A 72,089-nucleotide genomic window follows, 5' to 3' on the forward strand; every position below is an offset into this window, starting at 1 on the left:
AGACTGTGATGGCCTCAAGGGATTCAACTGTGAAAATAAACTAGCTTTGCATGTATTCTAGTGGGGCATATCAGCAAGTTGATGGGAGATGCATTACCCTCATAATCACAACTTCCCAGTGAGTGCATCTATGCCACAACTCATTGCAGCAGGGACAGTGATGAGCAAACAGTCCTGAGAGTGGAATAGAAAATGCTTTCATCAGGTTGTTTGTAGATGGTTTGTATTTCTTCTCAGGAAATGTACTTTCATGGGCTATCCATATTTTAGGCCCCAGGATAATGGGAATAGAAAACACCAGTCAATTGCTATTTCATTCTCTTCTATTCAGGTTCTTATATCCACACTCATCACTGCAATACTCGAGTGCTTTCCAGCAGTGCACGAAGTGATATGACTAACATCTGTCACGTGCTGGTGTCCTCATCCCCTCCCCAGGGGCAAGAATCGTGTGCAGTGGAGTGTTTTGTTTTATTAGACAGACTGCTATACATTTTGTTAGGAAATACAAGGTCAAATATATGCACTTTTCACCTACTGCAAAAGGTGCCTTGGTTTGCATTGGTCCCAGCTCCTCTGGGAGTTCAATCCACAGACCTAATCCAAGCCCAAGAAAGCTTTATCACTTTTTATCTTGCTGTTGGTCACAATAGTCACCTACAAGTCTATCATAACATTTTTACTTCTCTAGTAATAAATAGACATAAGAACTCTGATGTTATGTTATCTTAGGAAATCACGGGGGGAAACTGACAGGAAGGAAGAACTGGGATGACAAAGAATCATGATCCTACTACCAGCTGCAGCATTTGTCTAAGCTCTTGAAGAAGAAACAGGCAAAAAAAAAAAAAAAAAATCCTAATTGATTTGGTCACCTCAGTGGTTCCCTTACATTCATGGTCACCATAGTGAACTTGCACCCAAAACAAATTCTGCCTGGGAAGCATAATAGAAAAAAGTGGTCAAAATACAAGCAGCAGAGAAGAAATTTTCCATCTTTCTCCAAAATAAAAGAAAAAAGATCAGGCTGGGTATTTCCACAGAGCTATTCTGTTTTTCCCTTATGCCTTCCCAAACCAGATGCCAAGGACATTAAAACCAGTATGTTTTCATGTTCTATATACCCCTGCATTTTTTTTTTTTTTTTTTAATTTGCTGATGCATCCACCCACAAACCATGACATTTACTACCATTTCATTTCCTAACAGAAACACTGAGCTGTAACTTTGCTCCCTAAAAAAAAAAAAAAATTTTTTTTTTTTTTTTTTTTTTTTTTTGAAGTTGTGGGATTTGATTCTAACTCACTTCATTACAAAACAAGGACAAAATCCAACCTTTTCCTAAGGGTTTATTATCAACAAAAAAATCCAGTGAGACTTAAAAACAAAGACAAGGGAAGCTGACCCATTTTTAGATGTTAAAATAAAGCACCAGCACCCTCTATCAGAATATTTCAAACACAGGCAAGAGAACTGTGATTTATCTTGAACAGAAAATATGCCTTTAGTAGATATTTAATATGTACCATGATTCTTATAAGTCTACTTTAATTAAAAGTGCTCTTTCTGTTTTAAATTTGACATGGACCACTAGCATCCAGAGCTGTGCTTTACACAGATATTCTTGAGAGCTGTAGAGCAAATTGTTATGCAGTATCACTCAGATAAAGGCCTGCAATAAGAGAAGCGATAATGAAGACAGCAGCTGTTACTAAATTACAAAAACAAGACAGATTTGTTGGCAAACACTAACAATCTGGGAAACTTTTTTGCAAGTTCAACACTTCTTCAAAGAGTCCTATTTCAGTTCCTTCAGTGGAGTGAGATGGCACCACTGAAATTGCTTTACAGCAGACTTATGGCCCTGCTAATACAGTTGCTGCTGCTCAGGCTGATCCCCTTCCTAGAGGAGATAAGTAATGTCACTCTTGACACTCCATGCAATGCCTTCCTTACCAAAACATTTGACTTTAGGGAAGCATTCCAGAAAGAAAACCTAAATGGCTAGCACCTTTCCTTTCCTAAATAATAGGTACCACATAGTCATCAGCAGAACACATTTCTACACTGTTCCTAACTGAAATCCTTAACTGCTATAGGAACAAACCTCCTTCAGTATCAAGTTGCACAGTTTTTCCAGCAACATTTACTTCTAAACCAGACAAAAACAGTCAGAATGGCAGAGACCAGTCAGTAGATACTCATCACGCATTTCAGACAGAAGTCTCCTTTCATCTGAAAGAAAGAAGCGACCACTTTGATGCCGCTGGCTTCCTTAAAGCACTGGTGATTTAAACAAGTGGACAGATGTCTGTGCTTTCCAGTCCACTCTGGTTATGTGGTACATACATTTTATCCTTTACAGTTACCTCGAATGATCAGGATCTTAACCCTTTCTCATTAAGGGGACTCAAAACTTCCATAGCACCTTAAATACCAAAAAGCAAGGCTCCTAACAAAGCAGGTAGCTTTTTTCTTGCAAATTTTCTAGACTCTATGTTTATTTGCCAGAGTAATTCAAATCTTCTAATATCAGTGCCTTAAAAGGGAAGGAGATACATAGTGCAATAGTAACGGTACTATTTCAGAGGATCAACAACCTATCTTGGAACAGTATGGCTTTTGGTAAGACTGACTAGACTCTTCAGCATAAAACCACAGCAAAGAAAGAAAAAGAATAAACTGGAGTGGACCATGGTATCCAAATTACAGCCATTGTTAGTGAAGATACACACACCTTTTCTCCGAGATTTCAAGTAGAAAAGATATTAAAAGATATTGCATACTACAGCATACTGCATAGTTAAGCTCTTCGTCATAAAAAAAAAAAAAAAAAAAAAAAACATTACCAAATAAAGCTGTTGAGTTTGTATTTTATATTCTATATCAAATGGTACTTCCTGCATAAAACAAGTTGTTTTAGAAAAAAAACTTCAGAAAGAAGTTTCATAACAATGGAGATGTGGGAATAGATAAGAACAGGTAATACTATCTGCCTCAAATCAAAGGCTAGACATAAGATATGCACTTTTCTTCTGTGTTAGCCCCCCATAGCAGTTCCTTCCTACTCAAAACTAACATATGCCAGTCAAAACCAGTATTGCACACTGTACAAGGTTTTCCATATCTCTTCTCATCATTACAAAGCCAACAGTGTTTAACTACATTCTTGACCAGAACAGCTCCAGTGGAAGAATTGTTTTCTTCTGTGTGTCTAACACAGAATTCATGAACTTGTCCAACCATGTAACTGCCTGATGGACTCCTTCTAGTCTTCTGGGAATTTAACAAGTTCACTAATAATCACAAAGGACCACTTCTGCATTCACCAACATTCCTTGTCCTAATGATGCCCAAGACCTGTGCAGCATCAGGCATTCTACCAGCAGAAGGACACCACAATCTTACCCTCTGAACACAAGCAAAATAGAGAGATCAGATTAAGTAAATGCATATTCTGCTAGATGACTTACCCAAAGTATTGTGCACAAAGCAGTTGAGCAGTCTGCAGAGTCTGAAGAGTAAAGATAAAGAACTGTGGTCCCAGTTCTGCTACAGACACTGTTTGAACCAAGATTCATTCCTTGGACACACAGCAACTCCGTTACTTCAACTGTAAGAAAAGAGTAAATAAATTCAGTACTTGCTTCACAGGGCAGCTGAATGCATATTGATACCAGGATCTCCAAAACTATAATTAGAACTGATTCTTGTGATTGTGCAACACTGAACTGATTTCAGCAGGACAGCATAATATGGTTACATATGGTTACAATGAATACACAAAATTAGTGAAAGTTGTCTAGACGTTTCTGGTATGAAAAGCGCTATATAAATGCAAACAGTGACTGTTACAGCATATTCATCCTAAGAAAAAAAATGATATTTCTGGAGCTGTTCTGGGAGCTGAGATGAATAACAAACACTTCATAATTTACCGTAAGATACTCCTCTATCTTTAAAGAACAGCCAGAAGAGAATGAAATGTTATTCCAAATAACACAAGCATGATAAAAATATAAAAAAGTTCAGAGAATTGTTAGAAACTAGAATGGCTCCAATAGAATCAGCTAGAAATTCAGTAATTGAAGATGGCAACTGATCAAAAGCATTTGATGACATTACCATCACTGATAATGCAGTAGCATGCAGGTAATAGCAATTTAAAAGCTTTCTGAAGATTATCTTATCATATTATCTGTATAATCAATGGATATCAAGATGTTACAATATAATCAAGAGAGTTAGGCAAAGTGGACAATGATAACAAAAGAGAACAAAATGGGAGGCTTACCCTTCGGCCGGGCTCACCACAAAACACCAATATAGACGATCTCCAGAAGAGATCCTTCCCCTCTGGTAGCCAGCTCTTAAATAGGTCTAGGAGGGGTGCAGCCAGGCTCCAGCCCTTCCGGCAGCACAGGTGAATTGCCTGCACCTGTGCTCCTCTGGCTGACTCATGGCTCACCTCAGGTGATCAATCAGAGGTTCAGGCCGTGACTCAGTACTTTCCATACATTATCCAAGTAGGTACAAGCAGTATCTGATGCTCCAGCAGGAACAACTAGCCCTCACTCACTCCCCCAAGATACTACAAAATGTTTTGGCACAGGAGCAGTAGTACTAAGCTCAGCAAAACACCAACAGGAAGATGACAGACAGTTACTTGCTATCCAAGAGGATACGATCTCCCTCAGAAACAGGATAGCCCAGAATGCACAGAAGCAAGAGCTTGCTTTCCATGAGTTGCTGCCTACTCCTTCCTTCCAGCTTCCAGTTCAGACCTGACACAAACACTTCAGCTCCTAGGGAGCTGTGAGAAACAGCTTTTCCTGGCCATTTGATAAACAAAGATCTTCCTCTGAAAACTCTTTTATCCCCATCACAAACAATGAAGCTAGCTTTGCAGTTAAGTCACCCCTGGGCCTATGATCTACTTAGTCACCTATCAGAGGTACGTAGCAATATATTTGCCTCAGGATGGATCTCAAAACCCTTCTCTTTCTATGGGAGCTCTTTGGTGGAGGGCTCTGGCAATCACAGAATTCTCCCAATCACCTATGAAGGCTATATTTCAGGTATTTCTAACAAACACATAGTAAACACAGGTGAAGCCAGAGGATCCCCATCCCTTCACAATGCAGACTGGGCAGGCAGTACCACCACCCTCTCATTGCCCCATCCAGGGTAAGACCACCAGAGCACCTCCACTGTGCAGGGAGCCCAGGTCTCACCACTCTACTAACCCAGGGTTAAGTGCCTTGCTCCTTTCTACCATCCCCCCCCACACCTTCTTCCCAGAGACTACAGACCTTTTCAGCTGCCCTTTCGAACAGTGCAGAGTGGGAAAACCTCAGTAAACCACAGATATCATTCACACTCACCTCAACTACAGTGTAACAAAGGGAGCCTGCAGCACTCAGACTGAAAAAGGTCCCTCCCAGGGAAGAGCACAGCCTAAAAGCAGTCCAAAATCTGCCCTAAGCAGGTAGACTTGAGGGGACTGCTTCTATCTCAGTTGAGCCCCCAAAAAATTAGAACATCTCTCACCAGCCTCAGGTCCAAGTCCTACGTGAGCTTGTATCACCACTTATTTATTACCTCTGGGGACTATGCCCAGCCTCACACTCCAGGTGCTTCATCAGGGACCATCAGCACCACCTGGCAAGCCCCAGGTGCAGACAACTGAGTCCCAGCCCCCTCCCTCAGCCTTGCTCCAAAGGCCACTGCTAACGTGCAAAAGTGGGAGTTATTTTTTGTTAAATTAAAGAAGCATGTATTTATTCCTCATTACTGTACCCTCATGCGTTTCCATCTAGATCTAATTTACCAGCACATTTTCTATCACCCCTGTGCTGATTCTCTGATACGTGATGTCTGTGAGTGTGTCAAACCTCTTCTTCAGCCCCTCAAACACACATACACATGGTAGCTATCATCCAACTCGTATAAAGGGCTTGGTCCCAAACTTCACAACAATTTCCAGATCAGTCCCTCCTATGTCAAAGACAAAATTTGCTCTGCCATCTTTCAAGACAGTGACTGTCCTCAGCTATCATGCAGCCTGGTGGCAAAGGAGCAGAGAGCCAGGTTTTGCCAGTTGCAGGGATTCCACAGACACAGCACTAGAAGAGACCTGTTGCATGTCAAAGCCCTCTAGAAAAACCCTGCAAAGCCACCTTCTGTCATACTTTTCAGAATAACAAGGATGACATTCAACTCACTAGGATCCCACTGGTATTAGCAGCAACAAACACAGAAGTAAATGAATGCCCAGAAAAACACATAAATGTCTCCCTAAATACTGCTTGAGAAACCCACACTCTGCTATAGCCCCAGGCCAGGGATTTAACCTTTAGAAAGTCCAGATGAACCACAAAGTTTGGTTGGTGTTCTATAGTGGATACTAGATTCCTTATAGAAGTTACTCACACCACGTAATAACAAGTTTTGTGACTGCTGAAAAATCACACAGTGCTCTAAATATTAGAGACCAAAAGAGTAAGCAGCTTCACTACCAATTAATAGATAGCTGTAAGTTATGCTTTCTTTATGAAAAGCATGAAACCAGTGTCTATTTTCCTCTCATCTAGCACCCATCACACTATCAATACAGGACTAAATTCCAAGGCTTTTCACTGAATATTTACTCTGTAAGCATGCCTGACAATCGTAAGGGATACCGGCTCCTGGGGTCATAAAGATATCTCAGTGATTGGATTGTTGCATTAGGAGAGGAGTGAGAGAGTAGTGGAAAAAAATTGGCATTCCTCTCTAAGATTCTTTTAAGACATAGTTTTCCATTTGGGATCATTTTCATCAACATGTCTTCTCTCTCCATTTTCCCATTAGAAAGAACTGGGAATGAACAAGAAATTTGTTTAATCATCTTCTGTAAGATCAGCTGAATTCTAATGCTGTTTGATAACAGCTAGTCACAAAAAACGTCAAATGCATTTCCATTTAGAGTGCTTGCTTAAACAGCAGTGCAAATGGGGACCACCCAAAAACCAGCATACATCGTGACGGATTTGAGTTTCCTTAATGTGTATACTTGTTTCAATCCACTTTCTTGCTCTTTAAAATAATGCATTTTCACAGCACATCATTTCCGTAAATGAGCACAATACATCACTGCTGCAGATTGACTCATGAGGCCCATTAATAGAGGCCAGGGTTTCTCAGCAGCTTTTCTCATTGGGAAGGTATTATCTTTATTATCTTACCATCTAAATTTGTAATGAAAACAGTGCTCTTAACCTATACCCACTCCACAGTTACCCCTGCCTATTTGCTTGGAGTCTTTCTGCGACCAGGCAATGGCATCAAGTTAGAGAATAAATAATATATTACTCTTTTCCCTAAGTAAGTAGCTGTTCATTTCAAATGCAGCAAAAATTATTAAAGTGAAATGGTTGGCTTTCTCATATGAGCTTCACTGAATATGAAACTCTCTGCCTTGAGCTTCAGACCTATTATATATTTCTTATTACTACAATACTTCATGATGAATTATCAGTATTAGACAAGACATACTAATATTCAGACAGACCCCAATTTTATGCTTGTAGTTTTCACATATTTGTTTGCTTTCCAAGATTAGTGATGCTGATAAGGAAACTGAACTGGAGACTAAGATAAAATATCCAATTGAAATAAAACCCTGAAATATCTGTTTGATGATATGGCTGTAAAACTGGTTTAGGGTAAATTTTTCCAGTTTTATCAGTTAAAAAAAAAAAAAAAACTGTTAAAAATAATTGCAGGTTTTATTTAAAAATCTAGTGAATGTTGTGTTTTGTACAGAGGGAAAACACTTTCTGACAGCCTGGAAAACATGCTAGATATTAATTTTCTGATCAGAACTGGGAATTTCAGAAGTCCCTACATGGATCAAAAAACCTTACGGACATTCACAGAGAATGGGTCACCTGATTCCCTGATTACTTAAATTGAATTTTTAAACATCAAGCATATTCATTTAAATTGATCCAGCAAGTATTCTAGCTTTCATAAAGGGATTTTTACAGAGGACAAAAAGTTATTAGCTTTCATGATCTCCTGTAAATACTAGGGGTTTTTTTTTTGTCTCCTTTCTTCTTTCAGTTTGGGTCTAAGTATATTGGTATATAAGAAATTATCCATACTTTGAAAGCTTAGAAAATCTTTTTACCCAAATCTTCACTAAAATTCTAGTATTGCACAACACTCTGCACTGCATTGTCAGCAAGCTGAAAACTATCATAGAAATGCTATTTCTCATGATGGTACTTCCACTTCCTCTTCTGGTCAAAATTAAGAAGTGCACCGATATTTTCCAGTCCTTCCAAAGTTAACTCAGCATTTCTGAATCTTCAGACATTTCAACAGACTCAAGCTGGGGTGATTCACCACAGGTTCTACACAACTATTGCAAACTGACAGCTGTTAGCACACAGACTATATAAATTATTGGATCTTCACAGTGCACCTCTTCTTGTACATAATAATAATTCTCCAAGGAGGTCACAGTTCAAATATAAAACTGGAGAGGAATTTAGAAACATCACATCTGTTTTAATTTAATTCATTATAATGAGCTGAATCTCAAGCCTAAACCAAGCAGACTCCAGCTCCCTTTCAAACCCGATGCATTTTCAGCAGTTCTAAATGAGTTAAGTGCATTTATTGTATTTATTACTAGGAGGAATTAAAACAAGAAATTAAAACAAAGACAGCATAAAGTTGTTAACTTAGGATGAAGCTTTGCAGAAAGTAAAAGCAAAAAGAACAGAGACCAAAAGAGCACATACAAGTATGCAACAGTGCCACATGAACATTCAATAAAGCAAGATCTCTTTTGTGCTTTAAGTCCATAGAATCAATTGAATAATTCAGAATAAGTTTAGCCAGCTGCAGTGGGAGGGGGGAAGAAAAAAAAATAGAAAAACAACATCCAAGGTTTACCCAGTTAATTGAACACACTTCTTTAGGTTTAGATAAGAGTCTTTAGCCTTATTTTTATTTACAGACTTCCATGAAGTCTGCTAAAGTTTCAGATTTAGTCTTGTCAGAAAGAGTTCAAATTAAAAACAGTACCTTGAAAACACAAAAGATTTGACCAACTTTGGCAAAGGCCATCCTACAAAATGGAAGGTCCACTAGGTCTGCACACCTGCAATCCACGTTACTATGCACACCTGCAGGCTTTATTAGACCCAGGAGAAGACTAACCAGATAATTAGATAGACTGACGTTTTACCACAGGTTGAAATAATTAGGGATCAGGCAAAATAACTGAATATGTAACTTTCTAAAGCTTATACTGTTGTATACATTACCTGGAGTGTATGAAGAAGAAGAAAACCTGGCACTATGATGTAAGCAAGACTACCAGAGAAAGACAAGACTAAGCCATGTTTTAATTCACATCTGAAATTCTTGAAATTTTTAAGTACTAGAGTTGGTGTCCTGTCTGCACACGAATCCAAAGAGTGGCAAATAAAGGTTTGCAAAAAGAAAAAAGATTTTAATGCATCTTCATATATTGACTGCACAGTAAGGAATAACAGAATAGCTTAGATTGGAAGGGACTTTAAAAATCTAGTTCCAACACCTGATGATACAGAGTGCCACAGCATATCACCTAGCTGTACAGAAGAGCAAACCTGGCAACAGCCTTTATCCCATGCTGGCTTAGGACGTCGTTCTGTGCACTTTGCTAAGAAGTTAAAATCACAATCTGACCTTTATCATTATTCCTCCTTGCCCTCTTCCATATGTTTTATAGCTGTGCCTCAGCTACAAAGGGTGAGCAGACTTCCCTTCTGCTGGGGCTAAATATGCTGTGATCAGTTCTAGCAAGGAGAGACACAGACACTGAGATTCTATCCAACTAAATAAAAATCTGGAAAGCTACGTTATCCAAGAGATGTACTGATTCTGAGGGTATCAGCTACGTTTTAAGCTGCAGAGCCACAGGCATGAGCTGAACCATGGAGAACTGGCACCAAACCTGAAACTTGTCTCTTTAACTTTAATTGAACATCCAGCAGTAAAAAAGGAAATGCAACAAAATAGAGAAAAGTGGACTATATAAAAGATGATTAATTGTTTTCTAAGTGCTGCAGCTGCAATATAAATTGTGTGTACTAAACAGCATTCCACTTAACCTCCTCATAAAACACTCTTCATGGAATTGGGATAAAATACAATTGCCCAAAAATACAGCATATTGTTGTAAAGCTTCTCTCTTCATTCAATAGGGCGAACATAGAAAACAACTGCTCTCCTGGTAAAATTACTGCTGAGGATTGATCAGACTCAGGAAGGTTGTGAAGTTTCTGTGATCTTAGCAGCTTAGGAAGAAGGTACTTTCCTGAACTCCTGATCAAAATATTGGGTCAGACTGTATCACAAGTACCCAGTACAAGTTTCTTGTAACTTCCACATGCTTTTGCTGTGGAAAATCCTAAAAATCCACCTCCACATTAGGGACACCTGCCTGGAATGATAAAGCAGGAGAGCAAGACCCCCTGCCATGTGATTGGTTACCCTTGATTTGTAATGCAAAGATTTGTAATATGAGCCATCTGTCTTGCACAAAGCCCCACTACCCTGAACATTTTTACCCACGGGCCCCAAATGGGCAACCAACTGAGACTTATCCAGAGGCAGTTTGCAGATGAGAAGAAAAGATCTGGATTAAAGAGGCATATCCTAGGATGCCTGCTGAATGGTTTTAGGAAACATGTCAAGATGCTGTTCCTCACCAAAGACATAAATCAGCCCAGCTGACAATTAGTTTCAAGTACTGAGGCTTACTGCCCAAACTGCTAGTTTCTTTGTCACATCATATTCTTTCTTTCATTTCACTTGCACTGTCTACATATTCCGCAATAATGGTTGGAATATCCCATCCAATCTGGCCTTGAATGTGCCCCATCCCTGGAGGTATTCAAGGCCAGGTTGGATGGGGCCCTGGGCAGCCTGGTCTAGTATTAAATGGGGAGGTTGGTGGCCCTGCATTGGTGGTTGGTGGCACGGGGGTTGGAGATTCATGATTTTTGAGGTCCCTTCTGACCCTGGCCATTCTGTGATTCTGTGATACCTTTGTATGCATTAAGTAATCATGCTTTCACATACATATCTCCAATGGCAAAATTTCACAGTTCCTGATATCCCACACTTAAAATATAGTAATTGCAAGGAATGATAACAGCACTTTGTTTTTTCTAAAAAGCACCTTTTAAAGTGGACTTACATAAAGAGATTACTCATAAGTCTAGTCAATGCTATTCCTTAAAATGTAGTGCCCTAAAATGAATTAGATCTGATGGAGAAAAGCAAAGTAGGTTTCTTCTTTTAGTTCATCTGAATAACCATAATTTGCATTAAGGGTTAGAAGCTTATTGAATTTTTGCAAGATAATAAGAGATACCATACAAATTTTATAGAATAAAGAAAAGAAAGAAGTACAAATTTTATGTCTTTCTGTTACCATTAATTGAGGATGTGAATGGTGCTGCATTACTTTTTGGTTACTCTGATCTGGCCAGATCTCATAACCACATTCTGTGAAGATTCATATTGCACTGGACATGTTTATGTTACATGCCATTCTGCATTGCATCTTACTGTACATTTACCCTGCACAACATGGTAAATTGGCCTCGGTACAATAAGGGAATATTTATGAGCATCTCCTTGACAGCAATATCTATGGAAGAGCCTTTTATCGTCATTTACAACCTTAGAAGCAAATTCAGAAAAAAAAACCTACAATACCATTAGGATGCTATTTTTTCTGTTTGTGCATTTGTACGGCAAGTGTTGTCTGTCTTTGATCTGTGTGTTCTTACTTCCTGAACGACTCTGTAAGCAAGTGGCTGGAGCCTGGCAGTTGTCCCACAAATAAGAATGCAGTATACATCTCCCAAAGCAGAAACCTTGTCTCTTATTGTTTACAGAACAATGGGATATGCTTCCAAAAAGCAGTGAAGGAGTAGCTTTGTGCAGCTGGAGTTACTGCCAGTTATCCTCTTCAATAAACAAAAAAGATGTCAAGGTTTGGGCTCATCCTTAATTTCACTGTGATTCCAGTGACAACAGTGATGACTGATGCTAGGGAAAAATGCCAAGAGACGATAAACTTCAAGGTTGAAATGGCAGTGGCCATATATATATGCTTAACAAGGAAAATGATGAATATATGTGTGAGACTGCATCTGGGTAGGATGAAAGATTGGTCTGGTCATTTAAAAGTTGGAAACTTCCAAATTCCAGCCATATTCTCGGGTCTTCAGAGCAGAAGTCTCCCCAGCACAAACGTGCAGGAAATAAATGAGTAGAAAGATGTGGAAGATACTGAAGTTTGCTTTGCCAATTTCACAGGGTAATAGACAGCTGCTGTGGCAGTTCTGTATGGGTCTCATACATCTCTTCACTAGAGTCCTGAGGTCTTATCAGTCTCATTTATTCTCTGAGAATAAATGAGACAGCAATTTTTTGCCAGATAAGGAAAAAAATAGAGAGTCTTCCTTTAGGCCTGATGCTGATCACTTCTTTCCGACCAGTATATTGGTGAGTCCTGTGCATCTTGCCCAGTTTTTGAAAAAAACAAGGCGAAGACCAAAAGTAGGAGGCCACAGCTGAGCAGCAACCTCCAGAGCCTGAGGCAGCAGTTCTGCTGCAGGTGACTCTACTGTAAAGAATCTCTGATAGATCCCCAAAGATCTACTGTTATACCATGTGTTTGTTCAGCTGAAGCCTTTACTATACACATCTTTCAGCAGTACTTTCCTTGGGTTGCTCATATGACTTGGCAGTTCAGTCTCCCATCTCTTGGCAGAACAATCCTTTCATTATTTTTTTCATACAAAGGCAAGTGGAAGGAAGAAAAATATCTGAATTTAAAAAAAAAATACAGTGTAAAAATCTTTTTTCAAAAAAGCAAAAGTTATCTGTTTAGATTAGATAGATAACAAGTCTGTGCTGAGCCCAAAATAACAAAGAAAATAGATACAAACTAAGATCATTGTGAAGGCTGAATAACAAACTGAGCTCCTTAAGCAACTGGGACATAATGTAAAATAGATATTGCAAATAAAATTTGTGCCATCTGAGGAGACAGAAGATACTGCTGATCTTTTCTGATCACTTGCACTCTTCTTCACATGCATGATCTTCTGTCAACACTCTCTCATGTAGAGAAAACAGGCATTCAACTTCAGCAATGCAGCTGACAACATCTGGGTAGCCTCCAGACCAATATCCTGGGCTAGCCTTCTGGGTTGCAAGAGCACATTGCTGGCTCATATTTAGATTGCCATCCACCAGTCCTCCAGTCATTGACCACCACTCTCTGGCTTCAATCCTGCATCCAGTTCTTCATCCATATCCCTGTCCACCCATCAAATCCATATCTTTCTGTCTGACTCCAATTTAGAGGAAGGAGAGGAGGTTCTCTGTTATCTGTATTCCCAGTGTGAAATTAAGAATGGTTCAAATGTTGGTCTGACCAGTTTATTAGAAATCTTAATCAGGGAGATGGGGAAGGGGAGGACGGACACTATTACAAATTAAGGTGATGGGGAAGAGAAGGCAGGCAAAAGAAAATATAGGAAAGAGGCAAGAATTGAGTAAAGCAGGGATAGTCACCGCCAGGATCCATTGCACATTGCGGTCCCATTGCACAGTGTTCCGATGGTCCAAGGCAAAAAGCACAGGGGGAGAGCAGCAGCAGCACGGCCGGTCTTAGGCAGCAAGAAGGTGCAGGAAGAAGCCACAGGGTAAGTCTGGGAGGAAGCAGCAGGACTCAGATAGCAGGCCCAGGAGAGTCTGTCAGCATGCAGACATTCCATAGTGAGGGATCTGATAGCAGACATCTTTGTTCTTCTTCTTCAGCATGCAAGCGTCATGTCGTAAGGAATCTGTTGTCAGAAACCTCTCGGGGGAGAGCAGCAGCATCATGGCTGGCCTTAGGCAGCAAGAAGGAGCAGTGACAGAGTAGGTCCAGGACAGAGAGGGGCAGGACATGAGGCTTCTCATTGTCTGAAAAACCTAATCTCATGGATGTTTGTCCCTTTTTTATCCTTCTTCTGAGAACGTGGCATTCCTGGGCACTTGGGTAAGTGTCATGCGTAGCACCTGTTGAGATTGCCATCTTCCTCAAGATAAGCCCACACAAAAGACTGCTTCCTGGCCAGTACTCTGCAGCTTATCTCCCTCTCTCATTGCCCCTGGCTTTGTCCACCTGTGTCTCTCAGACAAAGGATTTCACAACCTTTGCCCAGGACTTGTCCATCTCTGTTCTCCAGACAAAGGATTTCTCAACCCTGGTCAAGGACTTGCTTGGATTTGTTCCATCAGCAAGCTCTGAGGCAATGGCATAAAAGAATAATCTCTTACACTTTCCAACTTGGAGTACTGTGTCAAATGCCTTAACAAAGCTTCTCTATAGTAATACTATTTCCATAGTAAATAAAGAATAATAAAGAATGTTGTGTATTGAGAAATACCCATGTATGCTTCTGTTTTCACGTTGTCACACATGACAAAATATGGCCAAATAAAAGCTATTCAAAGATCTGAGGGTTACGTAGAGATTCAAAATTTCTGTCCTTGAAGTCCCAAGTGGTCCTCCAGCAGTCCTCTCTCACTTGCTGTTAAGACCAGCACTGATTGCATGGAGATTTTGGAGGTGGCTTTTCCTGCTTGATGCTTTCTCTCAGCACAAATAAGATTTTCTATTAGTTTGCTATTAATTCCTAGTATACATTTCCAGGGTTGCCAATACTCAAATCTGAGTTGTGGATCAAAATCCGCTACAATAAGAGTTGGGCAAATTTAGATGGAGCTAAACCGTCACCTTCCCTCCATATATTTTACAAGTCAGATAAATGTTATATAGCAAAAGACAAAAACAAGCAAACAAAAACCCCTATATTTTTTGTTTCTTTTTCAAAGTTGTAAATAATAGTATGAATCTATCCTTTTATGAGAGTTAGGTATACATGAACTAACATAAAATTGGCAGACAAGAACACAGAGAAAAAAAATAAAAAAAAATAAAGCTGGATGTGAATTTTTGCAGTCTTCAAATAGCTGATCAGTGACATTTGGTTTTAAGGTATTCTGTGAACTTCACAAATTATTATTGTATCATATTTTATCAAATTCATATTTTCAGAATGCTATAAACTCAAGAAAATATAAATATAGTTTGACCTTTTATTTCCAAGACACCAATGACAGTGATTCAATTTTGTCATTTTCTGCCTGTAAGTCACAGATAATTATATACTATACTTGTGAAGAAACTAGTCCATAAATCTTTAAATATAGCACCAAGTTAAAACCAAGTTTCAAGGAATGAACAGCTGGATAGAATTGTAATGATATATAATGTGGGAGCATAAAAATTGAAGACTTTCACTTACCTAGTAAATTTTCTTGACTTTATACTTATGTTCTTTTCTATAATTATTACAATACATACAATTTTACTTTCTTTGATACTAAGTTCTTCTTCATAATTACATATATATACAGATGATATCAACATCTATGAGTAAATCTGGATGGGTCTTAATTGATTTAGTGATAAAAAGACATACAGTGACTTCTTAAGCACTTTACGAAAATCAAATAGGTCATTTTTCAGTGTATGATCTCACAATGGCACTTCACCGAGTTTAAGGTTCAGCGCAGGCCCAGTGATCTTTCTTCACAGCCAAACATTGAGTTTCACCCAGGCTGGAGAGTTTATTCATGAGCCCAGCTCTGACTCCGGTTGCCCAAGCCTAACTGAACTATATTTCACAGAACTCATTTGAGCAAAACTCATCTCAACCAAATTTAGACGCTTGGAGATGCATATCTAAAGTGTGACTCTTCTCATTTCAGGATAATGTGTAAATTGAATCACTTGGTGGAAGTGCCCATTTCTCCCCACTGACTGTAAATGCAATCTAGGAAATTAACTGAAGAAAGGATTTTTTGTGATTTATATATGTAAAGTTATATGAGACTTATTGCACCTCAAGTCTTCATCATAAGAACTAAAGTCAGAGCACGCCTCATATGAGCAGTCTAGCAATTATCACTGTCATAGTTTGTGTCTTTCTTACTGCAATAGATCAGAGATACCTTTCTGTTAGATCAGTTCACCTGCAATTTCCAGCTTATTACAACTTTTCTCTGGAAGATAGAAGATCCTTTTAGTGTCAATAATGTTCACAATGAAAATGTTTCTGCATTTGTCAATCATATATGTAAATCAGTCTTCTACTTAACTAACCTTAAATATTGAATTCATATTCACCTATACATATGAAGTTTCCTTAGAAAATGCATGCTGGCTGTGGACTGACTGACTCAAATGTACCTAAAATAGAAATGAAATGCAGATTTCATTATTTGTGAGAATTCCAGATAAAAATTTGTTATCCTGTATGGGAAAGAACCCATTGATTGCTGCAAACTTTGGATTAAGTGCTACAATCAGAAAGACTACACCAGTTCAATCCAGTTATGAAAAGAAACTGCCAAAATAATCTCAGAGAAAATATGGCAGAAACAAGAGATTAAGATATTTAGGCAAAGCTTACAAAATCTTTTTGGACTAATTCCTGAACTCAGCAACTTCTAATCCTTTCTAAGGTCATTAATTGTACCCCATAAAAATTTGTGTTGAAGAGATTACTTATTATTATGTTTTCATTATTCTCCAGAAGGATCTCAAACCAATGCCTACAACACACACACATGTGCAAGTCCTGGTTTAGACATTGACAACTGATGCTTTTCTACATAATTAATGGAGTCATTTAAATTAAACACGGACATTTCAATTAAACACGGACTGTTATTACAGGCCTCTTCAAATAATTTCAGAACTGGATCCAACAGTTAATTTCTTTTTTACCATATGACAAAGCAAGCATATTTCTTGTTAGCTTAAAATATGAGAATATTTAAGCTTAAATTTGATTTTGCAAAACACCAGAATAGCAGTAGTTAGCTGTTTAGAACCAGGTTATCCACATGTACCTGCATTTAATCTTCAGAAATTACAATTCCATACAATGAAACTTCTCCTCCTTCTTAATCAGACAGCTTTATCTGTTATAACTGTGTTCTCATCCACTGATTTATTTAGTGTCTTCCCACCTGGGGAAAGGTTATAAATAACATATTCTCTAATTCAGTGAGCCCTCTTTTGGAGGTTCATTTGCCAGACTCTTTGTCAAATGATGACATTTTAACTGAGAAAAAGATCATCACATAATCTTGAATTCTTTGAAGTTAAGTTGAGTTTGCTTTTTCTCATCATGAAATGAAAAAATAAATAAATAAATAAATAAATAAAAGTTGAACTGAGGGCCCAGCATGATATCAGGAAAAATGAAACTGTGGAACAAGTTGCAAAAATGGCCTGCAAATTTCCACCCAACTATTTATGTTTTGGTGGCTTGATTATATGATCAAAGGGAAGTGTTCCTTCATACTTGTCAGAATAATTGCTAAGCTCTTCACTCCAACAGCCCTGCTTGATGACTGATCACTTGTAGATTTTCATGCCGTTAGTCTCATAAGCCAGCTGGGAATCCTTTCTTGGTCCCCAGGAAGATTTAGCAGAAAATTCTTAAGAGTGTTTCAAAAAAAAAAATCAAAAGAAATAAAACAAGTTTACGTAATTGTATAATTATTTTTTAAAAACTGGTTTCTCCTTCCCTCCAGCCTTCCCAGCTTCACCATTCAGCTCTTCCAACAAATCCTCACAATTTATTCCATCACTGAGTTGAAATAACTGTATTTAAGACAATGATATATTTGTCACAATTTTTCTTGATCAGAACCAGAGATTTGGAAAATTGTATAGTTCAGCAATCCTTTCATTCTACCTGTTTGAATGGAAACTACTTGAAGGCAAAAAAAATCCAGCTATTTTAATAAATTCACTTCAGGTCAGCAAGCACTATTCTCTGAATTTAAAGTGCTGTGGCATTTAGATCAGAGACACTTGCTGTAATAAAATGTATAGATCTTGGTTTTATGATTATTATCTTTGTTTTCAGCAATTTTTAATGACCAACTAGTGGGGAAAAAAGAAACAAGAAAGGAAATAAACGAAAACAGATGGAGGAGCACTTACCAGAATGACATCAGTACAGACTCATAGCAGATAATTTAGTTAAGACACACTTGCATGGTTTGGTTAGCTAAGCAGAACAAACAGCCTGGTAAGTTGACTAGAGCATACTCATAGGCTTTCATTAAAACAACATGAAAAAGTCAGTTCCACAGAGTGTGTTGCACATTGACCTCAAGACATGGAACAAACAGAAAGTATTTATTATAGCATTTTTTTATTTCAGAGAATAGTATATTAAGGAGCAGCAATGGAAAAAAAAATTGTTTTTGGTCATGATGTTGTTCATCCTGTTCTCTGGCCCATTACTGAAAAAGAAATAAAACAGTGTCATTGACCTACATGTTCCAAATTTCCAATAACACATCATAAGCTGTAAAGCATGCTTTATTCTGCTGATCCTGTTTGCATGTGCACTCAAATTGATCAGAGAATGTTTTACACATTCAGTAGTCTAAACCAGATACAAAAAGAGAAAAAAGAAAAGTGGTGACTGGCAAGTAATTAGCTGAAATGGATCTTATGCATTTTTACTGGAAATGCTGGATGCCCTCTTTAAAAATGAGATGATAGCCAAGAAAGATGAATTATGCATGAATAGAATTCTGTGATGTCTCTTTCTCGGAACCTACATATGTAATTTGTTTTAACTGGCATATATGTGGATACCAGGTATCTGAAGAAAAAGCAATTTCTTTTCTCATAGTGGAATTGATCTAACACCTGGCTACAATACGAATGAATCTCTCTCTTACTGGCATACATACAGAAATATTTATGTATACCTATCATGTATCACGAATTCTACTTTCAGGACTTCTACAATTTCTACAGAACAGCTCCAGCAGTGTTTTCATGATCTACTGGAAGCAACTTCTTTTCTTTTTTGGCCTTGACAGAACGCATTACTAACCTCACTGAGCACTGATTAAAGGAACCAGTCTAATCTTTTCATGCCATTGCGAAACGTCTCTTAAGAGATGCAGTATACCAGCCTAAAATTTAACACAAGCCATCAGTACTTTCAGCAATCCAAGTCACTGTATTCACACAGAATCACAGAATGGCCCACAGATTGGAAGGGACCTTAAGGATCAGGAAACATGATATGAGGAAACACTTCTTTACAAAAAAAGGGTTGTTAAGCACTGGAATAGTCTCCCCAGGGTGGTGCTTGAGTCACCATCCCTGGATGTGTTTAAAAACTGTTTGGATGTGGTACTCAGGGACGTGATTTAGTGGAGGGTTGTTAGGGTAGTACAGTTAGGTCATGGTTGAACTAGATGATCTTTAAGGTCTTTTCCAACTTGATTCTGTGATTCTTTGATCATGAATCTCCAACCCCCCTGCCACATGCAGGGCTGCCAACCTCCCCATTTAATACTAGACCAGGCTGCCCAGGGCCCCATCCAACCTGGCCTTGAACACCTCCAGGGGTGGGGCATCCACATCTCTGGGCAGCCTGTTCCAGCACCTCACCACTCTCATAGTAGAGAACTTCCCCCTAACATCTGATCTAAATCTTCCCCCCTTCAACTTAAAACCATTTCCCCTTGTCCTGCTGTTATCTACACTTTCAAAGAGTTGACTCCCATCCTGTTTACAGGCTCCCTTTGGGTACTGAAAGGCTGCAATTAGGTCACCCTGCAGCCTTCTTTTCTCCAGGCTGAGCAAGCCCAGCTCCCTCAGCCTGTCTTCATAGGGGAGGTGCTCCATTCCCCTAATCATCTCTGTGGCTCTCCTCTGGACCCTCTCCAACAGCTCTCTGTCTTTCTTGTACTGGGGGCTCCAGACCTGGACACAGTACTCCAGATGGGACCTCACAAGAGTAGAGTGGAGAGGGACAATCACTTCCCTGTCCCTGGTGGCCACCCCTCTTCTGATGGAGCCCAGGACACCATTTGCTTTCCAAGCTGCAAGAGCACACTGCTGGCTCATGCTAAGCTTTTCATCCATCAGGACCCCCAGGTCCTTTTCTGCAGGGCTACTCTCCTTCTAATCTGTATAAATGCCTGGGATTCCTCTAGCCCAAGTGCAAAACCTTGCACTTTGTTGTGTTGAACCTTATTAAGTTCACCTGGGACCACCTTTCAAGTCTGTCGAGGTTCCTCTGAATGGCATCCCTCCCTTCCACCATGTCAACCGCATCACTCAGCTTGGTGTTGTCAGCAAACTTGCTGAGGGTGCACTCAATTCTGTCGTCAATGTCATTGATAAAGATGTTAAAGAGCACTGATCCCAAGACAGACCCATGGGGAACACAGCTCATTATTGGCCTCCACCTGGACATAGAACCATTAATCACCACCCTCTTTCTGCAGCCTTTCAATCAATTCTTATCCATCAAATGGTCCACCCATCAAATCCACATCCCTCCAATTTGGAGATAAGGAGGTGGTGGGGGACCATGTCAACGGCCTTGCTCAAGTCCAGGTAAATGACATCAGTCATCTTTCCCTTGTCTACCAATGCCGTAACTCCATCATAGAAGGCCATCAGATTGGTTAAGCATGACCTTCCCCTGGTGAAGCCGCGTTGGCTGTCTTGGATCACACTGTCATTCCTCATGTGAGCAAGCATGGTGTCCAGAAGGATCTGTTCCATGATCTTTCCAGGTACAGAGGTGAGACTCACTGGCCTGTAGTTGCCTGGGTCCTCCTTGCTCCCTTTCTTATAAATGGGAGTGACGTGATCCTTCCTCCAGTCATCCGGGACCTCACCTGACAGCCAAGACTTTTCAAATATGATGGAGAGCACCATCATATTGCCACCACCTCAGCTACCACCTCAGCCAGCTCCTTCAGAACCCTGGGATGCACGCCATCCGGCCCCATAGACTTGTATGCATTCAGTCTCATGAGGTGGTCTCAAACTCGCTCTGCCCTTACAGTGGTGGAGGGGGAGTGGGGGGAGGGGATTTACTGCCCTAGTCCCTACCTAGATTTTTAGGGCAAAATGACTTCCAAGTTAAAACTATGTCCTTTTGGAATATACCTGACAAATATCAATCCCTTCTGGAATACATTTGGTAAATGTAGGTTTTATATTCAGTGTAACAGAGGAGAAGTATTAACCACAAGGTAACAAGTATCTCCCCGTTTCTACCTTTCCAAGTGTTCTTAAAAATGTAATTTCATCTTCATCTTTTGGACAATATTCTTCCTCCAGTCAGCATATTTTTGTGCAACTGAACTAATATTATTTCTCATTATTAAAGAAACACAGAACCTGAGTAATTTCTAAAATGTGAGTAATCTCGTATGAATTTTCATTTTATCTTCTGGCATTAGAATTATGCAATAAAAAATACTTGGGAATTCAAGTAAACAGAACTATCTCTAGCTAGTCTTCCCCTGGAAACACATAAGTCTGGCCAGGCCCCAGCTATTCTTCAAATTTAACTATGACTTAGATTTATTTTTATATTTTTCATCTACAATGAAAATGCAACCAATGATTGTTACATATGTTCCAGAGGCTAATATTAAACTCAGAAGAATTTGTTCCTAGATGAATAGTTCAAAAAATTACAAATAGCAGACAAAGGCCTAAATGAACTCTCTCCTGAACTTCAAGTTTTCCTTCACTCTCTATATCATGATGTGAAAGCATTGGCTTATCCATGCCCATCCTGCATCCTCTTTTCACACCTTCACTCAACATTTTTCACTCCATGCAAATAAAAAATGTTGATAGGAGAAGTGACTAGAGGCCTTTTGAGAAGGTCACTCACACATAGATTTTATCACAGACAGAGTCGAACACATGATTTGCACAAACATGCACGCATATAGAAAGTTTGGTTAGTTATTGCCAGTAATTGCTGAAGACAGACAATATATGTAGAGCTTAGCAGGTATAAATCCATCAGAACATGCACTCTGCAAAATGACTTTTCAGAAAGATTTTCAAGAAATACACCAAGCTAGGTCAGATGCAAATCTATTCAGTCTTCAAAATCAAAGCACATTTTATCTTTTTCTGCAGAACTCAGTAAGTGTGGGTGAGTGCATGCATGTCACCATCATCTCTGTCCTACCTTCATTACCAGATCTCTGACAAAGTCTAATGCCAAACTTATCCTCTTTTTCAACCTATCTGACCATATCACCATGAGCTAGATTTTTCTTAGCTTCTCCTTGTCCAGTTTACCGATTTGAAATCCCCTCATCTCTCTCTCAATGTACATTTCCCAATTCATTGGTCAGTTCTCATCCCATTTCCCAATGATAAGTAAATACATAACAGAATTGACATATCACTTTTTTTCTGTCATTTAGCACTTACTAAATATTTGAAGAGCCACATAAACGCAGAACTATTCATTTCTTCTTGCTTGTCTAATGAAAGACAGTATAGAATCAATATTACAAGCAGGATTAATGGTGAGAACACGTTGAAATGCAACTGCTATTCTGAGCATGTCCTTTTGCACCTCTAGTTTTTTGTGTAAAGAATTTGCATTTGTCAATAAGGAAAGTTTTCTTCCATATTTTTGTAACTTAACTTAGCACCTATGGGTATCCTTAGATACTCAGCATCTTTGTCTGCCACTAAATCAATTGCAATATTTAACAATCACCTCTCTCATTGGTTCAAGTATTTATTGCACCAACAAATTTTCATTTTACCTCACATAGGAGCAGTTTATCTTTCTTTCCCCTGCAGTTTTAATGCAGATAAACAATTTAATTCAGATAAACAATTGGACAATTCTCTTATTGTCACTCAGAGCAGATACAGGAATGCCATCATTTTCTGTTCTATATAGTAACAACCATTGCTGCTTAGGTTAGTATACAACAATATCAGCATTTTTTCAGCTAGGTAACTGGTACTTTCAGATCATTGATATACAAGTCAAAGCAGTGTGTAAGTAACTGTATAGCTACTGCTACCTAAGCCAGCTTGAATACCTCTGCTAGGTGTGGAACAATATTTATTTTTACAGGGGTGAGGAGTGATCTGAATAGTCAGTACAAGAGGGAAAACTTTCTACAGATGTGCATGGCAATTAGTGGCATGTATGTCATATCTAGCATACTAGGAAAAAAATTATCAGTGTAGTTACTGATATTAAGACCTCACACAAAGCTCTGATACATTGTCTTCTCAGATTCTTATTTGGTGTGACACAGATGACTACTGCTTGATTATATATGTAAATAAAGTAGTGGCCATCACCTTCCTTTGATGATGTTGCTCTAAGTTAATGATAAAGTGGGACGTGGGGACGTGCAGGACATGTCAGTGTTAATGAAGATTTATTTAGTAGCGACATTTGATCAGATCTACTTGATGAAGTCTTAGGTTTCATTAGTTAAAGACATAAAGCAGTCTGTCTGATTAAAGGAAGAAAAAGCAGTGGGGAACTCACATAAATTACTACAGCTCAATTAGGTGTAGACAGTTTAGTGAGTGTTTATTACCAGTAGAAAGGAAGATTTTCCAATTAGATTAAAAGGTGTTGAAAACAACTCTTACAGCGCACAGTGATTTAGACCCATAGCTGGAATAATACATTGTAAGAAGTTGCATTGATTAAAAGTAAGCTGGTAAGTTATCTGCATTGCTTCATTGTTTATCAATGGAGTCCCTGCTGGCTAGGTACAATTTACATCACAAGATCAATGTCTAGACTCAGCTAATTTTCTACTTGGTCTGAAGATTTATATGGGTGTAAAGGGCATCTGTATCATGGCTGGAAATACCAACAAGATTTATTGGGGATAATCGTTGAGGAAGTGAAGATGTATCAATCATCAGAAGTATATCCTTGCCATGCCAGGCCCTTTGCACAGGCATCCCTGCTACAAAGCTGGATTTGAAGAGAAGACATTTTAATCAGAAAAGAATTCCAGTGAGGTTCCACAAGCTCATTGTGAAAACTGAAAAGGGATTAAAACAAAAGTGGAAATATGCAAAGTGCTCTGGCAGTGGTCAGCCAGTGTTTTTGACAAACAAATGACAAAAAAAAAGTGATTGAAGGTACTTGGTGTACAGTACAAGCTCATGATTCATGAAGCCCAACATCCTACAGAACAGAATGTGACTTCCAGCAGTGCTGAGCTAGCTGGAGTCTAGATCTGCTTTGCCAAAGGATTTTTGGATACAGACTGGGAAAGGTAGGGGGTCATTGTGCCTGGCTCTGAATGACCGATTGTTTCCCATGCAGAATGGCATGGGGAAGGAGGTGGGGAAGAGAAGGAAAGGAAAAGAAAATGAATGATATTTAAATTCCTTATACTCCTGCTGTGCCCTTCAGATCACACAGGCCTGCAGCTGCTTCTAATCCCTCTCTCCCAGAATTGTTCATTGTCAGGACTGAAAGTACTGAGAGTAGTAAATGATGAAATTAGAAAAAAAAAAAAAAAATCAAATATTAAATATTTGATATAATAACAACTCACTCAGTTCCACATTGCAGCCATTCTTTTACCTGGTATCGAAGCAGGAATCAAAATAATCCAAATGCTACAACAGTGATCAGTTCTAATTCCTTTTTTTCTTTCCCCTGCAACTCTTGCACATTCTGTTAACATTTCTGTTAAAACAGATCAAAAGCCAAAGTTTAAATCAATGTCATTGGGGGGGGTGACAAGGTTGTGATCAACTGCAGTGAAATCAGAACTTTGCCCCTCCTCTCAGCTCTAATAATCAGGCCTTCAGGTTTCAGAAAGGCAAATGCACATAGGGGTTCTGTTAAGAGCAAAAGAGATATGGTACAGTGTCTTCCACAGAATAATCAAAGGGATATGGCAGGGGTTGTTTTCCTTCTTTTCACTAACTACAGCTGTGCTCTCATATATGGTACACATTCTCCAAATACACAGAACAGCATATTCTTGTCCAAAAGTCTTCCTTACGTGTACAAATAAAATGGACAACACTTTCTGTGTAAATATTTTGATGTGTATAAAAGCACTTTATAAAGAGAAAGTCTAAACAGAGATTGCCTCACAAACTGCACACAAGAAATTGTTGATTGATTTTTAAGATATGGTTCATTAAAGCTGCAACAGTGTGGTTACTCACTCATCTGAATAATCCCATTGTTTTAAACGCATGTGTTCACTGCATGCTGCCAAATTCCACACTGAAACCCTGAAAGTCTTCGTTCTCACCTCATAATGAACAGAGTTCACGGAGTCTGTACTTCAATTTGAAGCGCTTTGTCCAGAACATTTGAGTTACGTGGCATCTTCTCTACATTTCATGAGACGTCCCTTCCTTAGCCACAACAACACTTCACTGAAGCAACCAGCAACCACTTTTCATCAAAATAAGCCGCATTCAAACTTCCAGGCACCCTGGATAGTACCTTTTTACTATTTTGAACAACTGCTCATGAATAAAACACCGATATTCTTTGTAATGTAAACATCAGGTTTGTTAACAAAACTGGGCTTTGGGTTTGTTTTCTTTATAATTGGAAGAGCTTGTCATTTAAGGAAACAATTAACATTTGTTACAAGCAACTGACTGTAAATGACTGCCACTATTACACTAAATACGTTTAATTATGATTTATTGGCGCATAGCAACCTTTTGTAACTTGTAAGCCAATATCCATTTCTGCTTAATTAAATTCGTTATAACAACACTTTGCTACTTAAAGGTGGAAAAAAAGAAAAAAAAAGCTAAATGGGAAAAAATATATCCATAATTAATCATTAAAACTAAAGGCCATTAGGTAACTATGCAGCAAATTTCCTAGCATTTAAACTACTACTGCTACTAATTGTACTCTTGGAGAAAATAAGCTGAAAAAGACATAGATACGAGAGATTTGTCCACTAGTCTCTGGACTTCACAGAGAGAATTGCCCCCAAACAATGTCAAGCTGGGAGAGCTGAGCTTAGGCTACCTCGGAGCTCTGGAAACATCCAAAGTGAAAGCCTCTGACATTTCAAGCAGCATCTTTTGCATGCTTATATCTTTAGTGCATCAGGCAAAGCATGCAAATCTTTACTCTCTGGTTGTAAAAATGTTTGTGCTCAAATTGTGTGCTCTGGTTGTTATAAGTATATTTTTAATTAAAAAAATAACAGGGTCTCTCAGCAGAATTTCAGCCAAGCAGCTTTCCAAAGGCTCCTGATATTTCCTGCTAAGTTCTAGATTTTTGGAGTATCATAAGCAATTTCTAAGTGTGGGAATCAAATGTTGTTTCTGCATTAGAATTGTAGAATATTATTTTATGATCTCCGCTATCATAGATCTTTTTGGGAGTCCCTCTACTTAACTTGGGGAAGATCTCTGATAAGTTTACATCACTTATCGTACAGACGAACCTTCCCAGGAACACACTCTGTATATAGGTGTATATATGTATATTTTGTCATACACACTGCAAGAATATCCTGCACGAGAGCAAACCAGAGAAGAAGCCATGGCATGCCCGAGGATAAAGGCTGTCATGTTGTGTCCATAGGCGCGCTCCTACTTGTGGGACGCCCGCCATTGCAATCGCGAATAAATTCTGCTTTTATCAGAGATACCGTCCTGACAAAAAATGACTTGGATATTTCCAACATAAGTATCTCAGAGTATCATAAACCATTATCTTCTTTTTTGTATTAGAGACAGGGAAGATGTTCCTTTGCTGAAAATTCTGCATCTTCATCTCTCAGCTTTATATGCACTGGGATTCAAGAATTTAGTCCCAGCTACAGATTTAAAGCAGTCTTGAACAAGCTGAAAGTCACACTGTGGGACAAGTATATCAGCACCTTGTACTGCTCAGATCATTTATTGACTTTTTAGTTGTAGAATTTCCTGCATGGTCTTGACTTTTCTCCAGCTTCCCCTCTCCTACCCCTCCTCCTCCGGAAAAAAAAAAAAAGGTATATATCTAAAGAAAATCATCCCTTCTTTATTAGGCCCTAAACATATAGCATCTGTAGAGATTACCTTTGCCCCCATAACTGGTGATATAGCATTTCACTAGAATTTTTTAAAATTCAGTGGTAAAGAAGGTTAAATATAGGAAGGAAGGATTTGAATTATTAATTCCCAATAAACCTAGATCCTTCCAAAATGATATCTAATGCATTTCAAATGTTGAAATACATGCTTAGATCCTCCTCTTTCTAACAGGATTTACTCATGCAACTCCTGGGTGGAGATTAAAAATCTACCCCCTCACAGAATCCCCTTTCTTTCTACTGTTAATCATGAGGTCAAAGCTAAACTGCAGCCTGTCAGTATTTTTAATGAATATGTTTTACACATTGTAGTTGACTGCTTGCTCAGCAACAGCCTGTGCTATCTGGAGGCCAAAGATAAGTGCTCAGGGATTACCTTTAAAACAATCCTCCAGCTCTTTTTTCACTAACAGTGGAAAGTCAGAACAAAAACTGAGCAGTAATCCTTGCTTCTGTAGACTGGCCAAGTTTTAACAATTGAAGGTTCAGAAAAAGCCCTTGAAAATCTTTGAGCATCAAAGCTCAACACAAGTGCTGTAGCTGTTCAAAGGTTAGGATGTCTAGTGCAGCCATTTGCTCCTTTCCTCTCTCCCCCCCAATTCTCTGCTCCCCCAGTCCACTCTAAATGTCACCTTAAATCAAGAACTGCATACTCAGTTCTGTCAATGGAGAATGACAACATTATTGTAAACTATTGTGGACTGTGATTTCTAGGGATAGTTTGGCTGCCTCTACCATGCACATATGAAAACATCTCAAGACTGTTCTTTTATTATCACTGCATATATACGACTAATTCTGACACTCGCTTTTTATCACTTTAGCTGTAAAACAAATGTGAAATCAAGTGGACAGCTGCAAACACAGATGATGGCATTTTTAACCTGCTGCCTTGGAATGTGGCTCCTGTACTCTTCCATTTCAAATTTCAGATGAAGTCACCATGACAAAGGGAAAAACTGTTGCTGACAAGGAATGTACCAACAGCTTGTTTTGAGTATTACCTGTCTGCATGCTTTTTTGGAAATTAAAAAGAATAGTAGCTGAGATCTTTAAGTTCTACAGTTAGTTAATATTTCCAAGTGGTAGTTCATTATTCTAACATTTTATATAATTATACCAGCTTTTATTAAAATAAATCAGTGATCATACCTGTCCCTTAAGTCTTAGCACAATTTTTAGGACAAAAATACTTTCTTTTCCACCATCTAGATCCTACCATTAATACCAATGGGAGCTGATCTCCTAAGAAACTTGTGTGATATTGCTTTTTTTGTTTCTGTATCCTGTTATATTCAACTCAGGTATACTCAGCATTTCAAAAGCAACAGGTTCCAGATAAGTGAAGCAGGACAAACACAAAATGAGTTATGCTAAACCAATGCCTAATTGGAATATTTTTCACCCTACAGAATCCAATAGAATACAGTGACTGTGCTGTGCTTGGTATGGTTTATTTATCTCAGAGCATTTATCTTTATGAAACTTTTTTCTTATTAGGGACAAAGTTTTTATCAATGTACCACTTTAAAAATGTTTCAAAACGTCTTTTGAACTTGACAGAGCTGTGTCCCAATCTTGAATGTCCTGGTTAAAGGCAAGGAGTTCATGAATCATTTTGTATTATGAATTTCACAGATCAGTGATTGCTGAGAATGGCTCTATGGTTGGAGGAGCTCTCATAGCTAAGCACTGATCTGATTTAGTTGTGATAGAAAGGAGTTATCAATGACTACTGTGAATTCAAGGCACTCTATTGCAGAATGCTGCAATGATATATTGTAGAAAGGTTTTTAGCTGGGAGTTAGCCTTCAGTCTTGCTAAGACCAGCAGTTTACCTCTATTTAGCGCCCACATAAAATCAGTTTTACATCTGCACTCAACACTATTAGTCAGAATTAACAAAGAAATTTTCCATTTTCAAAATTTCTTATTTATTAAAGGTTTTTTCATTTTTCTTTGTTCTCTTCAAAATCCATGCTAAAGGCAGTTAGCTATCATTTCTTAAGCAATTACTATCTATCTTGTGGGTGTGTCTCATACCAGAAGACTATGCTTTTTACATGGCTAGGTGGTTAGGCTTTTTTTCTCTTGCTTTCAGTTGTTACTCTAATGCCTCCATCACTTTTCAGAAGTGATACCAATTCCAATAAAGATGGAGAAAACTTATTAAGCCCCATTATCTAGGTCATACTCTTAGTGTATAATTAGTGTATTAGTGTAAATATTCTCAAATACTTTTTCCAGTTACAATCTGTTTAAAAGAAAAATACAACAGAGGATGTGATTTATTGGGTAGTGTTTTCAGTCTAAGCATTTAGTATGTTTACTTCTATGTTCTTATATTATGGGAGAAAAAATACAGATGTTGGTGTTTTCTGTATAAGATGTTCAAAGAAAATCCTTCATATGGCATCTAGGACTTTTTTAATGCCAAAAAGCAAAATGAGAAAGGATGGCTTAAGTCAGAGCCAACTATACTTTAAAGATTGTGAAAAAACTTCAGAGTTAGAGTTAATTGTCATTTAGATTTGGAATTCTGAGAATTTTCATATTTCATTGATACTATTTTGATTTTTTTCCGGTGTAAAAATCCTGAAAATGAGTGTATTTCCAAATTGCAATGGTTTATTTTCTTTGTTTGCTTGCTTTTTAAATATATAAATTTCAATATTTGAGCTCTACGTCTGAAGAACTGTGAAAATGAAAAGTCATCTGAAGCCTCATTCCATTTTTTACATGGCACACAATGCCGTATGCTACACTTAGTTTTTTTAAAAAGATAAATTAAAATGGAAGTAAAGCTAGGAAAAGAGCAGATTATTACTTAGCAAGTGACAATACTATGCTGTTCCTGTCTTTACCTACCATCATGATCTAACTATGATCCTGTACTCTTTCTATTTTCTGCTCTCTTTAAGAAATGCAAAGAAAAGATCAAATAACAATAATTGAAACTACCATTCTCCTGTTGCCCAGTGTCGGGCCGAACCAGCCTGTGAACCATTGACACCCAGGCTTATCCCACTTGCCCATTTTAGCAGGATGACACCCAGAATTCTATTCTGAAGGTACTCTTTCTTTCCCCTTGCTTGTATTTGTTATCAGAATTAATCTTTTTTTTTTCTTTTTTTCTTCTTTTTTTTTTTTTTTTTAATTTTAATGCATGTAGCCAATCATCCACCACACTGCTTAGCCTCTGGTTCTTACAACAGAGCTGCCGCTGTTGGCTGGGGACTCAACTTTGGAACATGGGAAAGAACACATGGGTTTCTTGATTCGTGGAGCTTATGAGGATCCCAACGTTTTATAGATTAACATCAGCATATGAATAGTGCAGTCAACATGATTCCAATGAAAGGCAGGCAAGTCAGTGGCTAAATAAATCATGGAAGTGCAGAACAGAACATGAAGAAGTTACAGTTTGTACAAATATATAATCCATGGAAAAATAATACCAGTTTCCCTCACTTCTGTATATTTTTGACAAGGATTTAAGCTCTGTTGGTCCAATTTGACTATAAATTAATTCTCTACGTTGAAGGCAGATAGCAAATATTTTCCCATTGTGAAGAATTAAAAAATTACACAATTTGGGTGTTAATTAAAAAAGAATAGGGGAAATTATAATACTTATGCTGTATGAATTAGAGGACTATTATACCCAGTAGGAAGAACAGACATTTGATAAAAATAAAGAAGTTTAAAGCAGAGAAAAACTCTGCTTTCCTTTACAGTTTTCCTTTCCTACAGTTTTCCTTTGTCAGGAAGTTATAAGAACAGCTATTCTGAGCAGCTGGAGGAGATCACAGTGAAAGGAATTTCTCCTTTGGAAGCTGATTTCAGCTTGTTTCTGTCAGGTATATACTAATGCTGGATTAAACCCTGTCTGAAACAGAAGAATATAATTCACTAAATGTTACTTTTCTTAACCCAAATTTAAAGAGTTTTCAAATCCACTCTAGCTCATTAAAAAGGGCATTTTTTCTGGGTCAACTTATATGGCCAAAGGAACTGTAAAATGATTATTCAGAGAAGAGATTTAAAACAAGCTCTTTAATATAGTTTTAAGGACTAAAGGGTAATCAGTCACTTAGGTTTTATTCACATTGTACCTCAATATTCAGAAAGTTAAAGTCATGTTCGCCTTCTTCTATTCACAATTAATTTATAGCCTTTAACAAGCACCATTTGCTCACTCTCTTTCCACGTATTTCTTATGTATGTGATCAGAATTACATACATTTGATGCCAGGAAAATTAAATAAACCAGTTTGAAAATCAGCTGACAGGCAAGTGATGTAGACTGCAGCTTATAGCCACTGAAACTTGCCTTAGATGCAAAATTACCAAATTGTTTCAACAATTGTTTTACAGTACAGCACCAGGAGTTCATTGTCCTGTGTTTTAAAAAGAAGAAATGGCCTCTAAAGAAGCCTGCCATCTATACTTCATATGTATGGAACTTTTTGGTTCTCCTAACATATTTCCACAGAAATAAAATAAAATAAAATAAAATAAAATAAAATAAAATAAAATAAAACACAAAAGCACTCACTGCCCAGCCAAGTGAACAAAACAAGAATGTGTACATTTCTACTTTAGAGAACATGCTAGAAAGTAGATAATAATCTGTTTTTAGAATCTTTAAGACTTTAGCAATATAGTATAATTTACCATCATACATTTCCCAAGTAAACACAGAGTGATTCATGACAAACCACCTCATTTTTGTAAAAGTATTCTTCATCTGAGTGGTAGAAAAAACAATTTCCTATACTATAAATCAATATTATATGTTCTATGAACCAGTGTTATATAATATTCTATAAACCAATATACGTTCTCTTGAGGACAGTGTTCTTAAACTGTGGGTTTAGCTTAGCTGTGGGTATATAAGCATAAAAATACCATGCTATGAATAGAGCAGCTGGACCAGAAGTTGGCATAAGCAATACAAAACATTTGCAATAACATTGATTTTATAGTTCCTTGGGAGGAGGCAGAAAGGAAAAGCTATATCCATTGTATTCATAAGCATTTCCGATGTTTCTTTTAAAACCACTAAAAAACTAGTGTTCTTTTAAAAACACTAAAAAACACTCACCATAAGTAATAAGCAATAGACTTTGCTGAATTTTAAATGATCAATTTAAATTACAGAAGCTCAATATCCCTGGAAATCAGATAACAAATATTTAGGCATCTAAAAGCATGTTCAGGATCCTGGCATAGGAATACTTTTTGAAAAATCTGAAACCTGAAATCTGAAAGGTGATGCTTCAGGCACGAGTTAAAGAATACATAAGCTAGAATGCATGAAAGAAAAAAGGAAAAAGGAAAGGGAAAGGAAAAAAAGAAAAAAAGGAGAAGAAAAAAGAAAAAAAGGAAAAAGTATCATTTCGGAAAACACCTGCTTTAAAAAAAATGTGCATTTTCAATTCATATGTTGTTAAAACTTTTAACTTGTCAAATTTATTTATTGCTATGGTCAACCAAATGATTAAAAAAAAATAGGCTGTGTGGAAACTAACAACTTTAAAGTGAGCATACTTAGGTTCAGAATATAAAGTTAAAACGTTCTAGAAAATGCCAGTATATCAGACTGACAACTAAGATGTTTGCCTAGCAGCCATTGAGTGAACAGTGATTCCTTGAATCAAAAATGCAATGAACAAACACTGTACTGTACCTTCTAGATAGCTGCTGCTCTCATACCAACTTCCTGCGTGAGAATAAAAAGCAAAATATAGTATAGCAGTAATAATTTCTAAATAGAAAAACAGTGCATAATTTAGCCATTGCAGGATTGTATAGAAGCACAAAGGACCTGAGGATCTTCAAAATACGGAATGGAAACGTACTGATTAGGCTGTAAACATCCTTCATGCTTCCCTAAGAATTTTCCTGTAAGCGCACATCTGTATTTTTACCTTATGTGGAAGTATTCAAAATGATAACAGCATGGCCTAGGAGTCATACACAGAGCACTAAAACATTATATGCAGGACTTCTATTTGCTTTAAAAAGGAAGTATTTCTTCTATGAAAAAGAAACAATGAACCTTTAGAGCATGCTAGGAACAAAGCCTCATCCAAAGCCTCATGACAATTTGGTGCTTGGCCCCATTACAAGTGCTATCAGTCAGAAAAGGTGTCAGTTATGGTGTTTCTTGTGATACAAACACCTTTCTAGTAGTAACTTGACTAAGAAGGCAACTCATTTTACATAGGCCACTGATCAACCATTGGATAGCAATGAATTTTAGTCACTAGCAACCCGAGACAGATATAACCAGTGACCTGCAGGTGAAAAGAAGGGAATTACATTACCAGTGCTCTGATCTACTCTGTCTCTTGGACATCCAGCTCCATTTTTACTTTTTACTGAGAATAAACCACTACAGACACACAAGACCAAATAGCATTCAATGGTCAATCACCATGTATTTATATCAGATTCTGTTACTAAATTATTATCTGAACAAATTAAGACCAGTAGCATATTAATGTGTTAAAATTACTTATTTGCTGTTACATAAAATTATTTTGCCAGCTAAATGCTTGTGATGAAGAGAACTTATAATAATGCAAAGAGTTCACATTTAATGAAAAGTGAAAAATGAAAAATGAAAAGAAGAAATTCAATTGCACGTCTGAATCTCCAACAATAAGAGAGGAAAAAAGAGGGAAAAAAATCCCTCAGAAATATGAGGAAAAGATTTAGTTAATGCTGTTTTTCAGACTTGAATTAAAAACATTTTTTTCTGGACAGATGTCAATAGCATTTTAAAGTATTTTTCAGTCACATAAATATACTATAATCTCTGAGTTTTTTGAATTCATTTTAAGATACTTTCCTTAATAATCCTTCCTTTAGAGATACCAGCATGCTTTAACACTCACCATTTTGCCATTTTCATGCCTAGTTGCTAGCAAGTTGCTTTACAGCTTTTATTTCTTCATTCTCAAGTGGCCACTTGTAATTGTACTTTCTTTTCTATAACAAAACACAACAGAAAAAATGGCTGTTCTCCTCATTACTGACAGCAAAATAATGCAGCTGGTAGGACTGACTACTGCCCTTTTCTCTTTCTTTGTAGAACCAGTACTGGCTTACTGGCTATTCTGAGGAGATGCTGCTAATCCACCAATATCCTTTTGCTCACATAGTGATAGTACTTTTAATAAAAGAATTAAACTCCACTATTGTATTAAATAGAAGGTAGGATAGAGGCAAAGCCAGGAAAAAGACAATAATGCAAAGAGTACATCCACTGAATGAGCAAACTTTTAATGCAAACCTGTAGTTCATGGCAGCACACTAAATTACTTACTACAGATTTCTATCTTTTGATGCAGATAACTGAGGCCTTGTGAGATGATAAGATTTGTCTCTAACAGTCAAAATATACTTTTACTATAAGATACAGTACCTATGGACTTTACTAGGCTTACAATATAGTGCACTTTAATATTTCTCTAAGTTGGGTGCAAATTCTTCCATGTTTACAAGTTTCATCCATTATCTTCATCAGCTACCAAGATTATTCCCTGATCGTGTACTATAACAATGTTATAGACATTTCATTGTTACAGAGTTGATGGTAGATTTATTACGTATTAAATAATTATGGCCTCAGTTTAGCAGAATGCAACTTCTAAGTGTATAATTTATTTCCACATGTACTTCAGCACATCTTAAACACTCTACCTCCTCTTTAAGCTTAAACCGCTTCACACTGTTTTGGAACATTACAAAGGAATTCTATAGTGGGGCAGACTCATCTTCCTATGTCACTTCCAGTATCTTACATTTAGGAGTAAGCTAAAATTAACTTGCAAAACACAAGTCAGAAATACAGTCTGCAAAACATGTTTGTGAAGAATGATTTACATTTGCAGGCCTTCTTTCTGTTAATGAATCACCCATACTGTGATTAATTATTATTTGTAATTATCTTATTGTTTATAAAAACACATTTCTGCATCAGTGTCATTTGCAAATATTTTTTTATAATGATGATTTCAGATATTCAGTGTTCATTATACAATGATTGCATTCCTAAAGCATCACATTATGTCATCTTTTTTTTTTCCAACAAAAACACTGAATTTGGGAGAGAGAAAAATAGAAAGTATTGTCACCAGATCACAGGATACACTTCATTCTGGAAAGGCATCAGGAAGACATGGTATACCCTGGGACTGCTAACTATGTATTTCTGAGGATGTTGTTTATGCCATGAAAAATGTGGGTAAAAAGAGGCTCAAAGTGAGATCAGAAACAGTGAATAAAAATCACAAGTAAAAAATGAACGGTAAAAAAGAAGGAATGTAAGCAGGTGGGGAAGAAAAATCTTAAAGAAGCAAAAACTCAGCATGAACAGATGATTTTTTTCCTCATAAAGGAGACTGCAAAGCTGTATGGAGAAAACATGAGGCAAATAAATAGAAGATATGGAAAGAAGAGATCATAAGCGGTGACATCCAGGAAGATGGCACTAATGAAGGACAAAAAAACATCCAAACATACAGCAACAAAAACGCAACAAAGCAAAGTTTTGACTATGTTTATGTTTATGTTTATGTTTAAGACTATGAAACTCCCCTCCCAGGGAGGTGGTGGAGTCGCCGTTCCTGGTGGTGTTCAAGAGGCGCCTGGATGAGGAGCTACGAGAGATGGTTTAGTAGCTTGTGGCACTGATAGGAATGGGAGGGTGGTTGGACTGGATGATCTTGCAGGTCGTTTCCAACCTTGTGATTCTGTGATTCTGTGATTCTGTGAAAACCAGACTAAATAAATACAATAGAAGCAAAAGATAGGAAAAAAAAAAAAAAAAAAAAAAAAGGAAAATAAAAGAAAAAAAAATTCTTTGGATCATTCTCAAGACAAAGATATTTTTTTGCTCCTGAGACTTAACATGTATCACTCCAGCCTTAGAAATCTCCTTGTAACCAGCATAACCTGAAAATCAACATTTAGTCTTAAACTAAATTCAAACTTCTATTTATATATGAACTTAATTCAGCAAAATAACCTCTCCATAATAGCTAAAAATGAATTTTTTTCTCTGAATTGAAAAGATAAGTCCTTTTTTATGCCACTAGGCAGTCAAATTCTGCTGCTGGCTAAATTATCAAATGTTCTTGGGTATTCAGAGATAATTGTGTATGTCTCATGTACACTACCTGGTATACAGTGAAGTTTATTGGCAATGGATGTGAACATAAAAACGTGTCCTATTTGCAGGAAAAAAAAGTATTTTGGAGTGTGTTATCACTACCCAAGTCAAAGATTTAGGATTTTCTGATTAGGCTGAGGTAGAAAATAATAAGCACTGCCTTATTTTTAATGTAATTACGTACTTAAAGTCAGAACAAATAAAAAATCAAATGACAAACCCTCATAAAATTAAGTACTATTAGAGACAGCTTTAGCTAATAGTTAGAGAGTTGTAAACAGTATTGTTGTTCTTGTAGTAAGCAACAAAATGAAAATGGGATGGCTGAGAATTTAAAATTTAAAAATAATTTAAAAATTTGCCAACATAATTCAAATTCATACTGTATCTTGTAATCAAAGATCTCCAGATATTTCAAAAACTGATCAGATATCCCTATGTTTATTTTAAGGATGGCACAAGTCAGATAATTATGTAAGTACAGCAGAATAATTCTGTTCCATGCCTGCCTGCATTGAATCAGTTGAGAAGAAAAAACAACATTAAAAAATGTATTACTGTTGAATATGATTGAGAAATTTGGGACATACTCTTAGGAAAGCTGGAGAGGACAAGAAATGGACAAGCAGTTGTAAGTGTTGTCTCTGAATGAAGCCTTACAAGGAGTGCATTGGATGAGAAGTTCAAAGTGAATGAAGTTCAGAGGGGATAATCTGTTGCAAGTCTGATGTGGGAAACAATGAAAAATGATTTACAGCTAGAAACTACTGATACAACACCAAGAGCATTTTTATTCAGGTATTTTAATATTGCTTAAAACAAGTATGTTAACGCATCTTTGAACTCCTTAGAGATTAACTCCAGGGAAGTACTTTGAGTAACCTGGACTGACCTGAGCTACCATAAGTAACTGAATGTTAAAGACTGTCAGTGAAATACAAATTTACAATAAGGCTTTTCTTTGGTCCTCCAGGTTTGCATCTTACATTCTCCTCAGAGTGATGCAGATGAAAAATCAGCCCCTGAAAACTTAGAAATATGCAACTACTAACCTCTCTGAAATCAAGCCCTAGGGTCTGTAATCTTTGCAGTTACAAAAATAATAATAATAACGTGTTGGTATTTGACACTGAAAGTTTATTACACACTTTCCTCAGTGAAATTTTCAGTGATTCAAGCAAAGGCTGCATTATATTAATATTTATTACCTTTGCATCTGTCTTTGCAGTTAGAAACAGTCTGAATCTGCCCTTCAGGTACAGATGAGTGTGTTTCTCATTAGCCTTTGTTGTTTACATAGATGGAAAGATTAGGTACACAAAGTTTTTTTTTGTCAGGCTTAGGTCTGTGGATTGAACTGTACTTTGGTTTCAGCTGGGACAAAGTTGATTTTCTGCACAGCGTGCAGAATGATGCAGTGTTTTGGCGCTAATCAAAAACAATGCTGATAACATAGCTTTAGTTGTTGCTGAGCAGTGCTGTACAGAGCCAAAGATATTCCACCTTCTAGCACTGCCCTCTCAGACAGCAGTCTGCAGGGGGTGCAAGGAGCTGGGAGAGGACAAGTCCAAGACAGCTGGACTAAACTGGCCAAAGGGATATTCCATACCATATGACGTCATGCGAAAACAAAAATACTGAGAAAAGTTGGCTGCAGGGGCAGCCAATTCTACCCTTTTTTCTTTATTCTCTCCCCCATTCCACTGGGAGGGAGGGAGGGAGTGAATGGCTGTGTAGTGCTTACTTTTCTGCCAGGATAAACCATAACAAGCGACACCTATAAAACACTAGATGATTTGAGATAATACATTTTTTATCACACAAATGCACACTTCCCATACACTAATCCTTTTCAGTTTTCATACGCCATGTCATTTAAATAACAATGGTTACCTGAAGAGAAAATCATTGATCATATATATTGCAATTTTTTTTTCTTCACAAATTTGTGAGTTCTATCTATGTGAGGAAATTAATGATGTTTATATTATACCCTCACTTCATTGCTCACATGCTGCTGAACTGCTGGAACCTATGAGACTTTTGTAGAGTATTGGAATGTGCTTCTCATTTATATCTTTCTGAAACTACATGTAGTCAAATGTATCTAGAAGAAAGGAAGGATCACAGGGATAATTATAAAAAGTCAAGAGCCAGCAGGACTCTGCAAAAACAATAATTTTGCAGAACAAGAGCCAGAAAATAACCTTATTCTCTCCGTCAAGCTGCAAGCTAGCAGATGCTCTTGAGAAGACTAGAAAGCAGCTTCAAGCTTTGAAAGGAGAAACTCAAAAATATTTAATTAAAAAAAAATTAAATTCTGTTTTCCTAAATGAGACTCTGATCTGGATTTAATGCTGAGAAGGCTATGTGTTCTGAAAGAGTGTAAACTGGAATTCATTCACAAACCTTCCAAATTCCAAAGGAAGGTACCTTGGAAAACGGCTCCCCATCCTCATTCACATCTTGCCTTTCTTCCTACGCAAACAAGAGAATGAACTGCTCCTGAGCACACCTGCTTCTCAACCCTTTTCTCACACTGTAAGTGAGTAACCTGTCTTAAAATTAATGGTAATTCATAGCATTATCCTCTGGGAGAAGAACACAGACACCAGCTGTGCTCCTCTTCAAATATGTTGGAAGCATGTGAGCTCACACCTGCCATTTTGCAAGAGAGCTTATCCTACAAAGCATGGCACAAGCAGATGCATTTCTCAACCCAGACTAATTCCAGGAGCAAAACAGCTACCAATCTGAAAATCCAGCACTTCAGAGAAACAGTTAGAACAGTAGAACAACTTCTTTGGAAATAGTCAGATTATCCTTGCATGTGTACAGCTGCCTGCAGGTTGGAACAGGATCAGTATCTGCTAGTAGTAGAATTCCTAGAGCAAAATTCATTCATAAATCAACACTCTGAGATACCTTTTCAGCACACGTATTACAGTTTTGGAAACCATGAATTCCTAATTTAATAGGAATAAATATTAATAATAATTCCTAACTAGGAAGTTAGACAGAAATATATGTGTTTATAAAATTTGTATAAGCAGACTCTGATTACTCTGTTCAAAACAAAAATCACCACCAGAGCCAGCTTCCAAAAGGCTGAGCCATACGCTTTCACAGATCAAACCTTGCAAGAAGACATGAAATTGCAGTATCCACGTGGGCTCCTTAGTGGGGATGCTGGATTTTTCACTGCTAGTAAGCTTTCATAACAGCTTTCAGGAATAGCATTTCATCTCAAATCTATTTAGCTAAATGACAATATACAAGAAACAGGGCAGCCTGTCTCCAATGTGTCTACAGATGAGGACACTTTTTCTTTAAGGCCCTTCATATACCACAGGCTTCAGCACAGCCAAAGCCTAAATTCTGCATATTAGAAAAACCACCTAAAACTACAGAAGGCAAAACATATTTTGTAGAACTCAGAATGACATTTTCATCAAGGCAGAAGTCCTGAGGGGGAAAAAAAAAAAAAAAAAAAAAAAAAGGAGTTAATCTGTTCTAAAACTATGAAAAAAAATTGTGCAGGAATGAAGAAACATCATAAAGCTGATGATTTTCTGATTTAAGACCTGCTTGGTTATGCTAGTTGAAGTTGTCTTCTCTAATATACACATGAAGAAAAATAATTTAAAAAATAACATCCCAGTGAGTATTTAATTCTCTAGAGGAGTAATGAAAGGTCCATATAGTATTAGACACTTAATTTAATGCCCTTCAAGAAGCACTGTGATGCAAGTGCAATACAGTATGTTTCTGAAATTGTTTCATCTGGCATTTAGCTTTGCCACAAAGCTATATCAGTATATTTTCACAAAAATATACTGATAGCCATTTATTCCTTATTTTTCCCCTCTAGAATGAGCTTAATAGTAGCCAGGCTGCACTTCTGTAAAACAAATTAATAACTAACTGCCATTTTAAAAATATGCTGGATTACTAAACAGTCTTGTCATGATTGTATACTGTGAACAGTTTCAGATGGTATCATATCATCGTGTAAGAATTGCAGAACCCTCTGCAGCAAGCATTATGAAAGAATTACACTGCAGGAAGGAAGTCCTTTTTGTTTCATTGACAAGAAAAAAATTAGTCTTGCCTCATTGAAAAATTCACTTGTTAAAAATTGGAGAGGAGACAAGGACACCTACTAAACTCACCTGGAAACTATATGATGAAAGTAGGAGCTTCACTACAGTTCACTGCAGATGTTCTTTTTGATCACACATAATCTTCCTGACAACTCAATATTTCTCACTCTGCAATTATTGGTGATGGTAGGGACATTCTTGATCTAGGCACTGATTTAGTTTCCCTTGAGACTTAAAGTTAACATCAGAGTGGAAATACTCTTTCCAAATCCAACTGTACTCTTCAAGATCAGAAGGCAAGGAAGGTAAGATTAAAATTTTTGCATCCCGCTAATTGTCCAGTGAAATATTCATTTCATAGGAGGCTGAGTACCTTCATAAACTGAAGTTGGAAATGCATTTTGAGTAACAAGGAAGCTGAGAAGAGCCTGAGATCTTCGTTGTTATTACAAGAGGAAGGTAATCTCCTTTCACCTATAAAGACCCTGATACAGAAGGTTCTCAGGAACTGCTGGAAGCAAAATAAGGAGGAAGACTGGCAACATAATTCCTGAGCCAGGACAAATAATCAATGAAAGAACAGTGACCCACACTGCATGATTCATTTCCTAGCAGTATTTCCAGATACGTTAATGAGGTTCTGGTGCAGTTAAATCATGCTGTCTGCATCTCGCCTTTATTCCTTAATAAACAAGAAAATGAACAAGCTATTATTGAATAGGTAAAACAATTAAAATTAAAAAGTTTTAAAATAACGTGGCTATTTTACAGGAAATGTTTACTACATGTAAGGAAAATATTTTGAGAATTATTAACAAGTGAAAATCTGATATTTTGAGGTAACTACCCACTCCAGAAATCTCCCTGAAGAACATAAAGGAGCTGTAGAAAGTGTTCCAGTTTGAAAAACTTTCATCCTTAGAAATTTTTGAGAAATTTTGTCTGCCTGTATTGAATATCAAAATTCATAAAACATTCATTAAAAAGTATGCTAGATTCAGTACATCCCAGACTCTCAAATTGGACATAAACATAAAATATTTTAGTGTAAGCAGGATGTAAAGAGTATAAATTATTTGATTTTGGGGGACAGAACTTCCTTGCCGCACAATTTGCAAACCATTTTCATGCAGTAACTGCTGATCGTAGCTGATAATTAATACTACAGTAAACAGCTAGGAAGTGAATCCTTACTAACATTTTGTTATGAGCTCATAAAGTTTTAAAATTTATTTTGCTCTTTAGGACAATAAGCAGTATTAGGAATTCATTTCTTTTCTGATGTTATCTTTAGGGAACTTGAACTGTTTTTCCAGCTGATGCCAAAACACTAGACATTAGTGCTGTAACACTTAAAGAGATTAAAGTAACAGCAGAAACAAATAAAGGAAATAACTATCTCATCAGAGATTACAGTCAATTTTTTTCATGTAGTAATAAACCAATGCACCTAAATTTTACGTATTATATTCCAAAGAAAGCAAGACACAAAATTCATTTTTGTTCTACCTGCAATAAAGCACTTTGCTGCAAACTGAAACATCTCTTACGTCTATGTTTAAATCCAACTTATTTTAATGCACTCAAACACCTGTACTGCATGCAAAAAAACTGCAAGGCTATCTTCTTAAAGTTACAGTATTGCAAAATGTTTATTCACACAGGGCTAAATTACAGTGATGGACATCCTCTTATAGTACTGTAAAAGATTCCAAGTTGTCTTTGCTCTGAGCATTAATATATTCTTAATGCTGATATGCCATTAAAACACAAGCCAGGCACAGACCTCTTAGTTCAAAACAGCATCCCTGTTCATGGATAAATCAATCCAGGTACAACTCTATCTCCCAGGACAAAGAATGAGCTTAAGCAAGTTACTGCTACTACCAAGCAAGCAAACTGTTATTGTCAGTCAGACACATAAATGTGCTCATAAATAAATTACTTCAAAACAATTGTTTTAATTTATACGAAAGCTGGATCAAAGCCTAATGCATGCAGAACAAAGGAGTAAAATATGTTTTCAGATCAGCTTCTCCTGCAGCGTTTTTAATAAAAGTTATTTTCATGGAAGAGCAGCTGATGTCTGCACAACTCTGTAGCTCACCATGCTGAACCAGTTCTGGTAAAAATAGAGTATTTGACTCTTGAACACAAATGGTTCTCTGTATGTTTGTACTGTCTTTCAGTGCTCTAAAAGAAGACTAGCTGAAGTATTATTAAGGAAAAAATATATGATATTATAAATCTTGAATAGGCATAACAAATAGATTCAGAGTACATAGAATAATACAACCAACAAGCATTATCATGTCTTCCTTTTACAGTTTTTATGGAACAGAAAGTACATGAGACACAGAGTACGACAATGAATTTAAGGGCGAGTAATCTAAGGAAATATGGAACTCTAACTTGTCAAGATGTGCTTTAAAGAGGATAACAACTTCCCTTTTTCAATCATTAGTACAGTAATTTTCTGCTTGTATTTCACTTTTATAATTTTTTAAACATCAGTCAAAACAGTCAGGTAACATCTACTTTTTGATGTCAAGTGTTGCAAATTCAAATGTTGCATGCTGAAAACAGCATGGGCTACCTAGAGACCAGTAGAAAAATGATTAACACTTTTACTAGATTTTAACAATTAAGTTCTGTATGTATATAGAATAATGAAGTTTAGCAGCCGAACAAAAGGCAACAAACACAAAGCTTCTTCTGGGAAGGAATTCATTAAACTTATCTCCCTCTAGACCCACACTGAACTCAGAACAGAGCAGGCATCTCACTTCCAGAAGATCATGGTATGCTTTTCAGTCAGATGCTTCCTGCTGCTGATGAAACTTAAACTTACATTCTCTGAAGAGGTTTAATTCACGGATTACACTGCCATGGTTACGAGGTAAGAATATTATAGACACAGGGGGCCACCTAAGGGAAACAGGGTGGTCTGACAAGAAAAATGACCTATTTGATATTTCTTTTATATATATTTGTAAAGATAGATATATATAACTGTTAGTACTTATACATCTTACATATCTGAGAAGTTAACTGAGTACCTCCTAAACACTGAAACAGTGACCCTACAGTAGCTCATCAGTGTTATCTGTAAAAGATAATACAAGCATAGTTGTCAGATATCAATTCCTTGATAAAGTAACGCTCTCACTTTTTTTCGAAAAGGAAATCATGTGTTTTTTCTCAAGACAAACTGTATATTTAAACGCTTGATGGAAAACATATACTAAATATAATTCCTACTACTGTGTGCTGTTAATACTACCAGTGCCTCCAACGTAAAAGAAAAGTTTACAGCTATAAAACCTAGAACTGTAAATCAATCCTCTACCTCGATTTTCTTTAAATGAGAAGTGCAGTCAAAAATGAAAACAAGATGTGCTTTCTAATCAGGTAGCTGAAAGAACCAGTCTCTGAGGGGTCCTGAAAGCTCTCTTCTCCTACACTAAATGATAATGCTGTATATGACAGGATCTGCCTGTTTCCTCAGCAAGTGTATGTCATGACTACCCAAGTAGGGATAGCTAGAGTGCAAAGTTACAAAGGCTGCACTAAAAGTTATGCATCCCATTTTATTATCCTGGCCCACGATATCAGATGAGGATGTTGGTGGTATGGTAGTAGAGGCTGATTGTTTCCCAACAATATCCCATTACATTTTGTTGGTGTGCAACAGATGACAGTCTGACAAAATGTAATCTGACATGGAATTCTGAATGAAGCAAAGGTGTGCAATTGAATTTCCCCATGTGGAAAAAAAAAAATTGCACACACTGACATTCGTCAGTGTTTGGAGAAGAGACAGTGACTGTGAGCACGGTGAGGCTGTGAGCAGTAGTTTCAGCAGTGGAACAGCTGGTCACCTCTGCTGATGCATATTTTTACAACAATAGCATGTAGGCTTTTGTTCATCACTGGAAAAATGCATTTTATACATTTTATATAGAAATTAACACAGTTTTTGTAGTTCATATCAACTAAAAATTTATATTGCATACGGTACAGAAAAATCCAAGCATTTTTTTTCTTATGCATGTATCCATATCATCATAGAGCTCATCTATAACATTTACACACAATTTCCATTCAATCTTCAAGTATATATAGGGCAAAGAGAGATACGCTTTGGTAAATCATAGCATCATCTCTCAAAATTGCTCCCAGACATTCCTAGATATGCAAGGCTTACTCTTCTCCATATCTCAAATTCCTTGTACTATTTCCCAAAATGGTTAAGCATTTCAGTCATGTACTGTTTTTTCTCAAGCATCTTCCTGCTTGACTGCAGAATTTCTTACCTTTCAAAAATTCAGAAAGCAGCTATATAGCAAATGTAATTTAAAAAATATAGATTGGCATGTCACCATCTAGATGCTTAAAAAATTCTTACAAGTATCAAAGAATTTTCGGGTGGTGAGTTAAAACACCTTAACACATAGCAGTTAAGCTGTTAATTTTATATTCTCTAAGACTATACTTTAAACACTACTGAAACTCTTTAAACACTGGCTCATGTTGTATTACAACTTTTATGACAGTATAATATTTCTGTGATATTGTACTACTGCTCTGAGTGACATATATTGTGCACTAAGATGGAATTTTAGCAAATGGAAATATTTGCATTTTATGTGTCATGTGTAGGTGGTATCTCACCTGCCTTTCTGAAAAAGGAACATTGAAGCAGTGAGCTACAATTCATTTTATTCATTTTATTCATTATAAGAAATGCGTAGAAGAAATCATTATGTACCAACTGATTAGAAAATCCTGCTTAATGAAATGCATATTTTTGAAGACTCAGAGGTGCTGTAATGTTTGCGCTATTATTTAAGAACCATTAAGTATGATTGAGACAGTAGCTCTATTAAAAATTTTATAGTCTTCTCAGTGTACGTTTATTTTCTACATCAACTCTTGCTCTTTTATAATACTGTCATAATAATTCAGCATCTATGCAATGCCACACTTCAATAGATTGAAGTTAGGAGCACATTTTCCTCTGAAAATTTAAAAAAAAAAAAAAAAAAAAAAAAAAAAAAAAAAAGATAAAGAATAAGATTCAGGCAAAAAGCCTACCTCATCTACATGAATTATAAACTGTTTAGAATAATTTGCTGTCTCTAGGTCTCTCTAACCTTGCATGGAAACCTTCAAATAGCTCAGAAGCAAATTTGCATAAATTCATTAAAAGTTTCAAATCTTAGATTTGCACTTTCCAAAGCACTTTTCTGCCACTAACTTTCAGTTTTAATAGCAATAAACATTGAATCTTTTGTTCTAGCTATTTGAATCAACAGCATCTTCTGAAAGTTTTCTGGATAAAAATGCTCATTAGCTAATTGAAGTCACAATATAAAGTTGACTTAAAAGCAACAGAGTTCAGTGCTGTGTTTGACTGGCTTGTAGGAAGTATCTCCCAGATAGAACCCGGCCAGGACAGCTGATGACTCATAATTCGGATCTTATTATACTGTAAGGGTAACACACGGCTCCTCAGACATGAGGACCACTGATCCAAGTGCACTTTTCACCCCTGGCAAATACACAACTGTCAGAGATACAGAATCTACTCTATGACTTAGAAATGTGCTGGGATAAATTTTCCATAGATTAACTGATTTGAGAAATTCTCTAACTTATATAGTATTTCCAAGACTGCAAGCTGATTGTGAAGCTTAGGGCAGCATTCTTGAATTTTGATGTTTTTTTCAAATCTGTTCTATAAAAATGACCTGCTGTTATCATTCAGGATCAATCAGTTTGAGGTTATTCAGTTATATCAGTCAATTAAAATATTTTCTGTTTAAAACCCAAGCTATTTTAGACTGTATTGTATTGTGACAATAGCCAGCAAGAAAAAAAACAAAAACCAAACCAAAGTCCTAGGTATATACCCAGTTCTGGCATCAGGAGTCTGTTCAAAATACTTTTCCCAATGTGAAGGAATGCATTTTTGTACATACCTAAATGTATTCATTTGACGATCTGCCTGTTATGACAGTAAATATTACCAATCATATCTAGAACAAGTGGAAAAATGAGATATCTTTTAATGAAAAAGGAATTATGTCAAAAGAAGAACTAAATGGTTAAGGCAGTGTAAAGCATCAGTAAGAGTAATTAGCATCTCTGGGACAGCTATTACATGAGACTTGCATTTGCAAAGACTGCTTCTGGACAGAAAAATGTTGATTTGTGTTATGTGTTAAGTTTCTGAAGATAATTATGGTATCCATCTCTCCATCTCAGAAGAAAATCCACATTAATAGCATGACAATAATTAATGCTCCAGACATAACAAAACAAAACAAACAAACAAACAAAAAAAAAAAACAAAAAAAAAAAAAAAAAAAAAAAAAAGAGACATTTCTGTTAAGATAGTTTGCAGTACTTAGTAATCTACCCAGGAAAGCACTCCAGTCACTTCACCCTCACAAATCCAGAAGATTATTTAAGATTATTTCCTGTCATTTTAAAACATGTCTATGGTAGACTCCTGCTCTAGCATGACTCTCAGTGCATTTTTAATTAATTCTATGAAATGACATCCCTTTGTGTGAGAAAGTGTTATGGCATGAAAAAATAATTAAGAAAAGTATATAGGTGTAGGTTAGCTGAAAAATGAATGCTAGATTAGTAAATATTTTCCTATGATGTGTAGAGGAATAACACACAAGCTCATTATTTTTTGTCTGCAATCCATGATTTTAACTAAAAGCAGTTCTGGATTTAGATTTGCAATTAGTCATTTGTAGGAGAAGCATGAAATACATACTATTAAATTGTGTATTTAATTGAAACATCCAAAATCTACAGGATGAATGTAATGCACAGGAGAGCCCCAGTCTGTGAATTAAAAATAGTTTTGATTTGCTGCTGAGTTGTTACTCTGAAAAGTAATGACACCAATTGGCTACACATGGCATAGATGACTAATAGTAAAGATGAAGTGCCAGGTTTTTTAAAGTAACATTTTTTCTTTACATCCCCAACAAAGAAGCAGACAAGAATGAGATGACGTCAACTTCCTCAACCCAGAATGGATGTTTTTAAAGCAAAAGAAAAGTAGATAAACTTTTGGATACATGATCTTCCCGAAAAGTTTCCCTTTTTCTTCCAACAATAAGTCTAATAAAAAGTGCCTACAAATCTTGTTCTTCCTATGCCTTCCCGCCACCAAAACTACTATAAAAACACCTGAAGTGGAAGGAAAGGAAAACAAAGGCCAAGGATTTTCTTTTCCAGCTTTCAGCGATCCATTTTTTCCCTTTCTTTGCACTGACTAAAACCAATCACATTTCACACAGCAGTTCTTTCTTCACCGGATATAAAAAGTACTTCCTGACTTGATTTGCCCACTCTAACAGGAGGTGAAGAACATAATTAGAGTCATAAGAGATGTCTGCTAAGAATGTCCAAACTGCAAATTTCCTTAAATGGGAAAGCCCTTAGGATAATTCCAGGTTAGTAGTATTGTTTGCTGATATCACGATGCTGAAAGGAATTAATATAAGGTACTTCTCTCCTGTGGCATAGAAGATACTTTTCATTCATTAATTTCTGTATTTTACACTATTTATTTAATTATGCTAATTAAAATGAGAAACATTGTCCTGTGCAACTATTGTTTATCTTTACCCATCCAAATCACACTTCCCAGAGAGTTAGCCTGAACAACTATACAGTAGGTACGCTGGAAGAAATTTATGGCTAACAGTAGAGACCTTAGGAATGACTTGGTGGCTTAGAAGCTTAGTGAACATGCACCTGTGGTATGGTTTCCAGGCCACTGAAAGGGGTGTTACAGAGAAAGATGATAACTCAAGAAAGAATTGTTTTACCTTTATCCATATCAAAGTCCTCAATCTATCAACTTCCCAACCCCAGGTAATTATTCTGTCATTTTTTCACTATTTTAATATTAACTATTACTTATTTCTCATTCCAGTCACTAAAAGCCTTTGGTTAGAAGTACTTAATATAAATATAATTCACAACAGAGTCCAATCATACTCATTAAAATTTAAATCAAGATGAACTAATCATCTACCGACATACTGTGGATTCCTGCTAGTGAATCAGAGCCATACTTAAGAACTGAATTCTTTTCACTTTTTCTGTCATCCTGTTACCTTTCTTCTGGCACTATTACTCTAGCAAGGATAACATGAAACATTTTGCCTTCCCACACTGTTATATTCAAACAGCTGTTACTCGTGCCTGAAAAATAAGGAGGATGATAGAAAAAGACTTTGGGAAGACATATATGAGGGCAAAAGTTTTATAGCTTCAGTACTACTAACAAATCAATTCCTCTGAGCTGGGGTACCATTAGTAGCTTTTAAGATTGCCTAGAGCTGTGTCATTCTCTTCTGTTTTGACACATTAATGCATTAATGGTATGTGCAGGCTGACATAACTTCTCTGAAGTACTATTACAGTAATTACCAGGAGTCTTCAAAATGACATGCAAAGTTAAGAAAGGTGGCAAGAATGTAGATACTCAGACACACTCAAAACATTAATTCAACACTGACAGTGCATAATTATGAAACTACAAAACATTGAGGCAGAAATTGTCTCATGTATACTGTCAGAGAGAACAAGCAATGAATGAGAAAGAAATTATGTGAAAATGAAGACTGATACTATTGAACATATCTGCTTTAGTAAGCAGATGTTAAGAGAATCGGGGCAACAAGCACTAGGTTTGCTCAGTTCAGTTATTTTATACTGAAAAAAATGTCACAATATCATCAGTGTGCAGCAAAGAGGAAGCAGATTAGGAAGGAGCAGATTGTAGTAATGAACCCCAAGTCCACATTTAGAACTTTTGAAACACAGAACAAAAAGAATTTCTTGATTTCTTAAATTATCACATATATCTCCTAAAGTAAATTAGCAAGAGCACGGAATGTTATCTGGAAAACAGATCTTTGCCATTACAAATCACTGTACTTTTTTTTTTTTCTTTCTCAATCATGTTTCTTTTTCCTAACTACTATTCTGAACTACAAATTCAGTATGCTGAACATTTACTTTATCTTCTCATCTAAAAACACTCCTTCTTCGTCTATATATAGTTCAATGAACTGGTTCAACAGACCAAGCACCTTGATCTCAAACCCCCTACCTTCACGTCCTTTAGTTGCAACTAGGATCCATCAGTATCCCATTGCCTCGTGGTCTGTTGACTGAAGTGCTTCGTAGAAGCAACTCTTTGAACTAGATCTTTGTGACGTTCAGCAGTTGTTGGGATTATTGTGAGATAATGAATATGGAGTAGTACTAAACCAAGATTCCATATCCATATCCCTGGGATTCTGATTTATTTAAAGAAATAAAACATCATGTATAAGATGACAAAACCACAATTCTTGGAGATAATATAGTTTCAGAAACATTCTATAGATTGCTCATTCTTGGTATATTTGAAAAGAAATAACAGACATGACATAAATAATTTTAAATAAAATTTGCTACATTTAAATCTACTCTAGGGGACTGATTTTATTGTTTGCTTATTACTTACAAGAGAAGTCTTAAACTCTTCATAAAGTTTATGTTCTTGAAACATCTCCTGAACATCTCCTCTCTCATCTAAAATCCAGCTGTAACAGTCTACTATTTCTTTCACACCACAGTCCACAAAAGCAGAGCCAAGAAATAGCCTTCCTTAAACTCATATTTCATACTTGTAGTATCATCATTTTCAGCAGGTGAATAGTTAATTCTTTTAGGAAAATATATATTTTTAAATCATTATATGCAAAGATAAGATGGAAAAAGAGCTGAGTAAGGACTGACTGATCAAGACTTGACTGTTAATTATTTACAGCCATAAATTATTTCTATACTTAGCAAAACGTATTTTAAATTGCTGCAGTTTATTTTGTAATTTGAAATGATCATTAAGAATATGGGTGATATTTTACCTAATTCATAAATATTTAAAAGTCTGCTGACTTTCAATCGTGTATTTGTGCAGTATGTTTTTCATAAATACTGAATTTAGTGACAAGTTATTTCCAGTATAACAGCACAATTATCATTCTTCTGGAAAAACAGCTAAAATAATACTGAAAATATTTAAGACTCGGAAGTGTCTTTGTGTGATTTACTATATAAAAAGTACTAATGTATTTCAGAAGCATGGTGGAGCTGTATTTCTGTTGTGCCTATTAAAAAATTCTGGCTTCCAACTTGTCAGCTTGATATATGTTTCTCCACAAGCCTCCTGTTTTTCATTGTTTTCGTAAGGACAAAGTGAATTTGATAGCAACATTCACTCCTATTCTGCCAAGGCCAGAATATTTGAATGCCAATTAAGGAGGAAAGCAACTAAGAAAATATTGCTTAAATAAATAGTATGCTGTTAAAAAAAATCTCAGATGTCCTTTTAAAAATAAATAAAATAAAATAATACTTACCCTTCTTTCTCTCTCTCTCTCTTTCTCTCTCTCTCCGACATTCAGAAATTTAAGTTTTAAATATAAGTTAACTCCATGAATAAATAATAACCTGTTAGGAACTATCAGCAAGTTTAGCCAAATTATCCAGTGATACACTTCAGCTGTGTTGTGACAGAAATCTCAAACACACATATATATTAATTTTTAAGGAAATACATGCATAAATACAGTGTTTGTTTAGACAAGCTTTTCTCCATCCAAAACACAGTGGTTTTAAATAACTTGGTATTTAAAGTAGAAGATAACCACTGGTATTTCACTACTAAGCTCCTCTAGAAAGGAAATATATTTTCAGGACAGATGCAGCTAAGCGAAACAAGAAAATGCTGGGTACTCAAAATGAAGTATCTTTCCTAAAATACACGATTGAACAAGGCTGAAATACATGATTGAACATTAGGCTGTCTAGAAACCACAGTAGTTTTATTTTAAATGTAGAATCAAAGATATAAAATGAAAGTTATTTATAGTTCAGTGTAACACCACAGGAATAACTAACACAGACCCCTTTATTAGGAATATTTACGCTAAAGCAAATCTAATTGCTAAGAGACAATGAGCCATGAGGTGTCATGTAGTAATGTTCAGCATTTAAGCTAGAGAACTAGAAAGCCAAAAACATCAGATGTATCTAAGCTCTACCAAAGTTCAGTCAAATTACTTTTATTTTGAAAAGCCAAAATGAAGGAAAAGCCTTTGAATTCCACAGCACTGGAATAGATTAAAATGAACAGAAACTTTGCTCAACTAGAAATACACAAACTTTAAATGTTCAATTAGAAGCACAGAAAGCAGTTCCAGCATGCCAGATAAGAATAGACAAGTATAGAAACAGAGATTAAAGATTAACATTTTCACATAACATCGTAGATTAGGATCAAAAGGAGCAATATTTGGAAAGAGATGACCCCAATTACTTTGCCGCTGTACTGGGCTCTTTGAAATGTGTTTAGAAGTAACAAACAACACTGCTTAGAGACAGATGAGTCAACTTTAAGTAAACAGTGTAAAAAGTGTTTACAGATTAATTGTTCTGCTTGAATGAAAAAGAGTTCTAATTTGACATATTTAAGGATTCAGCTGCACTGCTTCAGAGCTAATAAAATCACCCCTGTTTAAATATCTCTTTCAACAGTAGCAATTTCTTTTTAACGTAATTTTAAAGGCTATATCATAAACCACTCTTTTCTATAGCAGATCATAAATTTTCACAGCAGCCAGGATGCAGGTTGAGCTCTAGACTATTCAATCCATGAAGGCCTCGACATATGAACTGCACACTGATAAACATGTTCTTTAATTTTCAAATTATATATTCTGACATCACAGAACATAAACCTTTGACATAAAAATCTATCCATCAGGAGGTAATCTAAAACTGGAGCCAAAGCAATAGAAAGAATGTTTATATATTAGCTTGGAATCTAGAGCCACTAGTAAAACAATTCCCAGTAGAAGTAGGAATAAATTAGTATAATACAGAGATTCTTTGTGTATAAAACATAAGTACAGAAAATTTGAGTGATACTTGGTCTCTCTGGAAAGCTTTTTTTCTGAAGCAAGGGGATCATATAACACCTAAAGTACTGCATTCCTCTTTCGTATAGATTTCACAGGTATAGAACAAAACAAACAGAACAACTGAAATAACAGCCTGGGGAAAACCAATAAATAGAGCTCATTTCTCATGCAAAAACAATCACAAAGAAAGATCAGTTATTGCCATGCTAATAACAAACAAGAGATCATTCAGCACAGAATCTTAAATAACACTGTGTTTCAGGTGAACAATCCACAGAAGAGGCCTCCCACCCCCTAAGAATTTCTTTTAATTCTGGAAGTACATAGGAAGTTCAAGAGCACCCCTGTCTTCCCCAGCATTTTTTCATGGCATATCTGCAGTTGATACATAATGACTGCAAGTGCTCCCAAGACTCCCCTTTCTCAGATGACACAAATCAGAAAACTGCAACCTTGGCAACAGAAAAGAGTTTGTGTAGTCACGTGTAGCCAATGAAAATATCTATCAAAAGGTATGACAGACACTGACAGCAGGTGTAGTTTGTGCTGAATACAGACTAACAGTATTGTTAAAATAGTAATAATAATATTGTATCTTTACATCTTTCTTTCTGAACCTTACAGATATGATCTGTCTGTTATGAGCATCCTGCCTTTAATTAATAGAAGGAGACTAAGAAACACCAGGTCTCATTATTTTTAGCCTTTTTTTTGTAAATCTTTTCCTTAATAGACTTTTTCAATATTGGACATGACAATTAGGGCACTTTAATAGCTAATCAGCCAGTGTAAGATTGTAATGAGTAGAACTCACATATGATTCCACCCAGACTCTTATAACAGAGTTTAATTGAGCTTTAAGTGCTTTGAAACACTTCAGTTAGTTCCTTTCTTAAAAGTAGATTTCATCCATTCTGAATTCTCATGTAAAAGCACTTTTTAAAAATGTCACATTTAAAAACTTTATTTCCAATAGAAAATGTTCACAATTTTGTATGAAAGACATGTAATCACAACTGTTTTCATTCCATGGTATTTCACAAGAGCTATATATTTGCAAGAGTTGTCTGCTTTTTGTTTTTGTTTTTGTCTAATGGATGAATACTAATGAATACTAATGGAAGTGCAAGACCGAAGAATTTCATGTCCTGAATATATGCAAAGTAAAACCAGTGTATGCCAACTTCAGTTTGTTGCTGTGCCTACTAGAAAAATTTTCTTATATGTTCATAAAAGTCTGAATTTTTACATTTTAAGCAAAAGAAACTATATTTGGAGAAAGTAGGAAGCTTAAGATAAAAATATGAAGGTCTGAATTTGCTATATACACTTGGATAAAAATATCTTTAATATAGTGGGAATTTTGTCTGCATGAACACTAAAGGATGCGGTTCTTTATGAATAAAGATTGAGACATAACTATGACATTTCTAAATGTGAAATAAAGAAATTCTGGGTGTGAGAAAATATCTTTGGACATAAAAAGCAATTTCCAGTTACATAGATGGTGTGAAAACTCCCGATTTTCATTTTACAGTAACACTCTTGTTAAATATATTCTCAGCGGGGAAAAAAATGCTTTCAATTTATTATTAAAATTCAGCATACATAGAAAAATGTTTTAATTGCAGTTTTAGGCTACAAAGACACTTGCTATATTCAGGAAAATACTCCCATAGAACTACATGACTTGTTAACTAAATAACACACATAAACATTTTCATTTCTTCCTCTAAAAATATTCCAGTATATTTTTCCCAGAAGACTCAAACAGAGCTCAGACTTATTAGTCTGGTACCTGTTGAACAAGTACAGTAAAACATCATTATTGTCTAGACCAGCATGTAGAAATTGTAGTCTACACGTGTCACAGAATTTACCAGTTTTCGATAATGTCAACCTAATTGCAGAAGACTCCATAAAATACTGAAATAATATGAAATAAAAACTCTGTAACCTACTAAAATGAGTTTAAAAATTTACTGAAAATCATTATTTCCAACCCCAAAAATAAAACTTCATGTAAATATTTATGATATTATAAATCTCCATGAAAGCCAGTGCCTACTTAGACAAATAAAGAAATTCATGTCTATAATTAAAACTATTAAGTTTTAATAACTTAATATAAAATACACAAAATTCCATGGAATAGATATTACAGAATCTGAGTCATCTCTCTCATCTTCAGGAGTACATCACAAAATCCATATATAAAATATATGGATTTTTTATAAATACAAAATACTGCAAAAACGTATCTGTGTTTTCCTGTTGTTAATTATTTTATATTAATAGGCTTGCTACCATTACAGTCATGTCGTGTAACAACAACTACACAAACTCAAGCAATCTGAACTACAAAAACACTCTGTTGAGCGAAAACACAACACATGCAACTGTTTTTTTCTATTATGATAATTAAAATTTTAGAGAAAAATGAACTAGAAAGATTTTTAAATTATTAAAACCTCCAAAAATAAGAACTATGAAAAATTAACGCTTAGTGCTTAGATGGGTAGCTATGCTTTCAGAATAATGTCCTGTTAAATAATACCACAGATTTCAGACTTACTTTTAATCTGGCCAAACTTCAATCTAAAAATCTTCAATAGATGCCAAACACAGAATGTCAAGATCTATTGAATAATCACATTTTCCTGGGACAATGAGTGAAGATAGTAAACCGGTGAAAAAAATGAAAAGAGAATTAAATTTAATAGATTGTGCCAAATGCATAGGTATTTTTCAAATAATTGGAAACTGAGTCTAAAAAGTACACAGGAAGGAAAATTAGAAGGAGAAATTGCCACAATACAGCACATGAATGGTCCATCTAGTCTATCATTCTGCCTCCAGAAATATGCATAAAAGAAGCTTAATGAAGGAAACAGAATATGCATAGATCATCAGCTGCATTCAGAAAACGGTCCTGGAACCCACAGCTCACTTTATATTAATAGTACTTGAAAAGGGCATATGCAGAACTATCTCAAACTACTCAAAACAAAACAAACAAACAAACAAAAAAAAGTGCATTTAGTTGTGCAATTGTCTTTTCTACAGATTTCATCCTGTGTCAAAACTGTGTTCTGGGTAGAACTGTACTCCCTACTACAGCCTGGTGTTCAACTTCAATCTGCTAACAGATCTTAATATATTTTGTAAGCCTATTTTTTAAAATCTTGTCTTAATATAATTTAGAAGCATAATGAATTACAGACTGTGCTGTTGCCTCACATGAATTGCTTGTTCATGAAAACTGCGATTACCTTCTGCTTGCTCATGAATATTTTTCATATCTATGCCAGTAATCTAACTATTCCTCTCTCTTTTTTTTTTTTTTTTTAATGTCCCTTCTGGATATATTCATCCTTACTTTGCAAAATAGAGAGAGAATAAGTTAGAGACTAACATAGAGATAAAGAATCATAATTAAAACATGTTGGAGAAAATGACTAAACATGAAGATTACCAGAAACAGACAAGATCCAGCTTGCAAGCACTGAATTCTAGTGACAGAAGCCAGAGAAAGGAGTAACTGCAGAATTATCACTATAGAATGTGAACTTAAATGAAAACCAAAGTAACAGAAAGTTAACAAAATATTTGATTTGTGACACTGAAGCTAGTCTATTAGGCCAAAGGGACAGAGAGCAATATAACAGTGTGATTCATCAGAAGCTTGTTTCAACATGGTAATATCCAACAAATCCCTACAAATGATCATGTGATAAGAGCACATTCCTTGTTCTTCCTAACCTTCAGATCCCATGAGCCTGGCCCTGAATGCTGCTCTATCCCTTTCGCCGTTGCCACCTTGATCTGCCTTCTGCTGTGCATTATCAGTCACCTATGATGTGGGGACACTCTTCACAGGCTTTGTAGTCCGATCAGTCTCTTGACTTTCATGTTTTGGTTGTATGCTTTTACTGTAGTCTGTAAACTATGGTCTTGTTCTCTTCCAACTCCTCAGAATCACAAAATGTGCAAGATGGTCACTTGTGCTAACACTGTCTCTGACTAATGATAACCATTTTGTGAGCATCAGGGAAAAGCCATGTGAGCTGATGTTTGCATGAATGAAGAAATTTCCTTCAATGTATAGATAAGAAAAACCTGTCTTATAGGGAATGGAGAAGTTACTTGGTTTGGCACCACTAATACAAAGAATTAATCATATTTAATGTGGTCTTGTTCATAATGAGCTCCCAATAATTCCACCATTCAGAAGCCACCATTTATCTAACTAACAAAGAATGTGTTAAACAAAAGCACTTCTCTATATTAGTGCAATTTACACCAGATGCACTAGAGAAAATTACCTATTACAATTTTCTAAATCATTTAATATTATGAACAGGAAACTAAAAAAGAAAATTACATTTTATGATTTGTAGGCTATTGAAAACACTCTACATCTGAATTCACACAATCTGCACATGATCATTCTGCTCATTCAATAGTAAAAGGCTTTGATAAACCAGAGAACTAAAAATAATATTCTGTGAATTAAGCAGGAAAAAATGTTAAGTTCCTCTGACTTCTCATAAGTAACACATTACCTGTGATCTCCTCTTAGACTTTGGCCCTTGAGCCACGCAACTCTCTCCTTATGAACTTAGGAATTAAACAAATATCAAAATGAACAGCTTTCTTCTACTAATTGAATGAGAATTAATAGGATTACTTAATGATATTTTTTTCTCTCTCCTTGAATGTTTTATCGCTTTTATAACATGAAATCAGATGGCTTTCCTTTCTTATCAGAATTAAGTGGTCAGGTTTAACATATGCTAAAATATTAAACTTCAAATAAATGTTTAATTCAGAATCTACTCTGTACACCAACAGGAATTAAGTTCAAATCAGTGCTATAGAATAACACACTACAGTCACCAAACTTTGGTTGCTAAAATAGCTGGTTAAACTTCAAGTGTGTTACAGATATTCTTATGGTTCTCTCTTGCACAGCAATGAGTATTTTCCCCCTTCCATGCCACTTACAGTTCTTTGAGACATTTAGGACACCAAAAGATTGTGAAACACCACTGTAGCTATATCTTAGCTAAAGATAAAGGTTTTTCTAGCCTAGAGGTTTAAAGGACACTCAAGGAAGTGTGGTACAGAAAAGACAAAGGCCAAATTGCCAAAATGCTATGCATTAAGTGAAAAGAAAATAGAGGCCAGTGAACTTTTGTTTCTTCCCTAAAACAAGATCTCTTTAGAGAAAAACAGTTATTAAATCACACTACATCTGGCAACAAAGATAACAAAAAATAGTGCAGACTTTACCCTTTTTGTGGTTATAAAGACAAACATTAACTGTCCCCCAGTTAGATTTCTTCTCTGTCACAGAGTTTGTATCCCATAAAAGTGTTAAACATCTCCAGGGATTTGGAGAACTTGTAGATACTTTGTGGGGAAAAAAATAAAATTCCAAAAGCATGCAACTATTACACATGCATCACTGATTGCATGACAGGCATTCTAATAGTCATGGGAAATAGAAGCAACAAAGTCTTATGGGACAGTATTTGCTTTGGAAAGGAAACTATTGCCTCTTGGTAACTCTACCATAAGTAACATCTTCATAGAGATATAAGATAGAAATGAGAAAAAGAATGACTGGTAAAACTTTGTGCTACTGCAAGAATTACTAATATCAATTGCAATCCAATAGACATTTTCTATAAAATCTTCACTGCACAATAAAAAAAATCAAAGTACTTCATTGTTTCTCCCCATCTTAAACTCAGAAGTACTGAAGGTGAAAATATAAAGCAGCAATCATACAAGGCTTTATCCTAGAGTTCCAATACAACTGCTAGTAAATTAAACTTCAAAAGTCTAGTTCTTAAAAAAATGTAAAGGATAAAATAAATTGTAATTTTTAATATTCCGTTTTATACATGAATGCAATTGTTTCATTTATGTATTTGTTTTCTTTTCTCTGAGAGCTTTTACTATTAATTTGGCCCCTGACTTTTTTACTGACCTTTTTTAAATCTTACAAAGTATGTATTCAAACACTCTTATTTAGATTTTAAAAATCTAGAAATGGCCACGTATATCACTTTGTGTTTTAAAAGAGAATTAAATGATAGCTAAAGCAGTAATTATGGCTCTAATAAAAAATAGTAATTTTTCCTATATGTATATTCTACTTCATTCATGAGTCTAATGCTCTAAGATGCCTGAGTCAAACTCTGCAGAGATACGACGTGTGCATTACCTCATATAAAGTATATATTAAAAACACTGGCATCTATGCATTCCCACATGTACAATGGTATGGCTGTATTAAAAAGAAACAAATAAAACTCTGAAAGATAATGGATGCCTCCATTAAGAAGTCTTCTGCATCATAAATTCCTTTCCTATGGCATTTGCAGAAGGTTGCCCCATTCAGAAACCCTTAAACCCTGTTGATATTGCTCTCTGACCACAGAATGAAAAATCAGGCACAGATATTCTTATCGAGCAAAGGAGTGCCCACGACAGTTTGTGACACAGACTAAGTAACTTTCTGCGAAGAAATGTGAAGAGATGAAGTATGTCTGAATTTGAACTCTTCAACGATTGCAAAGTAAAGAAAGCATTTTTATAGAAATTCTGCATAGAATCACACTGCACAGATCACAAAATTTACTGTCAGTGTTCAAATCTCACTGATTTCCAGAAGAAAAAAAAAAAAAAAGTTTAGCATGGACTGCAGTGGGAGAGTATTTAGTATTTGAGTTACAGATTATTATTATTTTTTTTTTAATATAAAAACGCTACCTACATTTTCCAATCACTGTTAGAGGTTCTGGACTTCAAAATCTGAGGATTAACTACTTTTTTGCTATTATTATTCCTGTGGAGGAGCATATTTATGAAAGATCTGTCCACAACGAGAGCTGTAAAGTATGCTAGAGTCCAATTACTGTAACGTTAATGAAGTCAGCTGCCACTTTGTATCTTTTCTATGAAAAATATGAGCTTTAACTTATTGTCATTTGTATATGATGTCATACTGTAAATATTAACAGTCAAATTTTAAAGTAGTTCATTTTTGTTAATGTTATAGAAGCAATTTAGCCTTCTGAAAACATTTGAGATGTTGGCTATTCAGTGTCTCAACTTCAAAGCATTAACTCCTTTAGCAGGTGCCCTCCTTACTAGTAATTGTGTAAAAGTAGAAGATTATTTTTAAAAAGTGCTATTCTTCTAATGTTATCCAATCTGAAACTATGCCCTTGTGGTCTAAAAAAGTTGAAATTGCCTCTTTTTCTGAATATAAGCTAAACCTTTCACTGTGTTGCAGGTAGGTTTTACCAAGAAATTAACAGGTTCTCTGGACAATTTTTTTCTTGTGTGTCATCTCTGTATCTAATTCTTCAACTGTCTAAAATTAGCTATAATCTTTTAAAACTCCTTTCATCAACAGCACTAATGTCAATGCTTGCAGTTTCAACAAATGCATGTTAAAATTCTTTCCTGCTGGAGGAAAAGTGCACATTGAAATAACCAGTAAATGTCAACAAATGTTTTTATTGTCAATTGCTTTTTACGCTCTAACTTTCTAGAGACTAAGAGGCAGACTGTTTGCAACTCAATCTGGAATAAATAGTATGAAGGCCAGTATGTTGAGCTAAAATGGAAACAAGAATGTGAGTACCAATATTCTAAAACGTACACTCAGTACCTAAGTGATCTCTTGCAAAAGGAAACATCTACTACATATGTCTGCAAACAGTTTCAGTTCTGATCAAAACACTAAATCTAGCTAAACTGAGGAAAAGTGAAAATAATGCAAAACCAGCCTTACTTTAACTTAAAACTAGAAATATCTCTAGCATGCAGCAGTTTTCCACATCTTTTGCAATATTTGAAATACTCATATGTTGTTGGTATTTAGCTCACAACCATCTAGCACTAGAAGAAAATTAGGTATCCATACTGATTTTATCTGATCAAGCAATGATCTTAGATCCCTATTATATATCTTTTGCACTCATGTATTGTCAGTCACTTCAAAAGAGAAGAATTTCTCAGCTGAAATAATTCTCTCTCTTCTCTTGGGATGAGTAGGAGCAAAGGACAGTCTACATACGTATCAGCTAACTTGGGCTGTCAATAACCATAAATAGGCCAGTGTGCAACATCTAAGCAGAAACATAATATAACAGCTGTAAAAGCCTTTCGCAGAATTTCAGCTAAGTAATTACCTAAATACTAACAGGATATAATTTCTAATCCTAAAAATATCTCAGATAAAATGTATTAGGGCCATAGGAAAAGTATCCCATCTAGAATCAAGTCTGGAATTAAAGCAACATGTGCAATGAAAAATCCTTACTATGAAATCACAATTATTTGTGATCTAATAAAAAATATTTACTCTGAATGTAATGCCTTCTATTTATTTCCATGGAACCTACAGCAGTTACAAACAGCACAGTAAGAGAAAATTCTCAGATACTGTTTTTCAAAACAGTCATTACCATTACCATTTTGCCTGCATGCCATCCTCGGAAAAATCTGCACTGGTGGAGGGGACCCACTCACTGTCAACATTGCTGAAAAGCACCATGCACTGCCTTTCTGTGCTTACATCCACTGTTTGGTCTCCACAAACATCCAGCAAGCATCAGTGAATGTCAGTGGGTACCATTTTTTCTGCATGATGGAGTTCAATTGCACACCTTTGTTTCATATGCATTTCCATCTCAGATGCTGGTTTGTCAGACTGTTCCTCTGCTTCTATCTGCCACATGACAATAAAATGTAATAAATATTGGCAGGAAGGTTCAACCTCTACTGCGATATCAATAGCATCCACCTATGATCTCATGGGCCAATGTAATAAGATAGGAGGCATTACTTTTGGAGCATCTTTGATACCCGAGAAGCTATTCAGATCTTGTTTTTCAATCAATAGTGTTTGATTTAAATAATTATGGTGATGCAGATGTTAAAACATCACATGACTATTCTTGTTCATATTGTGTACTTTTGTCCATTGTTATAAATATATCCTATGCTTACTTCTTCATAACTCTTGCAATTCTTCACTAAATTTCCTCCATTCTGTCTCACTGAGTTTCTGTCTTTCAGTCTTTGTTTTAAACTGCTTACCTAGGTGGCTTTTGTTTTGGTCCTTCTCTCCACATAAATTAAAATACATGTTGCATGTCAGAGGACAAGCCATTAAGTCAGGTTTACAGCATATAGACTACATTGTTACATCCAATACTGCATGAATTTTAATTTCTAATTTGCAGTTGGTTTTGCTTCTGTTATTTCATATGAATAAGTACAGATTCAGGAGCAGAATATCCAGCAGAGCTCACAAAGGGTCTGGCAATTTCAAATAAGGAGGTATGATCTAATGAAAAAGACTGAGAGTGAGCACTAGATCAAAGGTAGATCAGGTTAGCATACACATCATGCAGAAGCAAAAAGACACAAATGGCGAGTACCAAAATTACCATGACAGGGATAGAAAATTTCAACCTTCGGTGGTATTTTAGAGACAATCAAAGAGAGTAACACAAAATTAAGGACAGTCAGGTGGAATGAGATAGATGTATTTAAAATGCAGTAAGGCTAACATTACCATAATTAACATGTAATAATTAACATGATCGGTGTATGAAAAATGGTTGTAGCAGTGTCACGATAAGCCGAACAACTGGTGAAGAAGATGGAGATAAAGTTCAGATGATGGTTCAAATACACATGAGCCTTGTAGAAGCAGAATTTAAATACATAGTCATTGCTTTTTTGAATGCAACCAAACAATTTGCACCAAGCAAATATCCAAGCTGAAATGGTGAACCTAATTTCCACCAAAAAAATCGAAGCATTAGACATATATCCTATGAATAATTCTTACTGCTATACCAGAAATTTGCATTTCCAAAGGACTTGTCTGATGCCCAATACTTTTCATGACAATTAAATAGTAGCTATGTGTGTCTACAAGTCTTGCTTCTTTAAAGTCTTTATTTCAAGAATCAAATAAACCCAAAATAATCACCTAAAATCAAATTAATGAGGAATTTCCACAGCTTAGAACAGTAACTGCTTTTGGGTTTTTTATTGGAATGTACTCAAACCAGATAGTCATGTTTCAGGAAAAAAGGATATATTCTACAGAAAAGGAATACATCTTTCTTCAAGGTGTCACAAAACAAGAAATGAAAAAGTACATTCTGGTTCAGCATAGTTTAGAGTTAACCCACTTCACCTGGGTCTTTTTTTCTTTGTTTTTGTTTTGTTTGTTTACTTTGAATCCTATTGCATTTAACCCAAGTTAAACACTTTCATTTTCATTACATACCTGGAAAACATTTATCTATTTTCCAGAGGTGCAGTATTTCACCACAATCTTTGAATATTTCAGTACGATTTTCAACAAACACTTAACAGTCAAATGGAATGTTATTATAGGATATTATGACTTCATTGCTTTTACAGAACATAAATACAATAACTTTTATGTACTGAAAAAACATTGTGATAAATTCAAAGCACATAAATGTATATTGGCTACATAAATCAAATGTTATATAATTTATATAAAACCACTTTAATTAAACTTGTCAAATGCATGACTAAAACATATTTTGTAATTAAGTCTAAAGCATTTTCAAGAATTTAGCTTCTTTAATTATCTGAAGCCAGGCACAGCAAAGTGCTCTGAGGCAAAAATGGGGCCTAGCAGTTAAACTGCTACTGATTTCCTCAAAAATACTCACATGATTAAAGTTAAGCTTGTGCTTAACTGTCTTGCTGGGACACAGCCCAACTCTGCTATGACTAATCATGTTATGAAAGCAACTTCTACATACTTACCTAAAAAAAAAAAAAAAGGACTGTATAGGAAACAGCAGCCATCTCAAAGCCATTATACACCTCATGTTTTTTTCTGTTTGTGCATATTCACGTAACCTAGCAAGAAACATACTTTCTTCTAGATTTGTAATACATTTACCAATACTTTTCAGGGAAAAAAACTGTGGGTCAAACATGGAGTAGTAGTACATCGCCTCAGTGATTACCTGTTTTATGAACAACACTGAAAAGAGCACCGTAATAAAAGATTATATACTTCTGAATCATCCACTGGCTGGTTTTATCTCCAATATAATAAGAACATCAAAATTTGTGAAAACTATTCCTCAGCCATAAGAGATCATATTCTGCACATATAAAATCATAATTTGTGTATAAGACAAATAATAAGCTTTAATTTTCTTCTAAAAATACTCCAATAGTGTAGGAATATGCTCGGGGGAAAAAAAAAATGCAACTGAAAAAAAGCAATTCCACTTTTCCTCAGCTGTGCAGAGGACTCAGACAGGTCAGGAAAGCTTTTCAACCAGTGGAACCAGTGGCATTACTACAGAATTTTATGTTTGTTTATACATATGTTTCATTACTTAATTCATAACTTCTGTCTTTGATTCCTCTAACTGTTACAGAGAGAAAAGACCTTATTATTCAATCACTATACTATCTTCCTAAGTGAATAACCACCACTATTTTTCACCTCATATATATTCAGCAGCTGCAAATTACAACAATTTTTCAGCATTGGCAGTGGAACATTTGAACACAATCAATAACAGTAATGGCCTCTCAAGCAACATCAAAAAGATGTGAACTTGCCTGATGTTAATGCTCCCATCACATTCAATTAACACTAAGTGCTACTACATTTATGTGCTTCACACAAGAATAAGGTATGGAATGAAGTACACAAATTTGACAGTTGTACTGTCAGTGCAATGAATAAGGAAAGGTGAACATTTAAAAATGTAATTCACCTTCACCAGCCCAGGCCTTTGGCAAAATAGGAGGCATTACATTAGCTGATAAGAAAGTAAAGGCCACAAGCTAAATATACAGACAAGACCACTAAGACTTGACACTCTTTCCTGCATTTATTTTCCTCAGTCATGCCCTTACATGAAAAGGCTACAGTGATGAGAGGAGGAGCCAAAGGTGATGGCAAATAGTAGGCATGGTCACAATTATAAGAAAAAAACATGAAAAAAAAAGAAAATTCCCAGGAAGTCATAAACTTGTCCCTGTCTCAGAAACATTCACCTTTTTAGGAACTGGGAAATAGAAATAATACTAAATATTTATGGAGTGGGGATTGAAACCCAAGAGTTTTTCTTCAGCTGAACTATACTGTGGTACACTGTCTACCTCCTTATTTTGTCTACATCCCGTTAGTCTGGCAGTCCTCTCAGTATAGCTCCTTACTTTGAGTGAGTCTTACTTTGCCTTCTTTTCTCTCTTGTCCACTAGGAAGTGGGTACTGTCTTTTAGGTGTAGTCCCTCAAAGCAGTACTTTATTACAGAAAATATGACCTACATTCTCCCTGCACCTAGCCTAGCAAGACTTTGTGTAGTCCTCTGGGTGGTTCACTTAGCTAGAAACTTCTACCTTCAGGTATCTACATAGAGGGATTTTCTTAATCATTTAAAAGGCCAATAGCAATCTGTCCTTGGTCACTTGTGTGAAATCAACATAGAAAAACTTAGCAAATTGAAGTGACAGAAATTTAAATATGTCTTTCTAGGCTATTCTTCAGGCAGGCAATAATGGACTAAATTGTTATTATTTCTAATACTTTTATACAGAGATAGCAAATAAAACCAGTCTCATAAAACACAAGCCACAGCTGTTTCCCACAAGGAATATGAATGTTCCATTTTAATAGCCCAGTATGCACTGGACACACCAAGAGGAAGGAAAGGCACAGAAAGAAGACAGCTACAAATCACAGAAACACATAATTGAAGGGCATATAAGGGACCTCAAGAGATCATCAAGTCCAACCCAGCTGCTAAAGCAGGTTCCCTGCAATAGGTCACACAGGTAGTCATCCAGATGGGTCTTGAATATCTCCATAGAAGGAGACTCCACAGCCGCTCTGAGCAACCTATTTCCAATGCTCCATCACCCTCACTGTAAAGCTCTTCTGCGTGTTTGCATGGAACTTCCTGTGTTCAAGTTTTAGGCCACTGCTCCTTGTTCTATAATTACAACTATCATGTATATTAATCAGCTATCCTCTCAGCACATGCATGCTCAATCAGTCCCAAAGCTCAGTCCATTCTTCCTAAAGAGCACGGTTTCTTTCCTGGCAATGTTACCAGTCCCTAATGTGATAACTGTGAAGTTTTCCAGCAACAGTGTTATATGACTTGCTGCATCTGAGACTACTAAGGAATGCATTGTCTCAAATTAACACGAGATAATCAGAACACTTTGTGGACAGTTTTACATTTGAAAGCATCTCTTTGGAGATTTTTCCTTACAAAGGGGAATCGAAATTAATTCAATTCTCATTCAAATTAATTTTGAATTAATCAAAATCAAATTAATCGTTATTAGCAAATCAGAAAATTTTACGTCCAAGTAGAGTATCAGCTGTTGTTAAGAAAGCTCTCAATGAATTGATTTGTATTATCCCTGAATCCTGGATGATTCTATCGTGACAGTGACCCCTGCTGACTAGGGGAGGAATGACTTGGGAGACAGAAAAAGATTCACCTTCCTTGAAACCCATTGACACTTGCCCAAAGTGAACCTTGAATTACCTAAACTAAAACTAGATAAAAGTAAAAAATATTTACTTTCAACATCCAAAATAGAATGCTTAATTAATAATTTTTCATAATAAGCTGGAAGGACTCAGCCTTCCTCTGTGCAAACTTACTTGCTTCAAACTGAATCAGAAGGATCTCACTCTTCTCTCTCATTCTTCCTTAAAGAAACAGGAGTTATACTACCTGACCAGCTGCTGTCCTCTGCACTTGACTGCTCTATAACTAATGTCTTTACTAAGTAAGCCTTTCCCTTGCTGGCTAGCTCTTCAATTTTTGTTTCTCCATTCACTTCTTCTTTGTATGAAATTATGTTTGCATACATCAATAAACTAATTTCGTATAAATATCTGCAAGGATTTTCTATTATTGTGTCACTATGGATTACTGGCTGTTAAGGTCAGACACAATAACAACATAAATCACTTTGGATAGCCATGATTCTCGGAGGATTGACCTGTAAAATGTATCTTCAAGGGATACTTTAAAAAATACCATAATGTCAAACAAAGAGGGAGCTGAAACATTTAGTTTCCTTTGCTTTCACAGTGGAATACGATCCCTCTTATTCTCCAGATAAAATGATGTGTAAAGTAGGGTGTGTGCTTTTAATACAAACGCAAGCAAAAAACACTAATTTGTGACACAGTACTATAGCAAAAACCCAACTCTACAAAATAAAGTAAAAACACATGGGAAATTTTGGTGGAGATTTATACTCTGTAATGATAGAAGTCTGTTCCACAGGAAAGAAAAAACAGTACTAAAATCAAATGACTTAGTGGCACATGTGAACAAACTCACCCCATTCTACATTAAAAATTAAAAATCAAAATTAAATTCTACATTACAAATTTTAACAAGAATAAAAAGGAAAGAAATATCCTTGAAATTTTGACCTTGAGGAGAGGAATTAGTACAAACTAAAATAATTATTGGCACTTCATTTCAGAAATACTGTTTTTCCTGTGAGTACCAGGCAGATTAGTCTATATAGTGTTCAAAGTCTAGACTGATTATGATATAAAGGAGTAAACAACTTGTACTTTGAACAAAAAGTAAGTCTGATTTTTCTGAGTAACTGGATATCAGGATTTTCAAGGAATGGAAGTCCTTTTTTGAATTTCTTGACTAAATTCTAGAATTCAGTTATGACAATACTCTCATCTACAGCTTTGGCATTCTGTAATGACTAAGACTGTCAGTCCTACCACTGAGTGAGTAATGTCCAAGTCTTACTTCCTGCAAATCTTCTTCATTTACTGAAGATTTATACTTTGATATAAGATTTATATGATAAGATATACATACAAGGTTTATATAAATGGTCAGTTATACTGGAGTAAACCTAGAATAGTTTAGCATGGTAGATATATTTGCATCAAGCTGAAATCAGATCCATCGGATTTGTATTCAGTGTATTAAACAGTCTATCTTGCATCTCTGAAAAATCACAGAACCATAGATTGGTTGAGGTTGGAAGGGAACTCTGGAGGCCATCTAGTTCAACCCCTGCTCAACCAAGGATTCCCTGAGCAGGATACCCAGGACTACATTCAGGCAGTTTTTGAAGATTTCCAAGGAGGAGATTCCACAACCTCCTGGAGCACTTCTGTTGCTGTTCTGTCTCCTTTACAGTCAAAAAGTGTTCCCTGATGCACAAAGACCCTTCTGTTCAGCTTTGTGCCCATTGCTTCTTGTTCTGCCACTGAGCTTTCATTAGAAACATCGTGGGACTGTCCTCTTTGCACCCTCCCTTCAGAGATTTATACTTATTGATAAGATCCACTCTGGCCCTCCTCTTCTCCAAGGTGAACAGCTCCAGCTCTCCCAGCTTCTCCTTATAGGAGACATGCTCCAGTCCTTTCACCAGGGCTGACTGCTAGACTCTCTCCACTATGCCTCTCTTGTACCAGTGAGCCCAGAATTTGACTGAACTTCCCTACAGAGTTCCCCCTGCACCAAATTCTCCAAAATGTCAAAGAAGACAAACCCATCTAAAATTACAAAGAGGTTTTTTTAAGCAAGCAGGAAATTTTGACAATTATCATCTGCAACACAAAGAACACCTCTATACATGTATATTTTTAACCATTTTCTTATAAATTGATTTAAAATGCTTTTGCCTCAAATGTTATTTTCATGGTTATTTTATACCTATTTGTGTCAGATACTAAGCATATGTATACTAAATCAATTTCTGACTGAAAACCCATCATCAAAATAATCAATATTTACAATAACCTACACACCAGTAAAACTTGCAAAGCAATATAATTAAGTTCCCTCTGATACTAAATGATGAGAGTCTACCCAGGGCAGCTTGACACTGACACTGACAGAGTATAAATACCCTCTCAGAAAGGAATCTCTCATTCAATTTGACAGATGGTTACAAGCGATGTCATTGAAGCAATTAAAGAAGAAAAAAATTAAAAAATATTCACAAGACAGTATTGATAGATGGCTGCATGATAAGTATAAACAAGAAAAACTTTTGGGAAGGGAAAAAGGTATCCAACAATGCTGCTGTAAGAAGTACATATATTGGTTAAAAAAAAATAGTGTTTATGTTGAACTTGTCATTTTACTTAAAAGAGTTTTGCTAATACTTGCATGGTGAACATGAGCTGCATTCAGATTATTTCTGTCTTAAATACAGCTGGTAAGACCCCCAAAACCACAAAAATTAATATAAAATGTTTATTTTTTACATACTAAAATAAAGACTCATCAATTAAGAAAATTTTAGAGCACAAGTTTCAGTATATATAGAATGTTTTCACATAGATGGTACGGCAGCAGTATTTGTAACATAACTTTCCATTAAATGAAACAACCTGAAGATCCTATTTCATTTGATTTATTATCATTTACAGTTACCATTAATGCTGAAATAAAATAATTTGTGTTATTATTTCTGTACGTCAATCTGCAGCAACTTTATAACTGAAGCAACGTGAACCACTGTCATGTAAGTTCCATTAGGTTAGAAATCTATCAGCAAGAGATGACAGGAGAAAAAGAAACACAATTTCAACAAACAATATAAATTATTTTAAAATACATTGAAAACCAACAACATCTTGAAAACTAGTGTCATCTTCCCTCATCTGTCACTGTTAATTATAGGGAATAAACTGCAGCCAAGCAATGCTACTGGTTTTATTTATGTGTACACTTATGATGCTGCTACATATTTGAACATTTTCTCATCTAAAGATGGATTTGCAGACTCTAGGAAGGGCAGAAACTATAATCTCCTCACTTTTGGCTTCCTTACCACATTCCTTACCACATTCCAAGGGTCTGTCTTGGGACTGGTGCTCTTTAACATCTTTATTAATGACATCGATGAGGGAATTGAGTGCACCCTCAGCAAGTTTGCTGACGACACCAAGCTGAGTGGTGCGGTTGATACGGTGGAAGGAAGGGATGCCATTCAGAGGGACCTCGACAGGCTGGAGGGCTGGGCTCGGGTGAACCTGATGAGGTTCAACACGGCAAAGTGCAAGGTTTTGCATTTGGGCCGGAAGAGCCCCAGGCACCTGTACAGGCTGGGAGGAGTGGTCCTTGAGAGCAGCTCGGCAGAGAAGGACCTGGGGGTCCTGATGGACGAGAGACTGAATATGAGCCAGCAGTGTGCTCTGGCAGCTCGAAAGGCAAATGGGATCCTGGGCTCCATCAGGAGAGGGGTGGTCAGCAGGGAGGAGGAGGTGATTGTCCCTCTCTACTCGGCTCTTGTGAGGCCCCATCTGGAGTACTGTGTCCAGGTGTGGAGCCCTCAGTACAAGAAAGACATAGAGATTTTGGAAAGGGTCCAGAGGAGGGCAACTAAGATGATCAGGGGGCTGGAGCACCTCCCCTGTGAGGACAGGCTGAGGGAGTTGGGCTTGTTCAGCCTGGAGAAGAGAAGGCTGCGGGGTGACCTCATTGCAGCCTATCAATACCTGAAGGAAACCTACACCCAGGAGGGGAGTAAACTCTTCAAAAGGGCTGACAATAGCAGGACTAGGGGAAATGGATCCAAGTTGAAGGAGGGAAGATTTAGGTTGGATGTTAGGGGGAAGTTCTTTACAAGGAGAAGTTCTTTACAAGGAGAGTGGAGAGCCCTGGAACGGGCTGCCCAGGGAGGTTGTGGATGCCCCGTCCTTGGACGTGTTTAAGGCCAGGTTGGACGGGGTCCTGGGCAACCTGATCTGAATGTGTATGTTTGGTGGCCCTGCTAGGCAGGGGGGTTGGAACTACATGATCCTTGAGGTCCCTTCCAACCCGGGTGATTCTGTGTGATTCTGTGTGATTCTGTGACTCCTCTTTCCCCACCCTTCCAGTTCAGCAGAAACACTGTGTCTTTTTAAAATGATTTGGATTTTCAGGTTCCCAGGTAGTAACAACTGGTAATCATCTTTGAAAACATCATTTCTTACATTTTAGAAAAAACAGTTAAACTGTCTCCAGTTCTAGTCATTAATATTTTTAGCCCTTTATTTGAAAGGCTGAGAAGCACTCACCCTACCAGTTATGTTTTCCAATGCAAGCTACCTAAACATAGCAGCAGATCAGAAGGTAAACACAGATAAGAGGACACGAACAATCTCTCAGACAATATCAAGACTCTTTACCCATTTTTTGGAACCACTTTACTGCTAGTTGTCTACCTGAGCACACAATAGACTCTCTGCTTCCTCTTCCCTAAGAATCATAAAATCAGTGTCTCCAGTATGTAATCGCCTACATCCATCCCAATACGCCTCAGCCCTTCCTGAAATTGAACATGACAAAATCATGTGTGCTGTCAAGATTATTAATGCCCTGTACTAAACTTATTAATATTGCATGCACAGAAAAGATCAAGTGCCTGTGCTAACTTTCATATGTTTATAAAATAAGGTTTAAATTAAAAAAATGTCCTTTTTAACCATAAAATTAGCCTTCTTGACCATAATATTTCTGTAAAATTCAAAACTAAGGAGAAGGAATTGGTAAATCGATTTTGGTGAGAGGTGGATGACATGCTGTATAGTGATTGGTTGTTCTGTGGGAAAGTGTTTGTGGACTATTTTTCCCTAGTAAACTCTATTTTCCATGACAGAATGTCCCTTCTGTTCAATTTTTGTTCCTGGGTGCTTGAATTAGCTTTACTGAAACACATATTGAACCTTATCAAATGCAAACACCTTCCTGAATCTTTAAACTGATAAATATCTTTAACCTTTCTATGGAAAATACTGAAACAGCATGAAATAACATGGAAACATAAAGAATAGTTACTACAAAGTAATGATAAATACTTTCAAATAAAAACAGATCAATCCAGAAGACATCATAGAGAGCTTAGTCCAAGTATGAAGAGAGGAATATTCTTATATTTGTCAATTTTGTGAAAGTGTAGTTTTGCAAGGTTCCCATCCTCAGGGGAGTAAATTAAGCATTCCATTTTATTAGAAACATGGGGAGAGTGATTACAACCAGAAATACTTTTTATGATGAGAGCTTTCACAAAGGAAATCAATCCTATTTCAAAAGCATAAGTGAAGAAACGAATTTTGAAAAGAGATAATGGACTTGCCCAAAACAGAGAGGGACCCACAACAGATGCCCAGACCAATCATCCAGAGGATACAAAAGATTGCACTGTAGCCAGATCATGAAAGACTGTATAAAACATCCAGCTTATCCAGAATAAGAACAAAGCATTGAAACACTACATGATTTCAACTGCTGCTGCTTATAAGTCAAGAATAAAATGACCAATTGTTTTAAGCCATTCAAAGTGCAGGGTGATACCAAGGCCATTAAACTTAATCTTATCACACATCTCTGAAAATGTGCCAAGTTTCAGGGAATTTTCAGTTTGCTTTAATACACTTATTGCCTGTAAAGACAAAAAAAAAGTCAGTTGGAACATTTAATGAAAAAAAATCCCTAAATTTTTAAGTATGAGATATTCAGATTTTAGTCAGAAATGTATGAATTTGTGAAACTCACTCCAGCAAAAATATTTGTCATATAGTAACTACTGATTAGAAATCATACTTCTTTTGAGGAATAAAATTAGTTGCTCACTACCACATGCTGGCCTTTTTAGCTTACATCAATAATTAAGCAAGTTTAATA

This window comes from Lagopus leucura, unplaced genomic scaffold, assembly GCF_019238085.1.
Source record: "Lagopus leucura isolate 7727_CA_CO unplaced genomic scaffold, USGS_WTPT01 Super-Scaffold_100004, whole genome shotgun sequence".
Lineage (NCBI taxonomy): Eukaryota > Metazoa > Chordata > Aves > Galliformes > Phasianidae > Lagopus > Lagopus leucura.